Source organism: Scomber scombrus, chromosome 20 (assembly GCF_963691925.1).
Source record: "Scomber scombrus chromosome 20, fScoSco1.1, whole genome shotgun sequence".
In the NCBI taxonomy this organism is placed as follows: Eukaryota; Metazoa; Chordata; class Actinopteri; order Scombriformes; family Scombridae; genus Scomber; species Scomber scombrus.
Window position 1 is genome coordinate 1,630,741 of NC_084989.1, and position 72,089 is coordinate 1,702,829.

The 72,089-nt window shown below is 39.3% G+C and overlaps 1 protein-coding gene across 3 annotated transcripts; it reads right to left on the reverse strand.

The window, feature by feature from the left end:
• Positions 1–4,415: 4,415 nt before the first annotated feature.
• Positions 4,416–57,420, reverse strand: snx7 (sorting nexin 7). Of its 3 annotated transcripts, XM_062441740.1 has the most exons (10): positions 57,271–57,420; positions 50,947–51,135; positions 47,225–47,335; positions 45,848–46,006; positions 40,413–40,611; positions 40,129–40,328; positions 38,632–38,718; positions 32,336–32,488; positions 7,463–7,572; positions 4,416–7,126 (listed from the first exon to the last, which is right to left on the reverse strand). In XM_062441740.1, exons 1-9 carry the CDS (start codon positions 57,352–57,354, stop codon positions 7,489–7,491), a joined length of 1,266 nt encoding a protein of 421 aa, XP_062297724.1. In that variant the 5' UTR covers positions 57,355–57,420; the 3' UTR covers positions 4,416–7,126; positions 7,463–7,488. The 3 variants fall into 3 exon arrangements, with proteins under 3 accessions (XP_062297724.1, XP_062297725.1, XP_062297723.1); XM_062441741.1 differs by having other exon boundaries at positions 4,416–7,572; positions 50,947–51,132; XM_062441739.1 differs by having other exon boundaries at positions 4,416–7,572.
• Positions 57,421–72,089: the final 14,669 nt, after the last annotated feature.

The following is a 72,089-nucleotide window of genomic DNA, read 5'->3' on the forward strand; positions in this document are numbered from 1 at the left end:
ATTATTCAGCTGTGTGTATGGTGAGGGAGTTTCCTACTGTGCACAATTTCAAATATGTGAGGCACTGAAGGAGCCAGATGTTGTGAACAAACACAAAACTGTTTTATATGCACAATTTCATACCTGTGAAAATGGAAAATATTTTCTCAGTCTGGAAAAATAGTGAAAGGAGTGTGTCTGGTCTCAGAGATAGGGTGAGGAGTTCAGAAATCCAGGGTGAGCTCAGAGTAGAGCCGCTGCTCCTTCACTTCACATCCAAAGGATCCAGCTGCGGTGGTTTGGGCCCCTGGTCAGGATGCCTCTGTGATGCATTTCCAACTGGATGTTTTCCGTAAGACCCCGGGCCGACCCAGAACACACTGGAGGGAATACATGACCAAATGGAGGCTGCTGTCAGGTGAAAGATGTCTGGGTTTCATTACTCATGATCTTAAATGAAACTAAGCATCAAATATTAGAGCAAAGTGCTATTCTTGGAGTGTGTGTGTATGTTCAGTGACAGGACAGTGTTTCAAAGAGACAGCATGATGGACGAATTTATTGTGGATTTTATTTTTATAATTAAAATTATAACAAATATTCAAATAATAATATTCAAATACACACGTTTTAGATCACCTCATTATTTCAGTTTTTATTGAATGTACACTGCACAAAGTGGACAAAACACAACCTCCTAATATTCAATGTGACATTATGGTACTGCTTCTCAAACATCCCTGACCCCCCCACAGAGCTTTACATTTCCATTCATCCAAATGACTATTATTACCCACCATGTAGGTTGTTGGATAAGAAAGTTCAAAGTCTAAAGTTAGAATAATTAGCTTCATATCAAACCTGACGCTAAATGGCTTTAGTGTATAAATATGACACATTGAAAAGTACAGTCAGACTGTGCATTGTGGCTTTTTTTTATTTGTGTTGTGGTGTTTGCAGTGTGCTGACCTTTCTCAGCCACCGTAGAAAATATTGCTGCATGCCTCAATGATGCATACAATGATAGTATGTGGGTCAATGACGTATAAGGATTTATTTAAAAATAATAAATATGTGAATATCTATTGCAGTAATTCAAACATTAAGAAAGATTGAGTACACATAAATACATATTAAAATAGTAAATTAGGTGTTTTATGTGTTTTTCTCGATGAATTAGAACTGACCTTAAAAAAGTCATGTGGTGCGACCGTGATCTATCTGAAAATTAATGAATTTAAGTGTTTCGAAACAAATTATTTGCATGTCCTTTAAGTTTTTGTAAATAATAATCTCATATTTATGTTCTATTATGTCACAGTTGCCTTCTGAAATGTATGTAAGAATTATTTTTCCTCTAAATTGCTTAAAAATGATTAAAGAAAATTTAAAAATACAATTCAGTTAAGCATACTGTATCAGTGATTAATATTAAAAGTGATATTTTACTCTGAATTTAATACAGTTATTGGTATTATTGGTCGCACCACATGATATTTTGTCACTTTAAATAACAGAAAAATGACTAATAACTTGTGGTTTTTGAAAAGTTAAAGTGATTTCATATAAAGGAAAGGTACTACATATATATGGTGTTTTTTAAATCAATTTAAACCTTTTTCTAACTGAAAAAAATGCAGTTAGACTGAAAATGTCATAGTCACGTCATTGACCCATGTATGGACACATGTACAATATATCCCATGTGACTCTTGCTATTGTAGTCATGATTGTTATTTTAGAAGTGAGAATGAATTAAATAAAGGAAAAAAATCCCCAATTTGTGTTACAAGGAATGTTGTAAATGAGCAGCTTCTGCCTGACAGCATCTAATGAACACACACTTATGTAGAACGTCATTAGAGGAAAGAAAAAGTGGCTATGTTCCAGAGATCACGTTACTGAAACAGGAGGAAATGGTACATTTGTTGGGTATTTTTAGTGATGGAATAATCCACATCCTCAGCTCCTCAGCTCCTCAGCTCTGGTATTTGTGGCAGCAGCATGGTGTGGGTGGAAATGAATCAAAATACAGTGTGTGTGTGTGTGTGTGTTCATGTTAATGAAGGAACATGTCAGCCAGTGTGGCTCATTGATGCCTTTTTAATGGTTTCTGCTGTATGACACAGAGACTTTGGATACACACATTATTCCACAGTGCTTGTTAGTCAGATATATTCATTCTTGGGGTCTACGCATGAGAAACATACAGAATACCATCAGACCTACTCTGCCACTTTCACTTGTTAATAACAGAAGCAGGTCAGTGTGCTGTTCACATCATCCACACACTAGAACACATGCAAACAATTCAACACTGTACAGAGACATATGTTTCTCTCCACAAGGGTTAGAAACAAGAATCATCATCACACTGAACATCAGTGTACAGCACTGCTGCATGTACATGTTTAAACACACGTTCTCTCCTTCCCCCTCTTCATCTCTCGCTTCTATCCCCCTCTGCATTAGAAAGAAAAGCGCTGGTGGAGGGCCTAATTTTCACAGCACTGCTTTATTTAAAGAAGCTTCTTTAATATTTAATATGATTAGGTGTGTAGGATAACCTACTTGGTAGTAGCTTGTACTACATAGTGCAAACCATGCAGGGGGGGGGGGGGGAATAGTAAATGCTTAATGCTAAAAGCAAAGCTGAAGAGGTTGTTAGCCCATATGTTCAAACCACTGTTCTTCTATTCTATTCTAAGCTTTTAGGCTAGTAATACTCACTCCTCCTTTTATGAGTAGAGTTTGACTTATGTTTTTGAAGACTGATATTTTTGATGGCTTTTTCTGATAAACATTATTTAAAGCTGCATTAACAAGTGTATTTTTCTTATATTAATAATGGATCAGATGACTAGGTATAATGTGAATGGAATTGCTCGTGGTGGCAAACCCGAGGATTTCTCACCAATGCCATCATTGAGTTCCAAAACAGCACACAGACACATATTTCCTAATTTATTTATTTTTGCCTCATATCAGCAAAACTACATTGTTTATTAATATTGTCACCAATGTAAGTGGTAAATGGACTATACTTATATAACACTTTTCTGGTCTTTCGACTACTCAAAGTGCTTTTATGCCACATTCACTCATTCACACACATTCATACACTGATGACAGGAGCTACCAAACAGGGTACCAACCTGCTCATCAGGAGGAGACTAACCATTCACACACTGTTGGTGGAGTCATTTGGAGCAATTTTTGGGTTAAGTGTTCTGCCCAAGGACACATCAACATCTGGACTGGAGGAGCCGGGAATCAAACCGCCAACCTCCTGAGACGCCGCTCCAACAGTGTGCATATGAGATTGATTATTGAGGAATACAACTATTACTGAAATGATTTGTATGAGGAAGTTTCTTAACCTCCAAATATTCCCAGAAAAAAAATCATTAGGTGCGTTAGGTTTCCATCAACTTGTTTTTTATTCTAATTTTCAAGTTGTGTGGAATAAAATGGAAACACTGGAAATGAGAAAAAAATATCTGAAAATATTGCAAAAAAAGAGGAAAAGTTGGTGTTTTGATAAAAGCAAAAGGTGACAACGTACAATAGAAACACACTTAGTGTACTTAGTAAATCACGACAAATGTCATTACATCATGTTTTCTACATTGTTTTCACTGTATGAGATTTGATTGGTGCTCTTCACATCATTCCCACTCTACAAGCTACTGATTTACTCAGTGACAGTTACTATTCAGTTTGATGAGTGCAGTGTTAGATTCCCTGTGTGTGTGTGTGTGTGTGTGTGTACCTTTACAGTTATCAGATAACTAGAATGATTCCAAATGAAGGCGAATGTTGCTCTCTATCTGCTGGGTGTGGGGCACATTCAGAAAAACAAACAAATAAAAATCCTGACTTTTGAGCAGTTTAAAGTTAGTAATAGTCTAAACCTAACACACCTTTCTTCTCTGAGCAAAACCACAAATTACAGCAGTTTTTTGAACACTTAAATCTCACATCGAGTGTAAAAAAACTGTGAATCTAGTTCCTGCACAGTGAGATAACGAGACACATAAGAAACCAAACCCACACATGCCAGCTGACACATTTCACTGAAGTCTGACAGTGTTTGTGGAGATGAGGAGAGAAATATTTCCTAGACCTGATCTTCATTATGGGCTGAAGCTAAAAAAGTTTGACTGTGAACTCCAGCAGAGAGACTTTAGTTTCAATAGTTGAAACCGTTTTTAAAAAGACATGTCAGACTTTACAGTTGAGCCCAGGACTGAGAATAATTACAGCAGCTTGGAAAACATTTGCTAAAAAAACGTTTGAATCGACGTGCTGTCACAGAAGAAGAAGCGAAGAGAGGAAACGTGTTGAAGTCAGAGAAATAATACGCACACAAGCAAGTCACTTTCAGTCACTTGTTCCACCTTCAACAGTCTACAAACACAAAGCACATCAGTCAATAATGTGAAATCAGTTTTTATTATCATGTCAACATCTCACAATCTATTTCATTCTGACTTGTTTTTTTAATCTTTTTTTTTTTTTTTTTTTTTACATATTCAATAACAATAAAAGCAAAAAAGAGAGGAAAAATCGATCAGTATAAAAGGATCATTGAAGCATTATGTTACAAAGACACAGAGTCTTCATCAAACATGTAAACTTGAAAATCTCCATCGGCACAAAACAACCAAACATTCTACGGAGGGTTTCATTATAAAGCATTTACAGTTTCACAGCAGGTCAATAGTGCTGTAGTCATTCACACCAGTCTGATCTCACATGAAAAGTCCAACTTTAGATCATCATCATCTAACATGATGCTCCATGCATTTTCTTGATGACATAACTTCACTTTTTTAGGTGTTTACCCTGAATGAATCAGTTCATAATTGAGCAAATATATCAAAAAGACACATGATCTGAACTTGCTGTCAGTCAAAGTTGGATTCATTAATGTTAAAGTAATAGAAAGTTTGACCTGTTGCAGGATCAGACTACACAGTATGTTCTGTTTGGACCTCGACCAATCATACAGCGTGTTCTTTCTCACCTGGAGCAACCTGCAGATGAACAGGTGAGGTGCATGAGACTGACTGCAGCACCTGTAATCAGTGTTATACGAATGAAAGTGAAGCTGGAAGCATTCGTGGACATTTCAGTAAGATGAGTGTAAAGCTCCTGAGTCAGAGTCCAGGTTCACCCTCCTCCTCCTCCTCCTCCTCTTCCTCTTCTCTGAGTTTACAGTTAAGCTCTTTTCAGACATGTAAATGTTACATTGGAGACTGCATCTGTGTGTTTTACATGAATGTTCTTAATAGCTCTATTCAGATGTATCAGGACGTTTACAGAAAGAGGGAGAGGTGAGTGAAACATGTAAAGAAAAGAATACATTTTGCTTGTTTTCAGCCTGCATTATTGATGGATTTCAAATCTAATTGTGTGCATATGAGATGATTACTGAGACATTATGTATAAGACAGATGTTTGAAGGTGAAACTAGAAGCACATTTCTCTCTCTGCATGTTTTATGTGTCAGGCTTGTATCAGGTTGAAAGTGACACTCAAGTGTTTATTCAGACATGAGGCTGACACTTTAAACTGCCATCAGATGAATGTGCATGTCTGAAAGAGGCTTTAGAGCACTCTGTGTAGTTACAGTCTGACCTGCTGCTTGTTTCTGTCAGGATATTGTGAAGTGGTGTTTTTTCCTCCATCACTCACCACACATGGTAAAAGAAGCAGCTGATAAGTGTGTAGTCTGATCCTGGTGTTAGTGTATGTGTGTATGACCACAAACCAGGCCATGTCAGCAACATAGTATAGAAACTGGTTTGACCCCACCCCCAAGGAAAGAAAAAAAATATATAAAAACTTAGTATCTTTTGACAGAGTTGGGTCCAAGGCTGATAACTTTCACACTCAGAAAAGACAATTTTCCTGGATCCTGGAAAACTTGGACATCTGTATTGTTTGCTAATAAACTATAAAGCTTAGGCTTAGGATGGATGTTTGTCACATGGTTCCATCAGTTTGGTATTAGTGACATTTTTGGGTCACAATTCTGGGGCCACAAATCATTAAAGTGTGCATTCTGAGATGAATGAATATGTGACAGCAGCCTGACAGATGTGTTATCTCAGTAGAAACTAACCTGCTGCACAGAGCTGCTTGTTAATGGTGTGTTCAGGCTGTTCTTATCAATTAGAAAAAGTTGGACATTTACCTCCCATTGGTCTATACATCACTTCATCTACAAGAAGGCACTGTATGAAGCAGCCATCAGTTGTACTGTATACTGTTGCTGTCTGAGTCATTCACATACTATGACTAAAAAATGTAAAGCTGAAACGATAAGTCTGTTGTTAACTACTCAATTAATCACCAACTATTCTGATGACTGATTCATTGTTTTGAGTCGTTTAAAAAAAGAAAAGAAATTGCCAACATTTTCTGATTCCAGCTTCTAAAATGTGAATGTTCTTTGTTTCTTTCATCCTCTGTGACAGTAAACTGAATATATTTGGGTTGTGGACAAAACAAAACATTTGATGACATCATCTGGAGCTTTTAGAAACACTGATCAACACTTCTGACATTTTATGGATTCAAAAATAAATGTAAAAAAAAAAAATCAACAGATTCATTGGTAATGAAAATAATTGTAAGTTGCAGAAAAATCATAAAGAAATGGAAATCCTGTTGATATATTTACCATTGATGGATGTTACTGTTTATTACAGAATGGTTCTTATTTTCATAGTTTTGGTCATCATTCAGATCAGTTAAAATAATATTATACTCAACAAAGTGCTCTTTGGTGAACACAGTGAAATCACTACAACGTGTGAAAGGTCAGAAACAGCAGCAGAGGGACCACAGCAGGAAAACTGTGTACACAGTTATTATTATTATTATTATCATAGGTATGAAGGAATTAACGTCTGTTTAAAAGTCAAACTTCCTGATGGTAAAGTTCCAACTTGAGGAGCTGAGCAGGACGGCCTGAATCAATCTTTAGTTTTGTGTTTTTTTTTTGAGAGGTGAGGAGTGGGAACTTATGATGAGGTCACACTTTAGTAGTCTGAATGTCTCTAAGTAGAAATCTCCTGAACAGAGACACAGCTTTCTGTACTGTGGTTCCACTGATGAGGTGAGATGAAAATTGCATCTGGAAACAGTAAAAAAAAAAAAGAAAAAAAGAGCTAGAAACACCAGGAGTCTTCACTTCATTGTTGGCCATGCACATGGAGGTGTGTAAACACTAACATATGGATATTTGGATCACAGTGTAGGTTTTAGTGATGAACCATCATCACTGGAATGGTGAGACTGGGATTAACATCTTTGGCCTGACAGACAGAGAGGAAGAGAGACAGAGTGCGCTTGTTTCGTACATGATGCATGTGTGCATGAGTTGACATTGGGTTAGAGTCTATATTTAGAGGGGTTTTTGGAGGACAGACAAAAAAGTGGGTGTGCATTATGTAGTTCTGAAAGAGGCAACCTTTAAGTTTGGATCAAGTCAACACATTAAGAGGCAGCGTCTTCCTCCTCTCTCTGTTCACCGGGCTCCTCTTTCTGAGACAGCAGGAACGACTCCCACACAGCCAGGCACTGGAAGAGAACACACACCGCAATCACCATCATCATCATCATCATCATCATCATCATCATCATCATGACATTAAAAAAGTTACAGGAAACTTCATTCAGAGTTGTGTCTCCTATGTGTACTGTATGTAGGGGTAAATGAGTTACTCCAGATGTTCAGTGATCATGGTGCAGCTGTGGTCTACACACACCCTCCTACTGTAACACCTCCAGGTAATCCCTGAATGTAGGAGGCTGACCAACCAGGCTAACACAGGAAACATTAGAACTTTGACTGCTGCCGTTTTTTCCCTAATGTGACATATCTTCTGTAAGAGGTCTACTGTATCGTCATGACAACCGAGCAAACATTACTGATGAGGAAGATGAGATGTAGTTTGAAAGCTCTGGACAAAACTAGTCAATAAGATTGAGCCTGAGTTAAGATTTACTTAAATTGCTATTACAAAATTAAACTTTCACAATCATCCTATTAAACATCTATGTATGACATCACACACACACTACATGCACCGTTTCTCTACCATCTGTTCTGGAACTGACTTTAGACCAGTGTCAGTGATGGAAAACTACTACTTAAGGTAGAGTCAGTAATTGTGAAGAGAGAACTAACACAGCCAGACAAATACACTCCTCCATCATGCTCCTTCAGAAGCTCCGCCCCTCAAATTAATGGCCGCCCATTGCCATGGCAACGACCAAAAGAGAAATATGGAGTTTCATGCTGTTTAAACAGATCATGGAGCTAAAAATAAAGTCTGATGAATTTATCAAATGAAGTGAATTAAATTGTTTGGGTCAAATTTGAGCCATTTTGTAAAAACACCCCAAAGGTCTTTTACTTAATTTGATGACTTTTCCTAAAGTGGCCTAAAATGCACAACAATGAAAATATGTTAAAATGTTTTACTTTTGTATAGATGCTACAAATGTTTGTCCATTGAGTCTGTTCTGGGTCAAATTATCTCCGTATCTATTGACATGTGTTTTAGTGAAATGAATAGTTAATAGTTTTAATAAGATAGTAGTTATGAGGATTTCTTTCAATGATGTAGCAGTGAAGACTGATGGCTCTAATGGTTATACAATAAACCCCACACTTCCATAAAGTTATAAAATACATTTACATCATTATTGCTATGTTATATTTTCATGTCTTAGGTCAAATAGGACATGATATTGTGTGATAGGAAATGTTTTTGTGCTCTCTGAAACATGAATCAAGGTTTAATCACATTTATTGATCAGTCAGATCCACTATTGATGCTTTCTAAACACATCTGTGCTTCAACATCTGGTATAGACACTTTTTATGAGGGGATTCTTAGACCTTAGACCCTGTGAGGGTGTAAAATATATAGAATGACAACAGCAGCAGTACTTTCATTCAAGCATAAATAAAGCAGTCCACTGCTTCAGTATCATAGTACAAACAAACTTTTCATTTACACTCCGAAAATATTTGTTTTTGTTTATTCTTAGATGAATTAAAATAATGAAACAAATAAAAAAACATACGTATCATCCCAGTGTCACGTTGCTCTTCTGATGAACAAAGAAAAAAAACGGACCTATGCTTGAACCTGACTGCTGAGCCTGCTTTATGATGTTCTTCTTAACAACCACAACACTTGTACTTTATTTAACCACCATTACAGATATGACTAACTAGTATCTCTTTTTTCTTATTTATTCTTTATTGTACATCATCTTCACATTTGAGGTTGGGGATGAATATGTTTCATTTAAGAGATAATGATCATGGTGATAATCATCAGCACTGAGCCACTGGCAGCATGATGATTGTCATCAGCACTATCAGATAGAAAACTGTGTTCTGTCAGTGTTTGAACTGCTTCCCCCAGTTTATATCCCAGCACTTCTCTTTTTAATCGCTCTCTCTCTCCTTCCATCTCATCAGTGAAGGCACATTGTTGGAGGCGATCAGACAGTCCTGTTGTGTTTGTATGCGTGTGTGTGTGTGTGTCAGAGGACATGACAAAGCGAATTGCACTTTTAAGGTATAAAAGCGGTTGTATAGATAGCAGACGAGGCAGGCAGGAAGCCGTGCGACCACAAAGTGAAATGAACTTGGGTTCCACTCTGTCAGCACACGTCAATAAAGTGCAGCCGTGTGCTGGTAATAGCAGTTTGTTTAGAGGCAGCAATCAGTCAGCCTCGGCCCGTCAACTCTCCATTTAACAGCCAATTTCTCTCAATTGCATAGACGGCACCTTGGCAGCCAAGGGTCCAAAGAGAGGAGAACCCCCCCCCCCCCCCCCCCCCACCACCACCACTAACTGCAACTCATGCTAGTAAAGAGAGAAGACTAAACAACTTAGCTAGAATTTAACTTCTACATCAAAACCTTAAAGAACACACTCAGATCACATTCTCGTCCTATCAGCAGGACATGATCCCTCACCCTCTTCCCACTAGCACTGTCACACACATAGCTGCCAGTGAACTGGGATAGCTAACATTAGCCCCGTTTCCACTAAGGAAGTTCCTGGTAAAATTTAGGAGGCGGGACCTTTACAGGAAGGTCCTCTCACTCGGTCCTCTAGGCTGTCCTGTCTCCACAGCAGAGTAGGACCCTGATAGGACCCACCGGACTCTGACTGTGACGTCACCGAGGCGACTTCACCAAAAGCATAACAAAGAAAACGACAACGAGGAGGTAAACATGAAGGAGCTGAGCTGGTTGCATCGTTTCTGGTTTGTGTGTTTGTGTACATGACGGTAGACGCTTTCTACTACTGTTCTTCTTCTGCTGGGTTTAAAAAAAATGCTGCTTATGTCAGCGCTTTCTGTTGACGGCACATCCCGCTTAGAGTATACCCAATCAGCACTGAGTAAACCTCAAGCCCCACCCAGGAACTTCTCGGGGCAGAACTGGGTACGTACCCTGAGGCAGGGACTTGGTTAGACCCCGTAAAAGTTCAGGGAGATTGTCCCTTGGGGGAGGTTCCTGCTATGGAGACAAATGGCCCCGTAGTTCCTGCATTGGAAACGGGGATATTAGCAGCTTGTGTGCCATGATGCATCAGCTGATTTAAATCTATTTCTAGATAAATATTTAACTAGCTTACAAACTGTTTGATGTATTTTTCTCTGAACAGTGGCAGTAGCAGGTGTTAAGAGGCTAAGCTAACAGTGTGTTACTGGTGTAGCATTAGCAGCAGTCTGGATGGAGAAGCTGTGTAGTTTCCAACCTGAGCACCACGTCTGTGTGCTGTGGGCAGACTTACATTATTCAACTCCTATTTTGGCTAAAATATCTGAACATTTTACTTTTTAAAATATATATAGCGGTGGAAAAAAGTTTTGGGACACCAAATGCATTTGTGAAATATTGCATTAAGAATCACTCTTAGGTCTTCAAGTGCAATTTCTTTTAGTACATTCACAGCCAAAATACTAAACACATCTTTAAAAATCCATTAAAATCTTAAAATTGATTGGTTCCATAACAATACATTTTGGTAATTTTGGTACCAGTGATCCACTAATGAAGGTCATGCTTTTTATTAAAAGACAGTTGACTAATTGATTAAAACCCAGTACATGTGATTTATATGTTACTTGTAAATAGTGTGCATCTTCACAAAAATTCAAATCAACCATTTCCCTCTTTCTACCTCAGCCTGGTTTGCTTTAGTTTAAGTTCATGTGACAGAAAGAAAGAAAGAAAGAAAGAAAGAAAGGGAGGGTCTAACATATCATCATGTGAAGGAGAACACAACAAAGTCCAACACTTATTTCTTCATGTACAGGACTGATGCAGGGCTCCAGGTTCCTAGGCAACATAAGGCAGGAGGCAGCAGCAGACTGTGATGGGAGATGAAAAGTGACTGCTGACCTTTCAGAGAAGATTCTTCTACATTGATTCTAATTGTTTCACAAGTCAAATGGTTTCCATCAGCAGCTGATCTTGTCCTCTTTATAAACACTAGTGCAGTGCCTGTTATTACTTCTGGAGAACTACATATATATTTACCATTAGACAAACATAACAATTAATATGAGAAGGAATTCATATATGAAATGGTTTAAATCCAGACAGAATCTTCACCAGTGAGACTAAACTGAGGCTGAAACAGAATTATTATTATTATTGGTTGATTTTTGTTGCTGCCAGTCATATGCGTGTCTGCACTCCTATTGGCTGGTTTTACCTGTGTTTGCTCCTTATTTTCTCTTGAGTAGCAGCAAGGTGTGCACATTTTGTTACTCATCAAGTCAGAGCCCAGAAGCCCCACCCTGCCGTGATGTGACAGTGTTTATATCAAACAGCCCCCGCGGCACTCAGACACTGATCTGAGCGACTTGCCTGTTTATTAAAGTTGTTGTGTGTCCAAACAATTTAACACTCAGCGCTGCACTTCCTCTGGTCCACAGCAGTAAGACTCACTGAATCTGAAGCTGAGTTAGAGCTAAGAAACACCACCCTGCTGTGATGTGATGGTGTTTATATCAAACAGACATGGCTGTTCACTTGTTTGGATAGATTATATAGATTATATAGATGGATAGATAGATGGAACTTTGAAACCAACGAAACGTTGCATTCATGAAAAATAAATGATATGTATATATTACAGATAAATAAATATTAGAGTGCAACAATAGTGCCATATATATTGTGCTAAGTCCCAGTGTGTGTGTGTGTGTGTGTGTGTGTTAGGAGGAGTTCAGGGGTACAAAGTGCATTAATATTAATGTGCATATTGCACCAAATTCCATAATGAACATCCTTGAGTCCCCAACAAGACACCTGACAAGTGTGAAGTTGATCAGATTAATAGTTCCCAAAACACACACACACACACACACACACACACACACACACACACACACACACACACACACACACACACACACACACACACACACACACACACACACACACACACACACACACACACACACACACACACACACACACACACACACACACACACACACACACACACACGAGACATTGTGCAGTAAGTGTTGACCATAGACGTGGAGATGTACAGTATATGTCATCTGTAACATTGTATTTTAACACCACAGATTATGTTTTAAATGTTTGAACCTGCTTACATACAGGGCAATGTGATTAGAGTTAGTACTAATTGATGTCTTTACAATGTTATTTTAAATAGAAAGAACCGTTGCCGTCGGCTACAGAGGCAGCTAGAACACTGAGGGTGTTTCTAACAAAGCAGATGTTCCTGCGCAGCACTAAATCTGTCCAAGGAGCCTGGATTTAACAAGCTGTCGACTCAGCACAGCCTACTTTCAGGAGGACTACAGAGAAAGCCATGAGACAAGGAAATTGTAGCGCATTAATCTGACAACAACAGAGAAAGCTGGTAGAAAAGGAAACAGGATTTATTCATTTCCAGTTAACAAACAGAAGACACATTCATGGTATTGTAGCTTTGGATTGGGTGGAGTCTGGAATTATTTCAGCTGTCTGGATAATCAACAATCTTTAAAGTCACTGAAAAAAAAAGAATCCCAGTTTTCATCCTGCACTCAGAGGCATGTACAAAACTGTATCCAATCAAATGCTGCCTGGAGGGACTAGCTAAGCCGGTGGCCTTGCGAGGTCATGGTGGCTGACTATATACCGCTGACCTGTTTTTACCATATGAAACTAACTTCTTAAAGTCTGGCTGCTGCTCCAAGAACAAAGATTGATGACAATGAAGTTTGATTTATTTATGTTCCACATTTTCAGAACAAACTAGCAGAGAATGTGAGGGATTGCCTTACTCTGACTGCCTCTAAAAGAAACCCATCGAGACTCTGCTGCTTTCTAATGTTTATATCTTATTTTGCCTTTCAATCTACATTTTGGTTTACCATAAGATCTTGTAGAATGTTCCTAAATTTAACACAAATGTTATCTTTTATTCACTCTTTAAAGTTTGCCTGTAATTCATTTTCATGCTAAAATTCTAAAATTACACATAGTGACTATGGTATGGTTAAAGTTATTGAAACACTGTTTAAAGTTTTAATACTTCAGGTGTCAATGCATTGTTAGTCTGGTAACAACAATTACAGGTTCAAACACTCCTTAAGAAGCTACTTCATCATTCTTCATCTAACAACTCTTATTACCTTACCTTCCTTAAATATGATCAGCTGAAGAAGAAACACCCAACATGAACAATCACTCTCAGTGTTAACCACAGTCACAAATACATTGTGTTTCTGTTGGCTGTTGGACACTTTTAATGTGAAGCAGCAAAGATGTTAGCATTAGTAATAGCTTACAGCTTTGACACAATGTAAAGAGAGTGATCAGTGAGACTGTTATCAATTAGATGAATTAGACTAGAGTCCATGCTGCATAGTTTCCTGTAAATCCTGCAACTTTAGATAGCCAATTAGAATCTGGTGTGCCATTAAAAACTACTAGCCTATATAGTAGCTCATTACTGTATGTAAATACATTGAATGGCTATTGCAGAGAAAATTCAGACCTATATAGTACAAATCTGATTTCATTTTATGAAAATCTTAAGGATTATAACTTTAACGGCTAAAATAAATAATTATAAAAAATGATTTGCCCTTCTGAGACAAAACTCAAAGTCCTGTCTTTTGTAGAAATGTCCACAACATACACACCACTCTGACCATACAATGTTAACATTATTCAAAGCGACTCTTGGCTGGTTCATCTTTGACTTACTGTACTTTTAGTAGCTGCACAAGCACTGTGGTTCTGTGCAATAAGGAATTACTGATATGTCAGGAGTGTAGTGAGAATAATGTAAAATCATATTGGATGGGGTTAACTACAAACATTAGAAACAAGTGTAATACGCCAGAGTAATCCTTTGAGGTAGCAGGAGGTTTAAATGAACACATGCATACAGTATAATACACACAAACAGACACACAGGCACCTATTAAATAAATACACCATGACACAGCACAGCAGCGTGCACTCAGCCTCATTCTCAGTAAAGCCAGGGCTAAAACTCTAATTACAAGGTTCATTAGGAAAGCAGGGGCCTGATCAGCCTACAGCTATTCAAGCTCCACTGCTGCTGCAGCACAGGTAAACACTGAGAATCAGGACAAACACACACAGCCAGCAGGGGCACATACTTCAACCCTGCTTACACACACACACAAGTTTGAATAGCTATCTTAGTGAGGATGTTCAATGACATTATGCATTCCCTGGCCCCTAAACATAACCATCACAACTGAATGCCAAACCGAACCCTTAGCATAAACTAAACCTAAACCAAATTCTAACCTTCACCTACAACCAAAGTCTGAAGCCTCAAACAGCCTGAAAGTGTGTTAAAAAGGGAGGAATGTCCTCACTTTCCTAAAATGTCCTCACTTCCTTGATAGAACCCTAGGTTCTCACATTGATAGTTATACAAGTACAAGTACGCACACACACTTTAACCATCTGTGGTGTAGTTCTGCATTTGCAAAGTCTGTGTAAAGTAAGAATAAATATGTGTTCTGAGTTTGACATGCCACAGAAAAGTGTGTTGTTAACCACCCTGCCAAATTTGAATGATTAAAAAAAATCGCCAAATATATGAAATTAGGCTTCAAAGTTGTGTAAAAGTCAGCCTATTTGTCTTCTCCCAAACGCTGTGGGAGTGCCCGCCGAGTTTGCTGAAACCCCGCCCCCTACCAAGTGTCACCTGTCAATCAAAGTCACCACCTCTACCAGAAACATGGATGCTACGTCTGAGAGCTTTCTGCCGCTAGCTCAGCTGCTAGCTCGGCGGCTAACTCGGCGGCTAGCACAGCTAACTGGCTAACTGTAGACTGTAGTAGTAGTAGTGTTAGATATTAACAATAACTTGTCACTAGGCAGGTTAACCACTGAGGAGAGCGGACTCTCGGTCTTATATAGTAGGGGAGGGACCACGGTCACGCGGGTACGCCACTACGTCACAGAGTAGCCCTTTTTTGCAGGCTCAGAAAATCAGGAAAAATGAGAGGGTGAGAAACAGTTTAAGGCTCTATTTCCACAATTCAGTACTGCATAGTTATCAACCTTTTCACATGTTTTCTGTAACCATTTTCCAACATGTATAATATGTTTAGAAGTAAATCAATGAATTGACTTTACACAGACTTTAAAGAGCGTCAAAGCCAATAACTTCTTAATCTAATACTACATTATAATTATTAACATTAGGAATACAATTGGAAACATGGCCTTATATAAATATTTGTGCAATGGCTTTTTCAGCTCAATATTCATATGCACTTGCCAGAGAAGATGATGGCATTCAGGTAAAGAAGCAATCACTGTAAACTACAGCCTTGCATGGCTTATTGCTTTTAGAAAATGGTTACTATATATACCTGGCAAGGTTTCATTAAAAAAAAAAGACATGCAGCAACAAAACATGCAATCATATATTAATACAAATAATCACTCTTCCACCAAGCATGTGAATTTTTTAGCATCATTTAGCAGACTGGTTGCCCAAGAACATAAAGCTTGCTTATCAGGCTAGTCAAGCATGCTTAGAAATTGCCATTAATTGTTTAATTGTTGAAGTAGTGTTGAATAATGGTTACACTTTGCTGGTATAGGGGTGTTTGACTCTTGACAGGTGCCCTGAATGTATGCGGGGAAAAGTCACCAGGACCCGGTCAGTCCTCCCTACTGATTATTTGGTTCACTGTCCCCAGAAAACAGTGTCTGTCTCTGGCAGTGACAGCCAGGTGGGCTATTTACTGTTTACTGACAGTGATAATGTGATTTTGGGCAAAAAAACCTTGACCTTACAATGTCTTCAGGATCTGTCTTAAAGGTTCCAGCTTCATTTCTTGATTTTTGCAATTCATTTCCCCATTGTGGGACTAATAAGGGAATAAAGGAATATCTTATTAATTTCCCTCTCATTAATTTCCTCCCGTCTCCTTTATATTTTTTTTTTATCTTCCTCCTCTGTCCTGCCAATTTCCCATCTTTCCACCACTCATCCACACTTAGCCCACACAGTAAATCAACACAACAAAATCGGACACTTGTAACAATTTGTATAGGTGATTAATTGGTGCAGTAATACTGTTGTAATGCAGTCACAGGTGTGTGCTAAAAGAATATTTTACAGCTTTAACACAGCTCAGCCAATCATAATCAAAGACCGGAACTAACTGTTTTATACACTGAACCAAATGATGAGGTTTTGGAACTTTCAGTACAAAAATATGAGCAATGCCTTTCCAACAGCTGGTCCAGTTCTATAATCACAGTAAAAATAATCCTGAAATCTAACCAACATCCTTCACAAATTCATATCAGTCCCATTCTCTACCGAATACCCTGTTGCTATGAGGTAACCATGGTGATGCTGACAAGGCTCTGCCTTTGCCATCCATGGTAAAGGCAGAGCTGAGCAGAACACATTTTTCAGAGCCCTGCATATCAATGAAAGATTACTGCATCATTAATACCTGCTTGATTTAGTAAACACATGCTTCACCATGTCTGGGAGGCAAACAGTTGATCGATAGTTTAAGTTCCCTGTACTGTGATTTATATATTAAATGTGAAAAGGTTTAGATGAGTGCTAAGTGTATGTTTGAATTTGATGCATGAAAATAAGTTTATAAAGTATGTATTTTTTGCACTGTGCTGTATGACCACACATGTAAATGTTAAATGGACTGTACCTTTTCTAGTCTTATGACCACTCAAAGCACTTTTAAGCTAAATGTCATATCTTGCCCAAGGACACATCGACATGCAGACTGGAGGAGCCGGGATCGAACCGCCAATCTCCCGATTAGTGGACGACTTGCTCTACCTCCTGTGACACAGCCATCCATGTTGATACAGTACATGGATATTTCAAATATCAAACCAATCAATCATGAATACCAGTTTTACACCATTAATAGATGCAAATTGTGAACTGAGTAGGCAGGTGCTGCTGGTTATTGTAATGCTGAGTCACGTGTTGAATATTTACGATGTTAATGATAGACCCTCGTCTCTTCTGTCTTGCTGATATTCAACAATATTCAGACGGTGAAGGAGGAACAACAGCTATGAAAACTGAATGTAGACTTTAAGTAATGCAAAATATAAATGGTTCATTACACAAACCACAGCCTGGCAGATGTGAGCAGCAGTGTCCCATTGAATCAGTCTCCTAGCGTGATAGTATTAATGCATACTTTTGAAAGTCCATCAGTGACGAACATGTTTCTGCAACAATATCATAACATCTTCTTGTACGTTATCTAATGCAGTAAAATAAAGTGCCTGATGGGCAACACACACTGACAGTGTATGACACGCATTGAAACACATGCATTTTATTTTCTATGCGAGCCCACACGCTGGCAGTGTTCTGACACGCATCAAAACACACGTGCTTATTGTTATCTACACAAGCCCACACAGTGGAAGCCACGGAAGGATGCATGATGCATTAGAACATGCTACTGTCCTGTGTTCCAGCACTGACATGAGATAATGTTCCAGAAAAGCAGCTGTTTTATTAAATTCATTCCCCAAATTAACATTCTCCAACATTTTTTGTATTAATGCATTTTCACTTTCTTGATGTTTAAAATAATATTGGTCTCACTTTACAGCCTGGTCTCTTCAATCTGTGTAAAAAACAACACAACTTTACACTTTCAAATTGTGTGCAGTGTATATATAAGTAAGTCCAATTTTTTGTGTAGGTGATATGCCAAACATTCCCAGGGAAGTGACGGGCTGGTGGATGGCTAGATAATTTGTTGGTAAAAAAGTGCAAAAGCAGTAAGAGAGCGGTGTTCAAGATCACCAAAATGTCACTTCAGATAGCTGCAGATTTTTAACTTCATGTCGGGACATTTTTACTGCATTTTACTGTCTTAACCCAAACTAAGCTGACAAACCCACATTCATACACTTGAGTCTGTGTGTTTTCAAAGCTCACTTTTCCTGTCCACGCTACAATGCTACAACAATTGTATTCATATCATTTTGCTCACTGTCTTTCTACACTTACTGTCCTCTCGCAGTATGTGTATGTGGATATATAGAGGTCAGAAGGTACTCTGAGGTCAGGGTTGCTAATCTGAAATAGCATTTACACACATCCCCAGGGGGTTACACAGAGCTTACAGAGCTCTGTATGTTCCCTTCACACTTATTTCCTGGGTTACCCTTTTTGTTTCTCATGAACTCCATGTGAAGACAGATAACCCATCAACCTCATGGACCCACCACCCACTCATGTTTGATGGATATAAGAAAAAAACAAACAAGTACAGTACAGTACTTCAAAAGTGATGTATAAATCTATATCCCTACATCCTTTTTCTATTTTCTACAGTTTATTTTACTTTCTCTATGCAAAGTAGATGTGATCTACTGGGGACATCAAGATGTTGTAGGAGGACAGCCTCCTACAACAGTTGTTGTTGTTGTTCACTTGTTCTTTAATTTTGTTAAACTAATCTTTGATTCCTAAGAGACAAGTTTGCGTGGTAAGAACAGACCTCAGGCCTGAAGAACTGACCTTTCAAACCCTCTCAGTGGGGATAGATGAGTGATGCTCAACAGACTCAGAAACACTTCTTAAGAGACCATTTCTGACTGAACATCCAAAAATGATGTTATGAACTAAAAGCATAAAACTTACTCTAAGGCCACTTGGACCAGAGAAAGACCAAAAAACACCCACCTGAAATGGTACAAAGACCCTCTTATCTGTAAAATCTCAAGGTTCTGAAACTCAAGAGAAACATTACTTTGCAACACTCCAAAATTAACTCCTACTACATTCCAGGCTTTAATAACTGTTAAATTAACAATTTAATCAGTATATAGACAGTATATGTACTGTATATGTACTGTATATGTACTGTTTACCATAAAAAAATCATAAAGAATGATGTAACGTTGCTATGGTATATTGGTGAGATATTAAAAAAGGTCAGTTTTATTACATTTTATCACACTAATACATTTTTGATAAGATTAGAAATATAGGTTTGAATCATCTCACTTAAAGATTCTATCTTACTACATAAAAAATAATCTAATCATAATGTATGCAATATTTTAATTGTGTATTAATGAAACATATGGTAGGAAGTCACCCTGTATGATATAGGTTACAGGATTAATGCAATAATTATATTGAATTAATATTTGGTTCTAAAATGTGGTTTAACTTCATAGAGTTGCTGCTTTAACGGTTTTATTCACTGTATTACAGCAATACTGTTATTAATCAGAAAATATCATGGGTACTTGGCAGCCTGACAACAGCCAACTGTTGGCCCAACTCTACACTCCTGGATTGGCTAAGACCACTATGACTAATCTTCAACAAAACAGCAAGCATACAGTAACTTTGAAATCAGACGTTGAACATGCCTCGAGTACCTCCACATAGGAGCCCCTCACCTTGTGTCAAAGGGTGTATTGTTTAGTATGGTTGGATCAGACTCTGGTTGGTTTTCCCTATTGGTGTAATTTATTTGGGCAGATCTGAACACAACAATCGTAATTAGATGTGTACCAAAACAACCGTACCAGGGCCCTTTAGTGTAAGTGGTCATTATGAATGAATTCTGGAGTGGTTTGTGGTGGGAACGTGATCTGACCTTGATCTGAAAGAATTACAAGATGGACTGTGAAAATTTAGGCTACAGTCAGGTAAGTAAAATTAATAGCGCTAGCCAGAGAATGAATTAAGGTCCGACCTTGACTAGCAATGAAAAACCTTGATATTATAGGGTGATAAACTGTTAGTGGTACTTGTAACTTGAAGACTGTAGCTAGATGTCCAAAAGCCAAGTCTGAGATAATTCCAGTGGTTCATTTAGATTCTGCAGTGTCAGTGTCAATAGTGAATATGTCTGGTGATTGTTTAATTATTGAAAATATGGAGAGGAAAACAAACAATTTACTCCTACTTACAAGTATGTGTATTCAAAGTGTAATATATCTTATTCCTCTGTGCTGTAGAACGCAAATATCGAAATAGCAATGAGCCACACCGCTGCACCGGGTGACATGTTCCTTCACCCACGAAGACAGTAGTCATCGTAGCCTATTTAGAAATGGCTCCAAAGAGTAATGACAGTGATTGGATAGTATCTTGCAACTGCGAATGTGCATGAATCTTGTTCTGTATGGAAACCTTCACTAGCTTGTTGCGCTACAACCTCTTGACTTTGTTCTGAAGTTCCTTGAGGAATTTATGATGTTTACAAAGTCAACAGGTTGTGATTTGCAGCACAACAAAACTGAAACACTTTTCATGAATGTGCAACTGCATCTGGTGTTGCAGTACTGTCTTACTGATGTTTTACCTTTTAGAGCCATTTCCAAACTAACTACTAGGGATGCACCGAAATGAAAATTCTTGGCCGAAACCGAAAATGAGGAAACCAAGCAGCAACACAGAGCTATAAGCACGCTTTACTCTCACATGCGCTGCATTTATAGTCACACAAACACACACACCTTCTACTGTGCTGTGCGCTTCTCCGTCTCTAAGCGGGTTCTCTGCATCCATCGCGGCCCGGATCATTTCTGGTGCGCGCTGCTTTAATCCCACATGATCCAGGTAATGATCTTTATAACGCGGATCAAGTACAGTCGCGATGAAGTGCAGAGGATCCAAATAGATCTCAGTGAAACGTGTGCTGACAGACTCTAAGAGTGTACTACACTTTAGTGCTGCAATTAAAGGAATAACGTCTGCTACAGATGCATCAGAGGAGCTGATCTCTTTAGTTAGCCGTTTCGGCCGAATATTTTCGGTGGCCGAATTTTCGGTGCATCCCTACTAACAACCATAACCTTTGTTTTCAGGGATGAAGGAACACGTCACACAGTGCTGTGGTGTGGCTCATCGATGTTTATCCTTGCATCCATTGGCCCTAAACAGCCTCTAGACCTACTGGACCTCCCTCTCTTCACCACAGATCTCTGATGTTTCAAGTGGTGTTAACATCGAGATACTTGTGTGCATGAGTGGGTTTCCTGTACACTGTTGTCTTTATTCTCCTGTCAGCTTAGCATCCTCCTCTGTTAATAGTGAGCTGGCTGGGTGACGCCAGGGCTGGTCACAGTTCATAGTCACTGTTTGATTTCAAATCAAATGTGCTGTTGCACAAAGCAAAGCAACACAAAAGAAAATAGTTGTGTAAGGTAAGTTTGTCTTGCCATCCACACACGGTTTGTCACCCTTGTCCTCCCTTGCCTGCTTCTCTGTCACACTGTGTTAATGGTGTATGCATGTCATATGGGAAGAACTGCCAGAAGGACTTCATGGTCAGGGCGATGACTTGGTAGTGTTGAAAAATGTCTAAATCCCTCAAGATTCTATGATTGAAATTCTTTGTTGACAGTAGCACTGAAGCGAACAGTTTGTATTATCCATGCGTGTATTGACTGTAAAATGGCAGAAAAAAGGGACAATGCCAATGATGATGTCCCAAATTCACACATTTGAACAAGCAAATGTTCGATAAAAGGTTTCAGCACATGTTGACATTGGTTACAAATGATTTTCCTTCAGACAATTTAATCTTAAATTCAGTCTCTCCAACCACCCTCATCTATACCCCCCTTCCCCTCCCCCCTCCCCTTTGTTTCCCACTTTTCCCCTGCACCTCTTCTAGGTGGTATAAAACCCTCCAAGGTGCAGGTGTCTTATTAGATTCTTATAGGCCGCCTCTCTGTGCTCAAGTCCAATAAATCATTCACAGGCCCCATGGCTACAGTAGCCTACATCTGCACCTGAATAACAATATCAGCAATAGCGAAAAGTGATCTCATTCTTTGGGATCGCTCCATACGACACTAAGACTGTTTGCTCACAGTGTTCTATGGAACTCCAAACATCCCTTTAGACGGCATTTGGTGGTAAAAGACAACACAATCTTCAAACTACTTAACGTCATGTAATCAGGCAACCTTGTTAAGATTGGGATCTTTTCCAAAAGAGACCTGAGAACAATTAACACTCATAATCAGATAACACCACAACCAGCGTGACTACAATCAACAAACTTGGTAAGAGATTTTAAATAAGAACTCCAAATGATAATTGTTTTTGTGCTGCACACATAAATAGATTATTGTTGGTGATTTTTCCAATAATACAAATTTGTGAGTAAAAACAGACTTTTCTGCTCAATTTAATTTGTGTCAAATTCTTTGGCCCTTCATTTACAGTGACAAAGTTACAATGCAAGGTCTTTTTTGTATGTTGACTGATGCATAGCTGTTGGTAACGTAGCAAGACTTCAAGAGATGTATTCCTCTTTTGTGGCAGTAAAAAAAAAAAAATAGGCCCACTGTTTACTATGCTTTATTCAGATATTTGGGACTCATGAACAATACCATTTAATTAGCAGCAGGGCTGCACCTATTGTAGGCAATTCATGTATGAATCCCCTGTCTACCCAGTGGAAACACAGAGACCCCAGTAGTAGCTGCTCATAGTTGGTTAAATCTGACTACCAGCACTGTAGGAATTCACTTTACTATCCATTCTAAATGTTGCAGTTGGCAGGCAGTGTCCCCACCACCCTCATGTCACACACTACGTAGCTAAACTACCTACAGTCATTGCCCCCAAATCCTATGTTGCATTTTTAAATATGCTGGGATGGAGAAAGCTAGCAGAATTTGGAGCGAGCTTGTAGTTATTCTTCAAAGCTTGAGAGCAGTTTGCAGATCATTCCATTTAAAAACATGTACACTACCTGAAACCAGTTCTGCCAAGATTACATATACAATATCTAGAATTGAGTAGTGGGAGTGTGTGCTGTAGTTGAAAGATATTAAATGTGAGGTAGTTTGGAAGCTTTAACAGTGGAGCTTTATAGATGCATATTTACGGATCATATGATTATTTCTTATTGTCAGTAAGATAGTCCATCCATGAGAGGAAACAAACAGAGAGCAATGAGTATGTAATCTTTCATTAGTAATGCTTGAGTGATGCCCTGTGCTAAACACGGTGTGCGTACATGTTGAGATTACCACAGGCCAATTGATGAAAACATGCTGTCTGAATTAGTGTTGGATGCTAGGATGATACACTTACAGATTACATTGTGGGACTGTCAGTAATGTTGCTATACTACTTGTACAATGGCAGTTATTCATATGAAGGATAATCATCACAACTTGGGTTTTATTTTTGCAGATGGTAACAAATCTTAGACAAACCACCAGGTTGGTCTCAGGTCCTCAGTGTGCTACAAACAAACTGAGCACAACACCATGGAGCCTTTGAGAAGAGACTGTCCAAAAGTGTGCATTGTTATCCTCATTTCTATGATTCGATTACAATTACAAAGACATCCAATAGTATGGCTAATCAGAAGAAAGCCTTTTTCCTTGAGAGGAGATACGGCATCATGTGTGTGACATTGTTTTAAGTATGCTGAACCCTAAAGTAATTTAGAAGAGAAAATTATAAAGGTGAACAGTCAAATTATTTCCCAAACAACAAACCTACCTTGTGTTTCAACTTTGACCTGGACTTAAAGTTGTGTACACTCACAGTTTTCCTGTGACAGATTATAAGTAACATTTCAGGTGTGCTCCTTTTTCACTTTGAGCTGCAAATAGGATGGTTAATAGTAATCTGGACAAACTGTAGGTTTGTTCGGAACTGGACGGTTTAAATGTTCCGGTTTTGTACCCTTCTGGACGTCATCGTAGCGATGATGCCATGTTTCCACGTGGTGCTAATGACTTTGGTGAGTACAACATTATCATAACTGATGCAAATGATAGCCAAAACTGCAACAACAAAGTCTTAAGATGTAATTAACCAGACTTTACCCTCTAATGTCTCTGGTTACATTAGGCCATTGCCGGCAACATTGCATGGAAGGGTTTGATTTACTAAATGTTTGCATCAATGTGATGAATTGATTTGGTTTGTATTTAATTTATTGGACAAACTAAGAACAGACATTCATATTTTGTTATCCAGTTATTTTCCAGAGAATGCACTTTATCACAGTTAATAGTGTGATTTAAGCCATATTGACCACCTCTAGTCTGACTAATGGCTTCTGTGCTGTTTCTTCATCATATAGGATTCCTACTAGGACTATGTGTATGTTTGGGTAGATACATTTAATAATCTCAATACGGTTTTCAGAAACCTTTTTAAAGTTATTTGAATACACACCACATAAAGTACAGAGCTAATAAAATAAAATACAAATAAAATAAAAATACAGGAACTAAAGCTCATCACATGCAGGCTTTCTGAAGCCTTTCTATGCTTGGAAACATCAGGTATTATCCAAAACTGTTCCTAAAAACAGCAGGTATTTTGGGCTGTAATTAATATGGGGAGAAGGGGGAGGGAAATTGAACAAATTTGCTGGAGACAGGATTGAAATCAATGGATATGCAATACTAAAATCAATCTACCATGCCAGCATCCTGTCCAAACAGGCCTGTACATTTGAAATCAATAAAACATGTTGAGACAAACGATGGGGCAAAATAGCACTGGTTTTAGGTGACTGGTTATTTCCAGTGAGAGAATCTTTTACCACAAACTCCCATTACTGAAAGGTGTTTTTTAATAGCTTATAACCCTGCTTTGGGCAAGGTATGACTGCATTCTCTGTGGACTGGTGTTATGCTACGACTGAACTTTTGTTTTTCATTGCACTCGGCTGAGTGGGGAATGTTCTGCTTCAGCACTGTACTGATTTATACACATTGCTGTGTTTTCTGTCCTTCAGCCAACCCTCAGGTCAGTCTCATATTGAATGATCATAGTCTTAGTTTGTTTGTTTATACATTAATGCTAGGTTAACTTATCAAAACAACTGTACATTGAAATTCAACTGTAGGTACAAAAGTCATCCTATATATCAAAACGATTTTTCACTTTATTAATATTTTTATTACCTACAAAAACAATTTGAGGTCTTTCTAGATATATCAGGCCTCAGTGTATGTGTTTGATTGACAGCTGAGCTGCAGAGGCACGGAGACATCGCAACACACTTCACTGCAAACTGTATCTTACAAGTGTTTTGTTGGCAGTGCCGTTGAAGAACCTCTCTGTTGTCTCTTGTGAGCCTGAAGCTTGCAGCTGTGTTGAGTATATAATTAACCTACTCGACTCTGATTGGACGGTTATTTCCTCACATTGCCGCTCCACCGGCACATGATAATCTACTTTGTTTCTGGAGTGATGTGTTTGTACAGTTTTTCTTATTTAACGCAGAGTGAAGTACATTTACGTGAGTGTTTGTCTCTTGAGAGAATCAAAATAAATGTGATTGGTTGCCTCCAGGTTGTTGTTCTCTATGTCAAGGACATCTGCATTAAGTAGAATGTTTCTCAACTTCTGCAGATGAAATGGTGTAACTTTACAGTCTTGTTTCACGGAGGGCAGTGGTGAGCCAAGATGGTATTTGGAGGTCTCATTCACAATGAAGGGCATCCTGTTACATATCCAGAGTTTGAGTGTATATGTGTGGAAGGGAATTGGGATACTGATGTCGAAATCTGCAAGGAAGTTTTATAGCTTCTTAATGTGCTGCAGCTGAGAAGATAATTAGCTATCTCACCTGCTAACTGAGCTAACTGCAGTGCACTTTTCCTATATTATTTAAAGGACAAGTGTTTAGGATTTAGTGACATGAGATTGCAGATTGCAACTGACTGAAGGTGTTCTCTAGAGCCAATGTTTTGTTTGTCCATTCTGGGCTACCGTAGCAACATGGCGGCCTCTGCTGAAGGGGACCCTCTTATTCTGTTGATATAAAGGGCGTATTCTAAGGTAACGAAATACGATTCTTATTTTCAGCTGATTATACATCAATTAAAACACACTTATGAACATTTATGCCAAGTATGTTCTGCTAAATGGCACTAAATTCTACACACTGCACCTTTAAACGAGCGAGGGTTAAGACGTGTGCTTATACAGTGTATATTGTCATAGAACCATGGCTTTTTTTCCCCTCAAAGGCCTCCAGAAGACTGTGATTTGTATGTTGCAGTAATAAATAATGGTTTCAGTTGGACTATAAAAGGTGCTAAAGCAGAGAAAGTAACATTTTAGTTTGCCTCATGACCTGTAGCTGAAATATCATCCTCACATTTCCGTCTTTTTCCCAGTGACAGAGCCAACTGCTGCTTAATAAATGTAGAGAACACAGCACTAACAAGACAAGTGAGTGTCTGAGCTGCATCAGCTTGATGTACTGACTTGCCAGTGCAAACATCTAATAATAATCTGAGTCATGGAATATTTATTGCATACATTGCAGGCGACGATTGATCTGTGCGCCTCCAGCTCGCCTTCCAACAAGAAGTTATTCTGTTTGCACAAAGACAAACTCGTCTAACAGAGAAAACATGTCCAGCTCAGGCCAAATGAGGGCAAAAAAAATAGTGATGGGTTTTATCTTTTTATCGATATAGACGCCGTGCTGTTTTTATGAAAGAAGCTGGATTGATTACAAGTCTGTGCTGGTTGGCAGAAAACAAGAGGAGCGACAATAGACTCGGAAAGACAAGAGTCTGGTTTCCAAGGAGCTGTCAGGTAAGAATCATTAGGTACTGAATTTACTACTCAGTCACTGACACACACACACACACACACACACACACACACACAAAGGCAAATGGGAAACAGAGCCAGGTCATCTTTCAATAGCAGCAGTATACTACTACAGCTGGCCAGGATGAGTTCACCCAGCCTTTTCTACAACATCCTACAGCATGTAAGCTCTTAAACTAAGACACTGTTACAATCCTTAAGTTTTTCATGATATCAAACTATAATTTATATACATGGTCTGCATTTATTCTATGATACAATGTATTTGCAGTTTTTTTTAATGCGTTTTACTTTTTCGTTGCACTGTTGTTGTTGTTTTTTTTTAAAAATGTTTTTATTGTTGTCTACCTCACCATGGGTCTGAGAGAAACGTAATTTCAATCTTCTATATGTCGTGTACATGTAGCAGAATTGACAATAAAGTTGACTTTGAATCCTACTATATATAGTAGCTTTGATTGGTGGTGGCTTTGATTGCTCACTTAAGTTAAAGCAATTTACAGGCATGCAGTAATCCACTGCACTGACCGTTGATCAAACATGCATCTACATTACAATACAAATGTCATTTTGGATCTTTTTCAAAGGAGTAATGGAAACGTCAGGAGCAGTCACAGTGAGCTGATGCACACTTCCAACTCAGTGAAGTAACCAACTTTACTTTACTGTGTCCTGCTGGGTGGAAAACTACTCGTACCCTGCACAGAATGACATCAGCTCAAAGTTGTAAGAATTATTGACTGTAACTTGTGTTTGTTTGAGTTTTTCTGAGGACACTGAAAACACCACTTAAACAACAACTAATCAATATTTTTGTATAAACAATGGCTCAAATGACTGTGTGTGATGTGAAAAGGGTTGCTTGTATTGTGTGGGGAAGCCTGAATAGAGTGGCTAGGAAGTGATGCTTTGTCCATGTATAACAAAGCAGGTTTTATTATGTATTATTTAAGTGGGACCATGCTACATGGACACATGCATTAAATTAAAAGCTTCTGCATTCTGTATAACATCTAGTGAGCACATGAATGAATGAATGACTGTCTCAGCTCAATGCTGTGAACTATTTCTCTCAGTTTATTTTTTAGTAAAACTATGTTTGCTCATTAAACAATGGTAGCTGTTCATGCAACAATAACACACAGAACTGTTCTAAACTTCTGAAAACTCAAATTAGGAGCCTTTGAGATTCATTAATGTTTGATATCTAAAAAATGAAAATGAAGTAGAGTAATAACTACATTTATGTGGTAGAACTACTAAATATGCAGGAGTCAGCCTCATTCTCATTGTTGAGCATGTCCATGGCTGCATCCACAAATTAGACATAATCAATGTTTTAAAGCTCACTTTATTATTCTCTTTTTTATATAAAAATGCTCTCACATTCAGTAGAAGAGTCCTTTGGCTGCTTCTATTACACATGTACAACACACACACACACACACACACACACACACACACGTCATTTGTTGTATTGCATTTGCTTGAAGGGGCAACTGTGTTAGGTGATGAGTGTTTTTGTCAGGGCTGCTGCAGGGAGAGGCACTGCAGAGAAACCCAAATATGACAAGGACACGCGCACACACGCACACACACACACACACACACACACACACACACACACACACACACACACACACACTGATATTACACTCACTGTTAAAAAGAAATAAAGTACACACATATATTTTTCTCTTTTGATATGTTAGCAGCACTTGAAACTTACTGAGCAAGGAAGGCTGATTGAATACAGAAGCTGCTTTATAGCAACACCCTGTTTAGTTTGAATACATAATGGACCTTATAGAATCTCATTGTATTAAAGTAGATACAAAACACATCTGGATCCATCTACTGGACACAGCTAAAGTACATCAGCAGATACCAAGCAGCAACCAACACGGCTTGATGTGGAAATACCTTAAAGTGCCACTGACTCTCATTCAATAAAACTGAGGTAGTGGGAAGTGTTTCCACAGTGTGAAAGGCAACATCCTGCATACCTTGTCTGGAAGGTCTTGGCTCCAAACAGAAAAGATGGTGTAAACCATAAGCTGCAACTTTAGACTTCACCTCGCTAGGTCCGGGACTGGGATCAGGATCAGGAAATGCTTACTTATTAACTGAAACCGTTATTATCAGATCGGTAAATATGGTGAATACGTAGTCCAATATGTGCCGATATGTTTTTAAATTAATAGCTAATTATACTTATTAAATTCTCAGTACTCTGACTGAGTATGACAGGAAATATTAGTTTAGTAACATCAGATGTAATGAAGATGCAGAGACATCCAGAAATGATCAGTCAGCCATCTGTCCAGAGAACAGGCCTGCAGCACATGATGGAATCCAGTGACGGATTCTGATTTTTGACTAATCAGGAGTGTGTTTGATAATCAGCAGATATGCACTATGATGAGAAGCAGCTTCCACAGGAAATACAACAGCTGACAACCTTCCACAGGTGCTGTGTGGAGAAATAAAACTAAAGTGCTGCTGCCCTCTGCTGGCAGAGCTCCAGCCTTCTGGATTAAAATACATCCAAATCAAATGGAGGCGTATTTCTGATTTAAGTGCATGCTCAGACTCCTTCAAGCATGACTAATAAAGACTTTGCAGGTGTAAATGATTGTTAGTGTAACAGCTTCATCATTTCATTCTCCTGATTTAATGCTTTCTACTTCCAGCCCGCTGCACTGTTCTCCTCTCATCATCTAATTCCCTGCTGTCTCGGCTGGGCTGCCTGCTCGTTAATCTGGACATACGATTGTCTTCTTCACTGCATCTCTCCTTCTAAACCTTTTTATTTCTACTTTTAAATCCCCAAAACTCTTCCCTCTTCTTTATCTGCATCCTATTCTCAGATTAAACACTTTTAAGATTTACTCTGACGGATAGTTGAGACGAAATAAATTCAATGTAATGCAGAGTTGTGTCAATCATCATCATCATCATCATCATCATCATCATCATCATCGTCATCATCATCATCATCTCCAGTGGATTATTTCCATTTGTTAATGAAATGATTGGACCAGCTCTCCCGCCATCACAGAGTGTTTTAGAAGGTTCACACACTCTGATGCGATGAGGCTAATTACCTGTGAGCAGATCTTACTGACTTCCTCTTACCTTTCACAGAGTTTAAATGCTTTATGAATGACTCAAAGTCCAAAAACACACAGTAGCCTTAAAATCAGGACTGACACACCCATATTTTTCTCTTAACTTGGCCACTTTGGAGCTGCTCCTAGGCTCAGGAAGGTTTGTATGCATGGCTCCAGGATATCTTATCTTTATAAGGAAAAAGTCATGTTGATGAATGGTGTAAATGTTCATTAATAGCTGGTGTAAATGCAGCCCAGTGGATCAGACATCTCTGTCCAGATACAGATCACATGATACCAGGTGTGGATGGGACCATAGTAGGGTTGGAATGAATTTCGGTAAAAAAACAATTGAATGCTGAAATTGCATTTGAATGTGTATTTTAATATAAATGTGTTGGCTAACGTTAGCAAATCTTTTCCTTATCGTCTTGACCTCCCTGCATGTGACAATGAAATGCTTCTGGCGCATCTGAACAATAAAGAGTTTCTTGAGTTTGACTCGCGTTCAGAGTGCTAATGTAGCATCACAACAAAAATGGCAGAAAGTGAAGTGGACACATCTACAGAGGAACCACTACTGATAACTTATGAAGCGCTGTGTGGAAGTGATTTGGATTCTAACAATAACAAAGAATAAATATTGAGTATTTGTAATGCTGATGTATGAGTGAACCAATAAGCCTGTTTGTTAGTAATTTTGGGATGCCCTCTAGTGGACAGAACATAAAATAACCACATGTTGACAGTGGGGTAAGCAACACATAAGCCTGTGTATAAGTACATTGTAAATATTAATAACAGACTCAATCTGAGCCACCATAAGCTACAAGTCATAACAGAGAGTGAAGCTTTACAAGTTCAACTTTTGTTTTCTGAAAGATGACTGTTATTTCTTCTTTTAAAAGTTGCATAGTTTCATTTTAAATTATAATGAGATTCATTCTATCAGTAGCTGAGACGATGGTGGACTCACACACTATATTGTTTTTATTAGCTCCATATTTTCAGTCTCTTACTGCTCGTTTCACACACATCACTGCTGCTCTCTCTACCAGCTCATGACACCAGCACTGCAGTTTTTTTAAGTTGTTATCAACACATTGAGGTAAGAAAATGTATCTTCTACATGTCTTGTCTTCATCATCTCTTATATTATGACACTCCTCTTCTGGTTTGCCCAACAGTTTGTGGAATGCATCTTATCAGTATATTGTTAGAAGCTCTATTTGTGCAGCTCCTAGTTTATTTTTCTTAAATAAAGAGAGGTGTTTGTGGGTTAGGGGTAGGGCTGGGCGATAAGGGTAAAATCAAATATCACAATATTTTAGACCAAATACCTCGATATCGATATTGCAACAATATTGTAGATGAAATTGATGCTTTCACAAAATATTTACACAATGACATTTTTTGATAAATAATCATCAGTAATGTGGATATAATGACAAAGTGGGTAAAAGGTAAATAATAGAACAGCTAGAACAGTCTAGTAAGTTCAGAAAATTATATATTTTAGTGGAATGCCGCCTTTAAAACCAAGAAAAGACAACTCTGATGACATATCATGATATTAACATATCCAAAATCTAAGACGATATCCAATCTCATATAACGATAGATATAATATCAATATATTGCCCATCCCTAGTTAGGGGTCCATAATGCATTAGTGAAACCTACAGTTTCATCTCTGTCACACACACACACACAAACACACACACACAAACACAACACTGAGGGAAGTTTATCTCTTTTCTCTTGTGTCAGCGTTAGAGCCAATTACTAATCAGTGTCCTCTGTCATTATCCAATCACCTGTCGTGTATCACTGTCCTCTAACTCTCCACACTGATGTGAAACTCTGTGCTGCCACTTTACTCCAAATTTATACAAACTGCTGCTTTCATGTGTGAAGACAGAAGATGTTTTCCAGACTGATGGAGGTCTTTAACTGCACATTAGCTCTAAATGAAGTCCATCTTAAGAGCTTATTTAGACTAAAATCAATAAAAGTTTGGTTTTATAACATGTAGTCTCTCCTTTTTAAAATGTGTATCCAACGTTGTTATCTTACCTGCTCGTAGTATTCCACATTCTTCTCAGCAGTGGAGATAAATGCTGACTTGAGGTCAGTTCTCATACTGTCCTGCCAGCGGGACCAGTCTCCTTTTAAGACATTGTTGGCTTGTTCCACCCGGTCTGCCAGGCCATCCACCTCCTCCTGAAGCTGTCAATAACACACACACAGACACACACACACACACAAACACCAATGATTATTTGAGAGAAAACACATCCCAGTCCAGAAAATACATCTGTTCAATATCAACAGACTGGTTCAAATGAGTGGCATCGGTTTACCAATATATGGGTCAGTGACAAATTCGGGTTGGCAAGATGATTAATTCAAAAATATGTTAACATAGTTTTAGATTCAGATTCATTCTTTATTGTCCCCAGGGGGAAATGTGTTGTAAATGGTAAATGGACTGTACTTATATAACACCTTTCTAGTCTTTACGACCACTCAAAGCTCTTTACATTACATCTCATTCACCCATTCACACACATTCATACACTGATGGCAGGCAGCTACCACGCAGGGTGCCAACCTGCTCATCAGGAGGGAAGTTAACCATTCATACACATTCACAGACCGTTGGCACAGCAATGGGAGCAATTTGGGGTTAAGCGTCTTGCCCAAGGACACATCGACATGAGGACTGGAGGAGCCGGGAATCGAAACGCCAATCTTCCAATTGGAGGACGACCGCTCTACCTCCTGAGCCACAGCCACCCCGCTTGTCATATATATTGTCATATATTCGTACAACATTCAAAAGGTCAACAAACATCATCAACAAGAAAAAAACAAAACTTCAACAGGATACAAATTGATTTTTAGTATCTTATTTCTGTTTTTGCAAGGGAGCATGGTGAAATAGCAGAGGGCACAATACAGAAGGATGGATTCAATCATACTACGGTACAGGAGAAGCAAGAGTTGGGGGGGTTTGACAGAGAGAGTCCTGAGTGTGAGGATGACATGAAATATCTGTTGACAGCATTTGTGGATATCTGCGGTGTGTTGATCAAAAGTCAGTTTATTGTCAATTGTGATGCCAAGGTATTTGAAATGTTCCACTATCTCTACTGGTTGGTTGTTGATGTATATGTGGTCCGTTGGGGTAGTCTTCTTCTTGCGGGTGTCGAATATGAGTTCTTTGTTTGTGTGACATTCAGGAGGAGGTGGTTGTCTGCACACCATTTTGAGAAGTGGTTGATGGTCTGTTGGTAGGCTGTGACTGAGTCATTGTCTGATAGCAGTGCTAATATGGCAGCATCAGGTTTGTTAAAATGTACATTTAGTATTTTTGTTGCTTTTATATCATTTGAAATGACATTTGCAACATTTTTTACCAAAAGTAAGACTGAATGCTCCTGAGAATGTCAAATGGTGTAACCACAAAATAATGATATATATTCAATATTTTATCCACCTACAGTGTATTTAAGTGTAATGTACTGATGTGGGGATGCCCTGGGGTCCACTCCTTTTGGGTTAATGTGACTGTTATTCTTTCTGAAATAATTGAGATCAACAAACCCAGTTTGAACACATTTTAATGTTGAATGATGACACATCACTTAGTTTAACGCTTCATATGACGAGAGTTCTTTTGGCAGGCTTAACTGCTCCAAAGAAATAGTTGGTAAGGAAATGGAAACCCCCCCCCACAAGCTTAGTATATATCAGTGGAAGCTATTATTTCATGAGGTATTAACTTTAGAAGCCTTTTGTGCTAGAGCACAAAGAGCAAAGATGGAAAACATACAAATTCTTCAGAGTGCAGCTCAGAAAGTCAAATCACTACTTTAGTCTGAATGTTTGCTGACCCTGAGTTTAGTCTACTGGTAATGTTCATTTCAACAAACTGTAAGTATTTCACTTGCTGTAAATAGATTTAGCACATCTCTGATTCAACATTGATTCATTATTATTATAAAATGCAATATTACTATTATTATTATTTATAAAGTTCATAAGATGGGTTTGTTTGTTATATTTAATATAATTTAATGTATTTATTTTTTGTTTGTTTGGTTCATTTCTGGAGGGTAGTGATGTATATTGGTGAGGACCTATGGGATGTTTGTGTGGATTGTTTATTGGCTGCAGACGGTATTAACATGTGTATTCAATCATATATTTTTACTTTATTGATTCTATTATTTACCCTTGCTGTAAGGATACTGTCTGACTTCATATGTGGCTTCTACTTGGAAAATGAAATAAAAAAATTGGTCACAGAAAGAAAAAAAGAATATTATGAGGAAAACTAAATACTTGGAAATGGATATTGATACAATAATGATTATGTTAATGCACTCAAGCTGTACTGTTTATAAACACTATCAACCTAAAAATGCTCTTCATGTACTAAGTGTTCATGTATTCCATATCCTGGTGACTGTGTGGTTAAGATATGAACCATAAAACCATAATGATCATGCCTGAACTTGTTTCCTGTCAGTCTCAACTATAAACCGTCCAATAAAGCCATCACTTTTTGGCTCAGTCTCACTACTGTCATTAACCGGTTTCCACAGTCAGAGACTAGCTGGTGAACACAGTGGAGCATTGAGCAGCTAATGAGACACATTTTTCTCAGTAGTGGATGAAGATCAAATTAGAATTGAAAGGAGAGTGGACTTAGATTCATGAGGTGAATACAAACTGAAAATGAATGATCATGTTGCTCTGTGTGTGCTGGATGGGTAAAAATAAAACTGCTTATTAACATATTCAAAATATCAAGATTGTACAGCAATGTTAAATCAGTTTAGTGTTTACAGATATGACTTTTTTATGCATTTGTCTATATTTCACTTTTTAGTTTTTATGTTGTATGAGCTACGTGACAGGTTCTTATGGCTTTTATTGACTCCTGCACATTTATACTTTGTTAGTTATTATCCTCTCTCCCTAATATCAATGTTCTGCATGTATTATGTATATTTTTATGTATAATGCATTTTTATGTGCAAAGACAGACGACGAGCGAGCGAACGAACGAAAGAAACAAAGAACGAACGAACGACACACTACCCCAATACTGCTTTAACTTGAGTTCTAAATGATCACAGCCTTCTGTGGGTGAAATAATGCAGATCATTATCTGCAGCATTACATGAGATTAGTGTAAATGTACTGCACATACATCCCAATTACAACACTGCTTGCTATTAGAAGGTTAAATGAAGCCACAGCAGAGTAACAGGAAGGAACCAGGAGTGTTCTACTGAACCGTTTAATGGGTTATAAGTTTGTGGCCTCTTAGACACAATAGAACAGTTATTACAGTAGTCCAGCAGTGTAATATACAGCACATATTGTTATGTGTATTTTAGCACAACATGGACAGTAAATCTAAGTGGAGACTGCATGAAGAGCTTAAAGCACATATGAACCTAACCATCCTCACACTGCACATAATCACATGCTGGATTCATAGAGTGTGAGCAGGATTAGCTGCCTGACATTTACACTGATGATGGCATTTACTCAAGTTCAATAAACAAAGCATGCTTAACATGGGCTTATCCACAGCATGTGCGCACACACACACACACACACACACACACACACACACACACACACACACACACACACACACACACACACACACACACACACACACACACACACACACACACACACACACACACACACACACACACACACACACACACACACACACACACACACACACACACACACACACACACACACACACACACACACACACACACACACACACACACACACACACACACAGCTCTCAGTGGCCTGCTTGTTACTGCAGTGATATCGATCCATCTACCTTTTTAGACTGTGTGTGTGTGTGTGTGTGTGTGTGTGTGTGTGTGTGTGTGTGTGTGTGTGTGTGTGTGTGTGTGTGTGTGTGTGTGTGTGTGTGTGCGCGCTATTATTTTTCACTCCTACAAAACACTAATACTAACACGGGAGTCAAAGAGAGCCTCGGGGATCCAGCAGTGTGTACAGTGTAGTACAGTAACTGTAGAGATGTCTTCAGTATCCATTAACTCACTGTATGCAAATGTAAAAACTAATTATTACTATAGGAAACAAACAATATTATTTACATGAGGCAGCTTGTAGTGAAAAGTCTGGCTTGAATGAATCTAACAAACTTGACCATAATAACATTATGATCAAAAATTTAAAGAAATACAAATAAAAAGTTTAGACAACAATACTGAATGATTTTAGACTTCAATCAATCACAACAGTGATGGATCATTATGATTAAATAACCCTATAACAATACACAAAACTCCAAAATCAGGTCTGGTATCCTAACTGTATAAAGACAACTGGATTTAGAAAATGTTAAAACATGTTTAACTAATAGTGGAATACACTGTACGGCTGGATGACACTGGTTCCCTGCTGTGTGCTGCAAAATCTGAGCAGCACTGCCCCCTGCTGGCTATGATGAGGCATAGAAACAAATTCATTTTCTGCAAAGGTTGACTCACAAAAAGCTCACTGGTTTCTTTTGCAGTGAAGGTCAAGTTAATGTTTACAGAGAGGAACAGTGTGATTCTGTTCTGAATCACAGCTCACACCTCACAAACCTGAAAGACTGCTCACTGTCTGCAGTACACATCTGACACTAACTGTCAAACAGTGTGCTGTGATGTCAGCCAGCTCAGTCATGGTGCGTGCCTTTCAATTATGAATGAATGGATGTCACAGACCAATCAGATCAGCTACCACCTGCTAGTCTCAGTGTTGTCAGTGTAAACACTGTTAGATCACATCTGAAAACATGTTTGCTATCTGTTGGTCGCTTCAGAAAACATGATGATCTGTGTGTGTGTCTGCTGTGAGTGGAGCAGCGTGTCTAGGTGTGAAAACCTGAGGACTCTGGAAAGCTTGCATTGATGACTGGCTGTGAGCAAGTAAATGGTAAATGGACTGTACTTACTGTATATAGCGCTTTTCTAGTCGTTATGACCACTCAAAGTGCTTTTACATTACATATGTCATTCACACACATTCATACACTGACGACAGGATACCAACCTGCTCATCAGGAGGAAACTAATCATTCATACACCATTGGCACAGCAACGGGAGCAATTTGAGGTGTCTTGCCCAAGGACACATCAACATGTGGACTGGAGGAGCCGGGAATCAAACCACCAATCTTCGAATTGGTGGACGACCGCTCTACCTCCTGAGCCACAGCTGCTATAGTCCATACAAATATTCATATTTTCTTTTCCTCAGAGCCCACCTGACTGGTAATCTGCCACACATGTCGAACTCCACACTCCCAGTTCACGAAGCCCAATCTGTGATGACATCACAATGAAATCACCAGAGTTTAAAAACCCTCCAGGGCCACAGGAGTCATAAAAAGTGTTTGCACAGGCTGAGTAGACACAACTATGACAAGGACAGTGACTTTGATGTATAATATTGGAGAAATATCCCTTTAATCTCTGTCAATAAGTACAAGTTTGTATCTCTTGTCACTCTTTAATCCTCCCTATGAAAATTACTTACAAATCAACATCTGTCCCTCCTAACACACACACATGACTCCTTGAAATAAAAGCCAGAGTGTTTCCAGGGTTGTCTCACACACACACACACACCTTATTAAAGCAAGAGTACAATACAAGTCTGTGGGGGGAAAGTCTCAGTCCTGCTTCTTAATTAAAACCTCACAGATGGATTTTGATATCAGCTGGTTGAGGGCATACACACCTGTAAATACACACACTAGCGCGCAAAAACAGCACAACTGCAGTCTAAAAATAACTCTGTCCTTTGCTCGACTAATTTTCCGTCTCCGTTCTTTGTCTCCTGACATTTTGAAGCAAGTCATCATCTAAAAAACGATATGGGAATTTTCATTACGCCGCGATTAGCTGCCGGGGCTTACGGTGTGAAATAATATTGACAGCTCTTATTCCCACTGAGCTGACGACTGACTTCCATCCGACAAGCCTGGATATTTAGATAATCCCCTCAGGAAGCCTTTTTTCCTCCCCAATATTAGCTGAGGGTGGCCCTGTGGGAGATGCCCCACTCCACGCTTCACTTTATTACACCTAATCTCTGAGAGGAAGATAGAGAACACACAAACACATCTGCTGGCTCAGAGCCATGCATGGAGAGAGGAGGCAGTGTGTGTGTGTGTGTGTGTGTGTGTGTGTGTGTGTGTGTGTGTGTGTGTGTGTGTGTGTGTGTGTGTGTGTGTGTGTGTGTGTGTGTGTGTGTGTGTGTGTGTGTGTGTGTGTGTGTGTGTGTGTGAGTTAAATTGCACTCACTGCTTCTTGGTCGACTTTTTTGGATGCCAGGGCCTCGTTCTTGGCCTCAAACTCAGCCTGGATGTTGTCTCTCCGTCTCATCACAGCCTGAGACACACAAGCAAAGATTCAATTCAATAGGGTCGTGATTTGTTTTTGTTTTTTTTAATAAAAGACATCACTAATTGCCCAAGGGCCCCTTTCCCAGAACAATCGATCTCTGTGAGTGTTTTGAAGTGCAATTCCACAAATGTTGCTCTCTTTTTTTTTTTTTACGCATGTCTCCCCAAACAGCTGTTAAAAGCATCCTAACATGACTGTGGATGGTGCTGCAGAGAAGCTGCTGAAGTCTGTAAGTCTGCTGTCAGTTCTTACCCTTTTTAAAAAAGAAGATCAATTTCTAGGACATTTCCAGGAAATGTTAAATGACAACACTCAGTGTGTGGCTGCCGCTCACAGTGAAGTTGATGTGGTTTTGTGGATTTTATACAGAGCTCAACAGAAGAGAATGTACAAAAACTGCAACTCATATCACTCTGTGGCTGAACAATCTCAAGGAGCTAAAAGTCAGCTCACGTTCTGCTTCGTTTTATAGATTTCTTTGTATTGATACTTCATGTGGAGAACTGTGAGGTTTAGGTTCATTACACATAGATGTATAGAACACAATTATCAGTTGTGTGTAACTTGGTGTTGAGTCTCTCTCCACATGTTGAGAAATAGACTATGTTACTTAATGTACATGCAGATTTACACATCACTATATTAGGTTAGGTAAGGTAAGGTAACTTTATTTTGCCCCTAGGGAGATATTCAAAAACTGACACAACAGTAGCTGCATAATGGTGAAAATGATAAAAAAATAAAATAAAATATACAATAAACAACCTCTGTGTAAATAACCTGCAATTATATAAAACTGCTAAATTGTCTTAAAACTGCTTTTTAAGACAATTTAATACTACATAGAATGAAGTAATAATATCTGTTTCACAATTAAAGTATGAAATAAATCAATAAAACCATCAGTGATGATATAGGCTAGAATGATTGACTGATCATGACCTGGATGAGGATAAGCAGCAGAAAAGCAACTGATGAATTGATGGATAGATGAATTGATTAAACTCAAAAGTCTGGAACAATAGACTCACATTAAAAATGGTTTTATAAGTAACATTATGGAAGGCTAGAAACAATATTTAAGAGGTTTGTGAAGACTTAAATATATTCTAAGGCTGTTTTTCTTTTAAGGAAATCTAAATAAATGATTTTTAAGACTTTTCAAGACATTCATACACTCTGTGAGAGATACTATAAAATATATCAGACTACAAAAGACACATATTGTATTATATATATAGTACTGTGAAAACTTTTAGGCAATAAGAGTAAAGTGCTTTCAAAAATAATACCATAAAAAGTTTATATTTATTCATTTAGTTCACACAAAGTTGAGTAAACAGAAGAAAACCTTAAATGAATATTTGAGGAGGAGACAGTGTGGTTGCGGCTCACCTTCAGCGTCTCAGCACAGAGGACGTACTCATGCAGGGCGGGGACCAGGACTTCAGACAGGTGGTGGATCTGCTCCTCTGTTTCCTTGCTGCAGCGCTCCACACAGCCGGCCACGCCCTTCAGCGGCTCCTCCAGCTCCTCCTCTAACCCCGCCCACTGGGTGTAGGTGGGTCCGTACTGCTTCAGCTCATCCAGATGCTCTGAAGACATAAAGGGACACATTTAATGACTGCTATTCTTTCTTTTAATTGCTCAGTGTGGGCCTATATGTGATGGCTCAGTACCTTTCTGTTCCCTGATGATCCTCTGGGTGACTTTGTCCACAGAGGAGATCTTGTTGCTGAAGTCCTCCACGTACTCCCACATGACACCAAACTCCTCCGGTCGGCTCCTGAGGCCTCGCACTGAGTTGGCCACCGCTCTCACCGTCTCTCCCATCCGGCTCAGGAAGCCTGGACCCTGTTTCCTGTGAGACGCCAAGTCCTGCAGGTGGTGCGACAACGAGACTTTAGTTAAACTGTGCATTAAAGCTTTCTGAAAGAGCTCCATTATACAATCAGTGAAGAACAGTATTAAAGTGAGAATGAGAGAGAGAGTGAGTGAGTGAGTGAGTGAGTGAGTGAGTGAGTGAGTGAGTGAGAGTGAGTGAGAGTGAGTGAGAGTGAGAGAGATAATCAACCCCCCACCACAGAGCCCCACTTGCCCATTGAAATGAGAGACAGATTCACATAACTAGATATCAGACAAGTGGAAATGGAACACACAATCGTCACACTCCAGTCCGGGCAGACAACAGCCGAGGACAAGAACAACCCCCCACTCAGACCAAGTAACACCGAGGGGGAGAAAGGCCTATCCGCTGTCTGGGCTGAGGTAAAACGGCTCAAAGATAATGAGGAGTCCTTCAATGAAGGAGACGAGGCGGCTCTGGGCTGAGGTCAAAAGACTGAAAGACAATGAGGAGGCATTGAGGCAGGAGAGGAGGCAGCTCAGAGAAGAAGTGCAGAAGCTCCAAGACGAGATGAGAACGTTGACCAGTGAACAACCCTTGAGAGCACCGCCTACCACCCTACAAAAGGCTGCAGAGGAAATTCAGGGCCCAGATGACAGTCCCAGCCAATCAGCAGCACCACCAAGCCAAGACACACAAACCCAAGAGAGCCCTCCTCCAACAAACAACACTACCACATCTACAGAAAGTAGCCCAACGCAAAACCCACAAATTGTTCTCCTCATAAACTCAAATGGGAGATATGTTGGAGAGAAAAGACCTACACAGCCTGTACGACCAACTACACATCCTCAAGGCAGCAATCCCAACCTTTGCAAAGACACTGAAGGACGTCACACTCAACCGCAGACCAAGCACATCCCACAGGAGCAACAGACAGATGAATTCCCCACCCAGGCCAATAATCAGAGGACCTATTCCACCCAGAGGACACCCAGCTGCACCTAGAGGACCTGCCCCACCTGGAAGACACCATGCTGCACCCAGAGGACATCCTGTCGCACCCCAGGTCAGGCCCACTTTCCCTTCGCCGACCCCATACCACACATATGCACAGGTTGTAAGCAGAGCAAGCCCCAACTCTTCACCTGACAGAGCCTCACCCTCTGATCTGAGCATACACCAGATGCTCAGTGAGCTCTACACAATCATGGTCCAGACCTGAACCCTCTGGAACAACTGCACCGTGAAACATGGAACGAAAATCCATCACTATTTCATCCTGGAATATACAAGGTCTGAGGTCGACTGCCTTTGGCCTCAAGAGCAGGAACCCAGACTTCACCAAAGAAATCACAAACACAGTCATTATTGTCCTACAGGAGACATGGCACAGAGGAGATGGTCCAACTGGCTGCCCTGTAAACTACAGAGAGCTTGTAGTACCATCCTCCAAGCTAACAGGAATCAAACAGGGAAGAGACTCGGGAGGTATAATAATATGGTACAAATCTGAATTGACCCACTCAATTAAGGTAATCAAAACAGGAACCTTTTACATCTGGTTAGAAATAAATAAAGTACTCACATCAACTGAGAAAAATATCCTCTTATGTGCCACCTACATTCCCCCAAATGAATCCCCATATTTTAAAGAGGACATGTTCTCCATCCTAGAGGAAGAAATTAACCACTTCCAGGCTTATGGTCACATTGTAGTTTGTGGAGACCTGAATGCCAGGACAGGCCGAGAACCAGACACCCTGAGCACCCAGGGGGACAAACACCTACCAGGAGGTAGAAACATCCTCTCCCCCAATAACTACGACAAAACAACAAACAAACATGGGTCACAACTCCTACAACTCTGTCGTTCACTGGGACTGTACATAGTCAATGGGAGAGTGCAAGGGGACTCCTATGGTAAGTTTACCTACAGCTCATCTCTGGGTAACAGCGTATCAGGTATCAGACCACAGCAAAATCACACTTTATTTGAACAAATCAACACGCAATGTGGAGGTATCACAGCAAACCAAACTACACCCTATTAAAACATGGTTTGACAATGAATGTAAAAATCTCAGAAAGACATTAAGGAACTCATGAAACATTAAAACAGTATAAAAACACAGTAAGGAAAAAAAGAGACCAACATGTTAGAAACCAGCTACACACCATTGAAGAATCCATAAAAACAAATAAATTCTGGGAAAACTGGAACACTCTAAATAAACAAAAACATGAGGATCTTCCCATTCAAAATGGAGATGTATGGGTAAACCACTTCACCAATCTATTTGGCCCAATATAGAAAATGAACAGCAAAAATACATACAAGATAAACTAGAAAGCTTAGAGTCAACCATAAAAGACTACCAGAACCCACTAGACTCCCCAATTACACTAAAAGAACTACAGAACAAAATAAAATCAATTGAAACCAAGAAAGCCTGTGGAGTCGATGGCATCTTAAATTAAATTATAAAGTTCACAGACCTCAAATTCCAATTGGCCATATTAAAACTCCTTAACACTGTCCTTAGCGCTGGGATTTTCCCCAATATTTGGAACCAAGGACTGATAACACCACTCCACAAAAGTGGCGACAAACTTGACCCCAATAACTACCGTGGAATCTGTGTCAACAGCAACCTCGGGAAAATCCTGTGTATGATCATCAACCACAGACTCCTTCATTTCCTCACTGAGAATAATGTCCTGAGCAAATCCCAAATTGGTTTCCTACCAAATTATCGCACAACAGACCATATTTTTACCCTCAGCACCCTGATTGACAACCAAATAAACAAAAATAAAGGAAAATTATTCTCCTGTTTTGTTGATTTCAAAAAGGCATTTGATTCTATTTGGCACGAGGGTCTGTTGTACAAGCTTTTGGAAAGTGGGGTTGGAGGAAAAACACATGACATCATAAACTCAATGTACACAAACAACAAGTGCGCCATTAAGATTGGCAAAAAATACACAGACTTCTTCCCCCAAAGCCGGGGGGTTAGACAGGGAGGCAGTTTGAGCCCAACCCTCTTCAACATATACATTAATGAATTGGCAAAGTCACTAGAGCAGTCTGTAGCACCTGGCATCACTCTAGTAGACACAGAAATCAAATGCCTACTGTTCGCAGATGACCTGGTGTTGCTGTCTCCCACTAAAGATAAAGAAGGATTACAACAACACCTTGATCTTCTGCACAACTTCTCCCAAACCTGGGCCTTAACAGTGAATCTGACCAAGACAAAAATGATGATATTCGAAAAAGGACCCAGCCTCCGCCACCACAAATACAAATTCTTCCTAGATAAGACGGCATTAGAACAGACAAAAAACTTCACCTACCTCGGCCTAAACATCAGCACCACAGGTAAATTGAACAAAGCTGTGAACGACATGAGAGACAAGGCAAGACAGGCTTTTTACGCCATCAAAAAGAACATCAAATTAGACATCCCAATTCAAATCTGGCTCAGAATATTGGACAGTGTAATAGAACCCATTTCTCTTTACGGTTGCGAGGTCTGGGGTCCACCTGCCAACCAAGATTTTACAAAATGGGATAAACACCAAATTGAGACTCTGCATGCAGAATTCTGCAAATCCATCCTCCGTGTCCAACGGAAAACACCGAACAATGCATGCAGAACAGAATTAGGACGATACCCACTAATCTTTAAAATTCAAAAGAGAGCAATTCAATTTTATGATCACCTTAAAGAAAGTGACCACAATACGCTCCATAAAAAAGCCCTGACCCAGAGAGAGACTGTAGAGATGCCCCCTCAGCCAACTGGTTCTGGGACTCCGTCCACAAACACAAGCAGAGCCACCAAACAGAAATCCCATCAGACTAAACCAAATTATAAGAAAACAAAAAGAAACTATCTGACACACTGGAAAGAATCAACCAAAAACCAGAGCAAATTGGAATTTTATTTGGCCCTAAATAGAAAATACACTGTGGTAGAATACCTGAGCACTGTGACCGATCCAAAGCACAGGAAATCCTTGACTATGTACAGACTCAGTGAGCAGAAAGGCCACCACAGACAGACCTGGCTCCCCAGAGAAGACAGACTGTGCATCCACTGCACACAACACGAGGTGGAGACTGAGCTGCACTTTCTTACAACCTGCCAACGGTACCAAGACATCAGAGACGCGTACTTCCCACAAATCACAAACATCCACGAACAATTTGAGACCTTAAACAACAACAGAAAGCTTCCATACCTGCTGGGTGAAGTACAGCAATGTGCAAAAATAGCAGCCAGATTTGTAAACTGCTGTGACCATAGAAGGACGTCCAGCAGGTAGGAAGGACAGACCTAGACCATCTCCTCCTGCTGGACAGTCCCTAACCCTAACCCTCTAAGTCATTTACCATGTATATATTTTCTTTTTCTTAAGCCTTTGTACAGTGAAAGCCCAATTTTCCAATTTAATTATAATTATTTTATTCCTGTATTATCTCTTTAGACATTTATCTACTGTTTTGTTTTTTGTTTTTGTTGCTTTATGTCACACTTGCTTTGGCAATGTAAACGTATGTTTCCCATGCCAATAAAGCCCTATTGAATTGAATTGAATTGAAATTGAGAGGGAGTGTGTGAGAGAGTGTGAGAGAGAGAGACAGAAAGAGTGTGAAAGAGTGTGAGAGAGAGTGAGAAAGAGTGAGAGAGTGAGAGAGCTTAATATCAACTGCATGTATATATGTATGTATGTATGTGTATGTATGTATGTATGTATGCATGCATGTATGTGTGTGTATATATGTATGTATGTATGTATGTATGCATGTATGTGTGTGTATATATGTATGTATGTATGCATGTATGTGTGTGTATATATGTATGTATGTATGTATGTATGCATGTATGTGTGTGTATATATGTATGTATGTATGTATGCATGTATGTGTATGTATGTATGCATGTATGTGTGTGTATGTATGTATGTATGTATGCATGTATGTGTATGTATGTATGTATGTATGTATGCATGTATGTGTGTATGCATGTATGTATGTATGTATGTATGTATGTATGTATGTATGTATGTATGCATGTATGTATGCATGTATGTGTATGTATGTATTTATGTATGCATGTATGTGTGTGTATGTATGTATGTATGTATGTATGTATGTATGCATGTATGCATGTATGTGTATGTATGTATGCATGTATGCATGTATGTATGTGTATGTATGTATGTATGTATGTATGTGTGTGTGTGTGCGTTTCTGACCTGTGCAGTGAGGAAGAGTTTGAAGTGCTGGCTGAAGGACAGGATGGGATGCTCAGAGATCTTGTTGACGAAGCGGTGCAGAGCTTTCTTCCTGGTCTCAATGAAGTCGTCATTGAAGCGCTCCACCATGCCTTTCATCACAAACTTCTCAGGCAGAGGCTGAGGAGAGATTCGTACATGCTGCTCAGTCAGAGAGTCAAACAAAACCAGTGTACTGTGATGCTGATGCAGTTCCACACATTCAGCACGCTGTCACTTCCCTTTCTTACAGAGAAGTAATGAGTGGATGATGTAGAACTGAGAAACTAGTAAGAACGCGTCTACCTACTCTCTTCCTGTTAGTGCTATTTTGGCTTCTTTAATTTTGAACCACATTGTAAGGCAGACATTACACATAAAGCATTGTGATTTAAAAGTGTTAATACTGGGTTTAAAATCATCTCAGATATGTTTAGATGATATGTGTGATTAAGACAAGTTAAGAAAAAGACAAATGGTGTAATGAAATCATCCAGATCAGGACATGATGGATTCAGCATGAATACATAAAAATGCTCACATGTATTATAAACATCTTTTATGAAAAGAAAAGTGCACTAAATATTATACTGGCCATGCTGTGAAATGTATTCATTCTGAGGGCAACAATAACAGCTAATAATGACAAAACTGTGTAGAAACTGTGCCTCAGCTTCTCTATCCTGAGCTGTGAGATAGATCTTCAATCAAACACTACTCATGTGGTTCACATTATAAATCAATGTTTGAATATAAAAATAAAGGATATCAAAACTGACTGTAGAATTATTCATTTAAAGCCTTTTTTTGTCTTTTTCCTTTTCTCTATCTTTTTTTGTCACCTCTATTGTCAACACTTCCTCTACCATGAAAATATGTAATGTGTTTACCCTTAACTACAAAATATATAGGACCATTTTTAAGACCATTTCTTTAGTTTTATTTGAACAGGCCCTGCTACTTGTCACCAATAATGTCATTAGAATCCCATGTAATAATAATAAGAATATTTCATCATTAAATGAATATGTTTGAAGTCTGTGCAAGTTGGTTTTCATATTGTACAGCAATTAATGACAACCTAAGGAGTCTAAAACAGTGCAGTGTACTGTGGAAAATGGTTGACTGTGATGTTAAGTATGTGTGACCTGTGGTTAAATCATTCAAAAACACTGTTATGGTCCACAAGGGAGAAATATTCCAAAAGGAAAATTGGTGCTTTTGTAAAAAGAATAAAATAATAAAATAAAATATTTCAAATACCACATTGATTTCCTTCCAACCTTTAATATGAGATGTGAAGTGACTGCAGCAGCCCACAAATGAGCAGAGCAGATGATGTAGTGCACGGATACATACATGGACGATGAGTGTTGGGTGGCTTTCTTCCAGTCTACTTCGGAGCCACAGGAAGTCTTGGTAGCGCCGGCGTACCTCATACTCACTGGAGTCAAACTCACTCCGTGTGGTCTGGAGAGAAGAAGCCCAAATCACTACAGAACACACACTGTTTCCACATACATTATACCTGCTGCTGTTTAGATGTTACACAGACTTGACACTGTATTCATCAAACGTCTCAGAAACTCTTCTTGGAATTGTACTGAAAGTTCAACTGGAACTAAAACACTCGTATCTCAGAGTAGGACTGAGACTGAGAACGTTGTTGTCGCAAAGTAAAACTTATGATGCAGAGATTTTATCTGTACAGATAAGTCATATCGGTAAATAGTAGGTATCAAATTACATTGTCCTCAGTTAAATAGGTTGACTTAGCTCACTTCACAAAAGCAGTTCCAGTGCTGGTGCTAGGCTGGTGCTGGGGGAGCATGTCTATGTTCCCACAGCTCTATGTTCCCACATTTCTAAGAGATTATTAACATTTAGACCCTATTTTCCCACAGCCACAGACATGTGGGGTGTCCTGGTACCTCTGTAAGGCTACGAGTGAAAGTCCCTCATGAGAAATAATTTACAAATGAAGCACTGGAGCGGGCACAATGCTGTCCTGATTGGTCCGTCTTTTTGCGCTCGCAAGATCAGGTAGACCAGGCTTTTCTCCTCATTGGGTTGACCAATCCATCTGATACGGCACAGCGCATGGGCTTTGAGCCAGGGACTTATGGAGCACAAATTTAAAACATTTAAATGTTGAAGTTCTATCCAATCTGCTAATGCCCGACTATCATGCTGTAGACCGGGGTTTGTTTCCCACTTGGGCCGTAAAGATTCACGTGCCGTAGACCCGGACGAGTGCTGGGAAAATTTTGGGGGGTGAATGAAATGGATGCAGTTGTAAAATATAACCCTAACCCTGTGGGAACATAGGGCCTAATTTTGAAGAAAAAAAAGTTAGAAATGTGGGAACATTGGGCTGTGGGAACATAGAGCTGTGAGAACATAGGGCCTAATTTTGAAAAAAAAAGTAAAAGTCTAAGTAATGTGGGAACATAGAGCTGACCCCTGTGCTGGTGCCGGTTGCCAGTCGGTTCAACTGCAAACCAGCTGAGAACCAATTTATTTTCCACTGCTCGGTGGTTAGGGAGCCACGTCATTACGTCACTGTATATGTCACTTACGTTGCTGCTTTCACATATAGACTCGCGCCAATACCGATGGCAGACTATGCAGCTGTTGCTCCTGGCTCTACGAGGCTTAATTGGCATCCAAACACGTCAGATACAACATATTTGTGCTGCTGGACAGGATTGAGATGGTTATGTTAGCCTTTGTTGTAAGCTAACGTTAGCCGGCAGAGCACAGCTAACTCACAACGCAAATGTGTTGAGTTTCACCATCAGTCAAATGTTCAAGGGATAATTCACTCTTTATCTATTCACCACTATGCGGTCTTGTTTGTTGTGGTTGGTGTCAATAACCCCGCCCCCTAACGTAAGCGGTTCTTTCTTCTAGCCCAGCAAAGAACTGGTGCCACTCTGGAGCCAGTTTTTCTGGCCAAGAGCCGGTTCTTTGTCTGTCGAAACAGGAAAACCAATTCCAAATTAAGCACTGGCCCAGAACCAACACTTGAACTGCTATGGTGGAACAGGGGTATGGGAGGATGCAGGTCTAGATCGCTTCTTTTCACTTGTGTTCCACAAGGATCTGTTCTTTCCCCCCATCCCGTTTTACCCCCTAGCTCTTACTTGGATGTAGGGCAGTGCAGTAGAACTCAAATTCACCACAAATTCACTTGTTGTAGCTGCTGGGGCAGTGGGCCAATCACAAAGTGAATTCAATTGAAGAACACTTGCGTTGATTGGCTGTGAGCAAGTCCATATAAATAGTCATATTTTCTAGCTCTGGGTGCAAAAAGGATTGATTAAAAGGTATCATTTTGATTTTGATACTATTTGGTATCGATATATTTCGGTCGATACCTTAAGCATATCGAGTACCGATACTCAGCCCTCGTCATCAGCACACATGGAGTGTTTTTTCATTGCTATGCTGGTGATACCCAGCTGTACATCAAAACTGCCCCAAGCCCTTTTGTTGCCATGTCAGGCCTCAGCACCTAACTTAATGATTCAGTCTTCCACCAAACCTACCAACCAAATCCCCCTTCCCTCCTCAGTCACTAATATACAATGACCATATAAGACATCTATGCAAAACCTTTGTCTACCATCTCAAAACAATTCTAAACTCTAAAAACAAACATGCTTTTCTCTTATGTTTTAGTGTGTTTACAAATATATAATATGATCTTCATCTGTAAGGTGAGGAGTGTGTCTTGGTCATACTATGGTTCAGTGATAACATCCTAACACAGCAGTCTCTCCTACAGTATGTGACAGAAGTGCTGATCACACTGGACTACATCTGAAGCAGCATCACAGTCTGCTGCACTTTAACAGATCTCACCAGGATATGGTTCTAGCGCTGAGAGCAGAGTACTAACACATGCTAAACTAAGTTTTCAACATATTTTCAGGCTTCTCCATTTCCATTACAATTCGGTTTGCAGTTAGGCCTTGGTGGGTTCAGTTTCTTGGCAGGCCAGACCTTTGTCTCATGTCATTACCCATCTTTCTCTATTCCATCATCTCCTGTCAGCTAACAAATAAAGACACAACATGCCTACAATAGAATGCCTAATATTCTACTTGCATAGTAAAGAATGTAAGTAAATATAGGCAAGAAGACTGTGTCTGTGAGAATTTTCAACAGTGGTATACCCAGTATGTCTTTGACAAATTTAAGTAAACATGGGCAAGCCGATGATTTGGCCTAAGAAGTACTATAAAAAGGAAGTATCCCGGTTAGTCCTATCTAATGACATGGCTTACAATGTTTATAGTAGAGCTGTGCTGTTTGTTCTTTCATAACTTCTCACTGAATGGTACACAAATGAATGAATCAGCACTTTATCTGATGAGCCGTATGATCAGTCACCGCTGTTTTTCATTGTGAGGACCTAGGCTTCTGTGGAGAAAGAAAGTGTTCTCCTCAGTGGAACAGTTCCATCCAGCACAATGCCAGCTTTTACATGAGGTCATTGTCATCAAAAGTTCTTGCAACAACTCTTTTCTTATGATTGTCTCTGACTAATCTCTATGTTCTGGCAGCTCCAGACAGTTAGAACACCTCTGGAGCTCACCTAATTATCAGAAAAGTGTGAAGGGATTTTCAGAAGTTTTTACAGGTGTTGGGAAGAACTACTGCATATGTGTACAACATTTTGTGAAGCTTTTCCAGTGTCAGTTCGGGCTAAAGACTACAAGTTTGAAAATGAAAGAATCTGGGGGTGTGGAGTTAGAGAGAAGTCCCTGCTGGAGGCTAGCAGCTTCAGACTACATTCATTTCTACTAGCATAACACACCTAAACAGGTGACTGAACTGAACCATGGTCAAGTTCTGACAAGTTTTGAACAGTTCAGACTTCCTTTCAGATTTCCTACACAGACTCTTGATGAGTACAGTCCCAGTTGGGTTTTTTTTTTTTATGTAAAAATGGGTCAAATCAATAAAGCCCCCCTCCACCCAAAAATGTGTTTTTCTTCTTGTTCCTTCAGTTGAATGTTTGAGCTGGAGGGTACCTTTAAAACATTGCATGAATACGAACATGTGAGACTCACCTTGGTCACCACTCTGTACATGATAAAGGTCTCGATGGCAGTGACATGGCTCTCTGGGTTGTCAACGGTGATGAAGAGGTCTTTGATGTTGGCGTCCTGCGGTTCCTCGTCCTCTTCCAGTCGGTACTGGTTGACCATGGAGCTGGGAGAGTTGGGCATTGGACCTCCATCTGCCAGTGATGTGTTCTGCTCCAACGAGACAATGTTACTGTTAACCCATAGTGACACCAGCTCTCTACTGTCCAAACTACAACTACTTCATGTATAGGGCTGGTTATCGTTTAAAAATTACAATACCAGTCCCAATCCAAGTACCCTTAAAGTGATACTGATACTAATTGAGTACCTTATACTATACCCATCATCATTGTATCATGCTGGTTAACACTGCTGTACGATCCCCTTTGCTTTAAAAAAATATTTCGGCCAACATTTTTTTTACTCAGTAGTATATTATTGAGAGTTATCACTTAAAACCAAAAATATCAACCTCATGATGGACAAGAAGTCAAAAGTCCAGAAATACTTGTATTTATACTGCAGTTGCCATCTGTACACAATTCGATGACAGTTCCAGTCTGGACCAACAAATAACTGTTACTCACATCTCTTGACTTGTCACTTTAATAAGAACAGAAGTATAAAAGTTTATCACCTGCTATAATGGTCACCACTATGACTGTATCCAGATACATAAGTGGGTAACTTGTACGCTTAAATGAACATATGTTATCATTGTAGAAGACTGGGAGGGTTTTCTGAAGTTGGGATTTTCAGCAGTGATACATCCAGGCTGTCTTTGACGACTAACTCTGCACGCCATCTGGAGCCTGTGGGCGCATTTTTCAATTTGCAAACCTCTCCAGATGGTGTGTGGGATAAGAGCTCCACTGAGGAGAAATATGCTCAGTAAAAAAAATTTTAAAAAATAAAATAAAAAGTTTGGAAAGGATTAATTGTAAATTAATCCATCCACCTCTCTCACACACAGACAGTCCAGTCAATAATACAGAGTGAGAGTGTTGCTACTGTTAGAACTGAGCTGTCAACTCTACAACAGTGACATAACCTTTGATTTGTGGATAACCAATATTCTGAACAACCAAAGAGGTCAAAGATCAGCAGAAACAAAACTCATACAGCTTCAAGAAATGTTCATTTGACCAAAATTATGATCATCTATTATGTATAAAATGAATATCATCTTCAGCACTCCACCTAGTGGTTAACTCGGGCTATGTTACCATTTCAGATACATTACTTGCATGATCTGATAGGTGTTTTTTGTTAGTTAGTTATAGTTGGTTTAGTTAGTTATAGCTAATTCTAATTATTAAATGCCCAGTGTAGTTTACTGTTTCAGTGCACTGATGTCATTTTATACAATAAAGTTTATTGTCAAATGGTAAAATATGTCTTCATTACATATCTTTGTCACAAACGTTTTTTTTAAGTGATCATTGCAAAAAACTGTATGTTTATGTATATATTCTTCAATTATAAATTTATTGGGTTATATATTGATATCGGAACTCAGTAGTTTAGTTACGTTTTCAAAAAGGAAGTTGGTTATTATTGTTAACAGAAAATCCACCACAAATTCACACTGTTACTACTTATTTTGAATTTATGGGAGGAAACAAATATTCAGCTGACTTTAAATTTTTCACCTCACAGCAGCAGCTGTACTGTGTGTGAGCTTCAGTGGGAAGCAGAGGCCTTTTCACAGTGGACTTTGTGTTGTCACATTCAAATGATCCAGTTTATGCAAACAGCAGTGAAGCATGAGCATCAGTGTGCTGATTGCAGGTCTGTTTCCTGTAAAAACAGCTGAGAAGCTGCTGAGGTCAGCAGAGGGCCGGAGCCACGCCTCCCCCGCTCCAAACTACAGTACAGTGACAACAAACGTGATGCCTTCTCTCTCACAGATAGTTTACGTATCATTTGACCATGCATATGCTGCAGGGAGCGCTTACTCTGCCTGCTTTTTCCAGGAACCATAAACAAACTATAATAGGAACCACAGTATACATGCACTAACAGCCAAAATACATTAAATCATACAAACTTCTCTGTGATGAACTCGCCACAAGATTGGTTGTTATGGTAATAGCCTGAGGGGGCAATGAAGCAGCAGGAAGGAAGTTTATGTGTACCACAAATGTCATCATATACGTATGTTACATTAAACAGCATGTGAGACTACCTGAGCCACAACTCTTATTCACAGAAGAATGTGCTCGGTTGTTATAGTAACTGTGTTCATGTGTTTCAGGCAAAAGCTCCTGGCTGCATTCATTTCATTTAATGACATGTTTCACTAGGACTGGATGAGATGTGGCATCAGGACTCACAGAGAGACCGGATCCAAAAACTACAACAGCTTCGTCTCAGTAACAATTCAGAGTGGCAGAATGAGAGCTAAAATCATGAAAATTTAAATCATGATAAGAATATGATGTCCAGTATTGAAAATAGTTTTTTTCTTATTACATCGTCTATGTAATTCTGTTTGAAGTCATCTTCAACCACGGTTAGGTCTACGTCAGCATCAGTACTGTTGCTATGGTTACCTTGCAGTTTCATTTAATGTATGTCAAACGCTGATTTAGAATTGTGGTTGACTTTTTTTTTTTTCCTTTCGAGATGTCTTCATATAACAAACAACTGTGAGCCAATCAGTGAGTGACTGTTGCAGTAGATCATGTATCAAGTGGTTCAGACTGAAACATCTCAACAGCTACAGGATACAATGTTAGAGGATGTTGTTCAGACATTGTTGGTTCCTGTTTTAGTGATCTGACATTTCCTCCAGAGCCACCATGAGCTTTGTGAGTTTTAGTAGAAAGTCTCAACAGCTGCTGGATGGATTGCTCTAAAATTTGGCTAACATTCATGTTCCCTCTGTATGAACTGTAATCACTTTTCATCTAGTGCCATCATCAAGGCAACATTTAAAGGGCCTAAATAAACATTGAAACCTGTTTTTCTTTCTGTAATCATTCTGTCTTCATAATGTACTTACAATGGAAGTGATGGAGGATAAAATCCACAGTCCTCCTTCTGTGTAAAAGTTGATCTGAAGCTAATATGAAGCTTCAGCCGTCCAAATGAGGCAAATCAAGTCTTCTATGTTTCAGTGTTTTTAGTGGCAAACCCTAACCCTAACCCTCTTTATGTTACTATACTTCCACCACAGCTCAACAGGGAAACACTAAGAGGGAATTTGATGCTAAAAAGACTGTAAATGTGTCAGATATCACTTGATATGACTAACTCACACTGATGAAGCTCAATAGAAGCTGATCATCTACTTTATAATGACTGTGTGGACACACTGTGGATACAGTCCTCCATCACTTCCATTGAAAGCACATTTTCAGATGTTGTAATAGTCAGTATGAACAGGAGGAATGATTACAGAGAGGTAAACCTCTTTACTGTTCATATGAACACCTGACTGCTGCTTTGAGACACTTGAAAAATTGTGAACCCTTCCTTTAAGCTGGTAAACATTCTAGAGCTGCTAGGCTGGCTGTTGGTGTTTAATACTATGATATTTCTGAACTCTCTATGCATTACAAAGCTGTTCTTTATGTCTGTAATCAGTGTGGAGCTGCAGTGATGTTAATTAACTCTCTCTATCACTGTCTGGAAAAATGAACCATTAACTAACACTGACATTCATTCACTGAATATGTTTATGAGCATCATATTCCACAGTTCAGTGATCTAATGAGACTATGTCAGATGTTGTGTCTCTGTTAGTCAGACTGTTATAAAGCAGTAGAAATGATTTGGGTATATGCTTCATATACATTATAATGATTGTTCATTGTTCTCAGCCTCTCTACAGTGAGCTGGTCAGCAGGTTGCACCACCCTCTGCTCCATACAGTGATTCTCCTGACCTAGATCTGTACTGAACACATTTATAAATACACTTTTTTGACTTTTATTATATTACCATTATGTCAGTTATGCAGAATGAGCATCACGCCACATGTTAAAAACTCATTATCCATCATCCACAGTACTGATCAAACATGACTGGACACTGATTCAGCATCAGGTACACTGTAAGTATGAATTTTATAACATCTCATACACATTTATCTGTTATTCATATCATGTTGTTTTTACCCTCTAAAGCAGGGTGTATCTCATTAGTATAGAATGAACACAGCAGCAGTCATTCATTCATTTAAGTAAGTGGGTCATAGATCAGTCAGTAGATCAATCTGACAGGAAATATATTTGCTTCTGTTTTACATCATCATAAACTCAATATATGTCCATTTCAGCCTTTTAGAGTCTTGGGGCTGATTTCAAGAACAAGTTTAGTCCAAGACTAGACTCGTTTCTCAATGGGTATCTTCACAAAGCCTTGTCTTTAGTCTGGGACTAGTCTTAACTCTGTCTCATAAACTGGAGCTTGGTTAGACTAAGTCAGCTTTGCCTCTGACAAACTATAATGGGATTTTTTTCACCATTTTTAATTCATACAAAATAACCATCAGAATGATCAATAATCAATGTGATTATTAGTTACATCGCTATTTGACACACCTGTTTACAAACTACTTCCTGTTAAAAAAAAGGGAAGTTTAGAACCACAGAGAGAACAACCTGTTAGTGTAGAGCTTCAATAGTCAACATTAGTTTCATTTGAACATGATCACAATGTTTCTAAGCTCAGCTGAGTACATTCACCAGACTGATACATGAGATACACGCAGTGAGCAGCAGGTCTGACATGTGTTCATGGGAGAGGTGAGAGGAGTATGGTCAGACTGGGTTCATGTAGAACTTTAAAGATCTTTAAGAAGAAGAACCACAGCAGCAGAAGACACAGCAGGATGGATTATTTAAATAGTTGCAGAAGTCAACTCATCTGGTGGAGCTATTTGTTCTATGAAAAGAAAACTGAATCTTTTTGGCATGTGGACCAAGAAAGACATTTCCTGCTGTTTTCTAGGTCAAATAACTAATCCATTCATTAAGAACATGTTCAACAGATGAATTGACAATGAAAATAATTGCTAGTTCTGATTAATCATTTCTGCTTTAGACGTTAGTTTAAGATGTGATTTTATTGTGATGTAACATCCTCAACCATCAGCAGCTTTCTAACAAAGTCTGCTTCCTGTACTCTCTGACTGATCACAGGTCAGCTGATATTACAAACCAGTCACTCACCTGCTCCACAGGTAACACAGTCACACGGCTGCACACTGCACGCTTTATATTCATGATATGTGGGAAAGTTGCACTTCTCTTTCTGTTTAACTGAACTTCTCTCAGTTCTCTCATGAACACGCATGTGAGTGTAGTACATTTAACTGTATGGCTAAATGACAGTATGTTATCTCCAGTCACTGATGAAGGCTAGTTTCATTTGATCATTATTATTATTATTATTATTATTATTATTATTATTATTATTATAACAGTATAAGCTCTATCTACATCTTCTCTACCTTTTGAAATGAATGTGTGGATCAACATTTCCTATGTGTGACTCATGTGATCAGCTCCTCTGTGACTGCTGATTTAAACAACAGTGACTTTACAAGTAGTTACACACTTTATAAAACTTTAAAATCATTGTGGGGAAAATCATTTGGAACACAACTATGTGTCCAAATGGCGACAATAAACTCACTTTACTTTCATGCAAAGAGTGTCACACCAGACATCATTCAAAAAATGTCCCATTTAACAGCAGTCTCTATTATGAGCGCATCACATGACCTATAAAACACCACTCTGAAGAATGATAACATTTTTAAAAAAGAAGTTTGATTCGGCATCTATATGATGCATCAATAAGCTTTCAATCCATACTTTTCACTTCAAATTCGAGATCAAGTTGTTTGCTTGAAGCAGGTTTAACAGGTGAAATCTACTGCAATCCACTGCAAGTGCTGATTGCTGTAAAAGAGTTCAACCGAATTGAAAAACAGAACATTTAGATGAGTTAAATATAAAAATGAGTTTTCTATCTGGTGCAAAACTTTGAAACTAAGCAAACAAACATTAAATTGACAGAAATCTGAAGGGAGTTTGGTGTTAGTCTGGTAAAAAAGCTGTAAAAGCAGAAGGGACTGTCGGGTCCTAAGGTCAGCTCATCAGCTGATTCCTCCTCTACGTCACTGAGAGTTGAGACTGGCGCCACACACACAGTCACAGCATACAGTAGTGTGTGTTCTTCTTCATGCTAAAGGTAAAGCAGCTAACTTGTGTCACACAGGAGTCACATCGATCCACGTAGCAAGAAAAGCAGAGGTGCTGTTAGAAGATTTACAGGAAGTGACTTCTTTACCTTGGTGAACACCTCCAGGTCTTCGTCTTCGTCCAGGTCCAACATGTGTCCTGAGAAGTCCGCAGGGACCGTCTGTCCACTCATCTCTCTCTCCAGCTTCCTCAATGAACTGAGATAGACATGAGAGGTAAACTTCTCCACAACTTCAGAGCAGCGTAAAGACACCGAGATTGAGGAGGAACATCACTTCCTGTACTCACTTTCACAATAAAGCTCATTGAAGCGCATTGACTGTAATCACCTGAAGACTCCTCACCTGTGTTGTAGAACAGGTTTTACACAGATTGGATGACTAACATTAAACAAGCATAAAACATACATAGATGTTTTTGTTTTATTTTTCAACTGTAGCCAACAAAGTGTTGACAGGAGGCATGCTGAGGCATGCTGGGAAATATACAGTGAGATTAAGTTCAAAAATGAAATGAGTGTTTTCAAGTTTTATTTATTTTTTTATCTATTTTTTAGATTTATAAAAATGTGTTTGTTGTATTTTTTATTTATTTATCTGTTTGTTGTTGTTGGGGTTTTTTCAAAAATGTATTAAGATTAGATTTCCATCATCATGTGTTATGTATTAAACAACCGTTGTGTCATTTTGAGTCAAACATGTTGTGACATGTTGGTTTCACCACATACACAGTATCATCATCTGATATCTAATGTTTGTCTACTTTCTTTCTATTTGAACTTTGTACATGTTTCACTTTGAAAGGTTCACATGTGTGTGACAGTGTGTGCCAGCATCTCTTTAATATTCCATTTAATAATTTGAAGCAAAACATCATTATAAATCCATTAATTTTCTCAAAGTACATTTTGGTATTAATCTATATATGTGATCATTTCACATTCATTCTAATCATTCAAACTTCTTAATCGGATTTTATTTTTACTAGCTGGTGACTTGATTTTGTATGTAGTCTGTGGCTTCTGTGTGTTATTTTAATATATTTAATCGATCCATTAGATATTTATTATGCTCTGCTGCAGGTGTACGTATATTTTTGCTCACTGTTTTGTTGTTTTTTTTCACATGGAACTATGTGTTTGCAGCTATATTTTGGTTTTGTTTTGGCGATCAACAGGATACTTCCGGTGTGGTCTTGCTGATGATTGCGTCACTTGACGCAGCTGACATGCTGAGCGCGCAGATGCGGAAGGATCAGAGAAATCACTCCCTTCATGATTCAGCTGGAGGAAGAGAAAGAGGACAGGACTGCTTACTGAGCACTTTAACTTTTCCAGCAGAGTCAAAGCAGAGAACATGAGCCGTGCCAGACGTTTACATGGAAACACTAGTGGAAGAAATAATGATGAATAAAGAATGTGTGTTACAGTAAAGAATGTCCTGCAGGCCACAACTCTGCTGTCACAAATACTCACAGCTGTTCCTGCACAAGTTACTGAGCTTTAAAAAAGAGTCAAATTCTTAATCAGTTTTACCGGCCAACTATGTTGACAAGCAATACATTTATTTACAGCAAAACAAAGATCAACACACTTCTATCTTAAGTAAGAAAAGAAGACTACAATAATGTTTAAAGCAATCAGAGTACCTCGCAATACATTCCATGAGCTGACAGCATTCCTTTATTCAGAGCTAAACAGAAAACCAAGACATCAGTTCATTTACAAGATATTTGGACAGCAACAGTGTACATCCAGTCATTTATAAGGTCAACTTTCTACATGAACTCATACAAGTTTTATAAGCAATAAAAGTGTCAGCAACCACAAAATGATGAAGTTTTCTCTCAGTTTGCAATAAGATCATCTGAGCTTCTGAATGACTTCAAATCATGTTTTTATATCATAAAGTTAACTGAATGAAGTTCAGCAAGTAAAGTGAAATACCATCAACTCTGGACTCAACATGTCATCCCAGCTATACTTAACTAGACACGGAACTACAAAGTGTATTTTCAGGTCAATGTAAAAATTACAATATAACATTAATCACTCAGAAATATGTGATTTAATCAGACTTTATTGCATCACTCTATAAAACAGTGTTCACTGCTCTGAAGTTTTTTATTACATTTGATTTATCTTCAATTTAACCAGAAAGGTTCCATTGAGATACATTATCCCCCTGGCAGGGGGTCCTGGTCACTATGGCAGCAGGAATAAAAAAAGAAAAAAGGTTTTATATAAAATGACACACGAGGACAAACAGACTGCACATTCTGATGAGACAAATATGTGTAATGTGTGTTGGACATGGTGTATGCTTTTATACATCCATCTGGTTGGTGCAGTTAAATGTTGGCGCATGTTAATTTCAAACAGCTAATGAACTCGTTAAAAAAGTCACTTGGCTTTAATTGATGCTGACTTGTAAAGATAGTTGCTTTTAAACCAGTGCTAGCTTGTACTTGCTTTGTCATTTCTACTGTTTAAGGCATGTAACATATTAATCTCCATATGACTGTTTCTTCTTTGTGTGATTACCATTTGATTGAATATCAGATGTATACCTATTATGGTTTTGTCTATTTTATCTCACTGTTGTGTATATTTTGACTTTTATTCAGAGGCATGTCTGGTACTCTATATGGGAGTATTAGATTGTTATCCAGCTCTGTTCTGATTGGTTCAGTCTGAGAGTAGATTAAACCACCTTTATGATGAATGACGTGTCTGTGTGTATATATTGCTTGTTCAGCTGTGTGATACCTGTTTATATATGACTAATTCAGATTTTTCTAATAGTAATGATTGGATCAAAACTATCATATTTACTGGGAGGCATCGGTGCACCGTGCAGATTCTGTAACTGATTTTTGAGAGAAATGCTCCACAGTTGTGTTGTCTTTACTGAGTATGTGATGACACCAGCATCCTCTGGTGTGTTTCATCCTATCCAGTCACGGTAATGCTTTGTGGTCAGTCTCCATGGTGATCTCCCACCCTAGGAGGTAAAACCTGAAGCAATCCAGGTCCCACGTAATCACCAAGGCGTCCTTCTCTACTGTCAGATAGAGAATCTCCTTGGACAATAGCTTTTGATGTGTGTAGGCCACAGGATGCTGGTTCCCTGATGGTCCCTGCAGAAGCACAGCAGTTCTCCAGATAAAATGCTCATCAAAATCTTGAAGAAGTTAACATGAATCACATGACTGGAGCACTGGTGCCCTGGGGTGGAGATGGGCCCCAGCTGGCCACTTTGCCAGCAGCTCGTTATCACTGGTTGGTAGCATGACCAAGACATTTTGACCAGGGTCAAAGCTTCTCTATAGGACTGACTGGTCATACCAGGTCCTCTGGTGCTGGTGGGCCTCGGCCATGTGTCTAATGCTGTGAAATGATACTCTTGGTGTGTTTCACGTGAAGGCTTGAATAATACCAGCCAAGTCCCTCAATGCTGGGTCTCTTATATCTTCACCTTCAGTGCCTTATTCTCCTCTTGAAGCAGCACACTCATCTCTGTCTCACTGATCGTCTGGTTCTGTGTGTACCTCTCTAATCTCTACAAGACTTCTTCTTACACATCTTCCTCCACCCTGCATGCCTCACAAAAAAATAGAGGAGGAGGAGGAGAAAAAAAATGGAAAAAAAAGAAAAAAAGTATGTATCTTCAACCAGCTGATCCACCACTGCCAGCATATAAGGGACCAAGCTGACAGGCAAGAAACAGTGTTTTATTTACCCCAAAACAGACAAACCTTTTACAAAACATGACTGAACATACCTCACAAACTAAACACAATTGGAAACATGATGGCTGATCAGAGAATTTAGAAACCAATTAAACTACAAATAAACAAAAAGCTGAAATTTCTCTATGGAAATATTAGCCAAAGCAAATGTACCAACATCTAATATATTCTAATATATTCTCTGATCAGACCGACGCTATTTCAACCATAACTGTAATGTATCTAACCTTGTAAATGTTCACATAGTTTAGTCATTTATGTTACACAACAGTAGTTACACTGCAATGTCTTTCAAGAATAAGCAAGACAAATGTATGTGTACAGCACATTTTAACAACCAGGCAGTTCAAAGAGCTTTGAATAAAACATGAGACATTACTTTTACTGTAAAGAAAGTTTGAAAAGATTCTAATGAGCTCTGCTAACCTGACATCAGAGTATCGACTTATAACCAACCAGTCTCAAGTTTGTAGAAGTGTGTGTGTGTGTGTGTGTGTGTGTGTGTGTGTGTGTGTTGTTTTAAGGTGACGTAATGACAGTAAACACAGTGGACAGCTGTGTATAGCCTATGTGTCATGTGATGTATTTGGTTGATGTTTCATGTGATGTAACTAAGATAACTAAATGAAGACTAAATTAACTACAAATGTAAATTACACAGACATTGAGGTGTGAGTGTCAGTTTTTTTAGATGTGTGTGCCCTCCACACTCTTCATGACTTACAGTAAAACACTCAGCATCCTCAGACCAACGTTTCCTCCTGATGTTTGCATGACTGCAGCACATAAGGGTTAAAGGGTCACTTCAGCCAAATTCCACAACTGGAGCCTCAGGGCACTTGTGTTCATGCACTACTTCAATTCAGTTTTCTATGTTACTATGTAAAAAAAAATGCCTTCAAAACTGTCTTAAGTCTTGAGTCTGTCTTAATAAACACCACAATTTGAAAGAAGCCCCCTCCCCCTTCGCTGTCTGTCCTAAGCCCCTCCCACCAGACGAGCATGGGCATATGTGTGTTTCATATGGAAGAAACACAACAGTTCAACAGTGTCCTACTGCTCTCACTCACATACACAACTTCTTCTCAAGGCATGACAACCTTCAGTAAACTGTAAAGGGTAAACAGGACCTCTCATCTGTTAGAAGTAGAAGAAATGTAATGAAATAGTGTTGTGTAGTGAGTGCTGCTTGTCTGTTTCATTGTCCGCCTCCAAAACCTCCTCAGTCAGCAGTCTATCTGAGAAATGACTCAGACCCACAGTTCCAAACCCAGTCCAGGAGCAGTGATGAGCAACACCAGGACACAGAGAAATCTATCACTGCTTTTCAGTTGCTGTTCAGTTTCCCAAGCACTACAGGCATTAGTCTAATGATAGCATGTTGCTTTTCATTCTGCTTTCTGTGACATTCCCGTCTTTTTCTTGTCTCTTTCTACAATTCATTTGCAGTCACGTCCCTTCCACTTCTCACCTGGCCATAGAAATGTTCTGTGTCACTGTGTCCAATAAGTGCCAAGTAGGTTGACAGGCAGGTAGCACATCAAATCATTTCATTCAGGCCAAATGAAATGATTGGACAAACTTATTAAAAGCCTGACACAGCCACAGATGTTACTTTTCTTGTTTTATTGTCAGAGCATTTGATTCACTGATTGCTGTTGGAGTGAACGGACAATTTCAACAAATATAACCAAAAATGCTTCTATCATAGCGTTAAAAGATCTCCTTCAAATGTGCTTTCAGTGGAAGTGATGGAAGACAAAATCCACATTGTGTCCACACAGTCATTTAGTGCAGAATGTATCAAGCTTGCTCAGAACATCACCGAATGGAAACACACATGTTGGAAGAAAGGGTTAAGACTGAAGGGACACATTTTCTCTGTCTTCATTCTTTTCTCACAAAACCAGATTGTTGTCACATGAGGCAGAGGTTTTGTGCTGACAGATGTTTCCACAGGGACTACTTCTTCTGACAAAAGAGTTTCCACTGTGAGCTCTGTGGATTATCCTGAGTAACGGAAACATTGTTGCTGGATTCTTCAACGTTGTGAGCAGCACAGATGAAATGACCCTGTACTGGAGCGGACAGATGTCTCAAAACATGTACAAATAAGCCATACTCTATCTGCACGCCCCTTTAAAAAGGGAGGAAGAAGGAAGGAAAGGAGGAGATAGGGAGGAAGAAGGAATGAAAGGAGGAAGAAGGAAGGAAAGGAGGGAGGAAAGAAGGAAGGGAGGAAGAAGGAAGGAAAGGAGGAAGGAAGGGAAGAAGAAGGAAGGGAGGAAGAAGGAAGGAAAGGAGGGAGGGAGGAAGGAAGGGAGGAAGGAAGAAGGAAGGAAAAGAGGGAGGAAGGAAGGAGGGAAGGAAGGAAGGGAGGAAAGTAAAGAAGAAAGGGAGGAAGGAAGGAAATGAAGGAAGGAAGGAAGGAAGGACGGAGGAAATAAGGAAATAAGGAAAGAAGGAAGGGAGGAAGGAAGGAAAGAAGGACAGAGGAAATAAGGAAGGGAGGAAGGTAGGGGGGAGGAAAGAAAGAGAGAAGGAGGGAGGGAGGAAGGGAGGAAGGGAGGAAGGAAAAGAAGGAGGGAGGGAGGAAGGAAGGACAGAAGCATGGAAGAAAGGGGGATGGAGGAAGGAAAGAAGGAAGGGAGGAAAGAGAGAGGAAGGAAAGAAAGAGAGAAGGAGGGAGGGAGGAAGGACAGACAGAAGGAAGGAAGGGAGGAAAGAAGGAACAGTCAAAACAGACGGGGTCAATTTGACCCAGGAAGACGACACAAAGGTTAAATGTATCACAACTGTAAGTGTGTGTGTGTGTCAGGTGTGAAAAAGAGGTTTTAAAAGAGCAACTAAAGTCTTCAGAAAACAACAAGTGGAAACCTGTCAGCATTTCCACGTCCAGGCTTTTATCCGCCGGCTGCCTCAGCTCACCTCTCAAAGCTCATGTCATGCTCAGCCAGCACCTGAAACAATATAATGTATTCTTGTGTATTTGTCAGAGCAAGACTTCCTATCACCTTCAGCTTTGTCAACACACGGCTGCACAGTCAAATTCTCCGTCGCCTCGAGGACTCAAATAACTGTCAGAGCACAAGGAGAGAGTGCAGACTAACACGAGGGGGCTGTGTACAGATGGAACAGTCATTTGCATAATGTGATCATAATCTTTATTTACTGTAGTGCGGCTGGCCTGCAGGCTGCACTGATAGACAGCCCGGCTCAGCTCCACCAGCCCAGGACCAACCAAAAGATGTCACTGTTGCACAAGCCATGCTGCTGCGTCACACTCCAGTCTGTCCCTGACGGACGTGTCCCGCTCATCATCATCATCACTTCTTCTTCTGTGTTCATCAACACATATCCTCCCATTCCTTCAGTCCACAGCAGACACAGCTCTACTGGAAGATCAAGAAAAAATGTAGCAGGAAGAAAAATGGATAAGAGATGGAGATGATTCACTTCTTTATTCATTCTCATGAGAAAAATACTGTATGCGTCATGAAAAAATAAGAAAAACACATTGAATTGCTTTTTCTACATGTTAAACATACACACTGTGATGGTACAGTTTCACTATATAATAGAGTCATTTGCTAACATGTAATTCAATCCCATTCCTAATGAGCCTAATGATATTTCATAACCTCCTCAACATCTGTAACCTTGAAAAAGAGAGAGAGAAAAAAAAGTTTAGAAAAAATAAATGTAAAATAATCTAGGACATTCAATGTGAAGTGGATAATTGAACAAATAATTGGATAGATGAAAACACAGAAAACATGATTCATAACACTGATGACGTACCATCAAACATTTCATTCTGTTAGCAAAGATGCAGACTTTACACAACATTCAAAAACAACATGTCTAAACATTTCATTTGATCAGCTTCATTGATAGATGATGTGTCATTTTGTTTTGTTTTTTAACATTTTATATATTCATCATATGTATCTTATGTAATAGGGGGTTTGATGAGCATCTTGGAACCTTCTATGCTGAAGTTACCCTAAAAAATACATTTGAAAGGGAAATTTACAGTGAAGAGATTGATTTACATATACGGCAGCCAATCAGATACACTGCTGTTAGTTGGTAAATCATGATACTAATTTGAAAAAATGAGTAAATATTGAGTTAAATAGGTGTGACAAAGTGGGTGAGACTCTACATCACAATGTAGAAGAGCAGCTTTCAGAGTGTCATAAGAAACTGTTATCTAACCGTTAAATACTGTGTACAGTAAAGGTTGTTTATGATCACAATTCATAGAAGTGTTGTTCCAATCAGTTTTCACCATTGACATAACCACATGTTTTATATATAAAATATAAAATAACAATTCTGTTCTATGTTCCTATTCAAAATGATTCCTGCTTAGTTTCTTCTTGCTTTCATACCAACTAAAGTCAGTGTGTTAAAATAATGATCGAACTGAGGAAAGGAACTGGAAATTTGAAATAAAATGTTTCAGTTATACATGTATTACACTCTCAAAGATGGAATTTGAAATGTCTTCAATTCATTTGAAGCTTGTTACATCAACAAAAGCAACCAGCACATCAGAAAAGACCCCTGCTCATTTGATCCAGAGGAGGAAAATTGCCAACAGTGAGTCTCCACTTATATGGATTGATCCCAATAAAGCGAGGCTGTGGATGATCAAGTTGTGACGCATCAACTAAACTGACTGTCAAATTCTGCATTTTCTTTCAAATCAATGATGTTTTACTCCCAGCTCAGTCGTGTCGATGTGTCATCTCGCTGCTTGCTGAAACATCACCAATTATTCCTAATGGACAGAAGATAATCAATACTTATCGATCCATTCTCCCCTCTACAGTAACAATTACAGCCGGTCTTCCACTTGCTGGGGTCAGATTGTTCAGTCTACACCCAGCGCACGTACACACACGTACACACACGTACACACACCACACACACACACAAACACAGCATCGCAGATAATTATCTATTTAAACACTCCACAGGATATTTTTTCTGTATTTTCTCTAAATGCACAGTGCCAATGGCATTACAAACAATGTGTCGTTCTACTTTTGGCATTTTGCAATTCAAAACGATGCGAGCGGCGCCTGAGTGGAATACTGAGGAGCAGAGAGAGGCGTTTCAGTCAGCAGCATTAACATACAGGAAGCCATTATCACATCTGGCCTTTGCAGCCAACAGGAAGGCTGCTGAGTGTGTGTGTGTGTGTGTGTGTAAATGTGTGTGCATGCATGCATGTTACAGTCTGATTGCATGTTTCTACTGTGTGTGTCTGTTAATTGTTTTTGTGCATGCGAGTGTGTGTGCACATGTAAGTATAATGCATGTACATGACTGCAAATTATATGTGTGTGTGTGTGTGTGTGTGTGTGTGTGTTTACTGGTATGCATAAAGCAGATGCAATACATGTTTGTATGTGATGCGCGTGTGCCTGTCCAAATTAGCCACGTGTGTGTATGTGTGTGTGTGTGTCTCCCTGTCCCCCACCTTTCAGATTAGAGGCTTCTGTAATGGTTCTACAAAGGTCAGGGTTTTTCAGTGGTTGGGATGTAGCGGCAGGCCGTGTTTAAAGGTCACCACGCCACACCATCGCATTATCTCCCTGCCATTTCATAGCAGTTTGTCTGTCTGATTGATTTTTTTAAAATAAAGCTTCACCTCCTCCAAGGCTCGGTGTGGCTGCTTTTTCTTTCACAGTGAAAGCAGGGAGGCGGAGGAGGGAGGGGAGGGGGGGGTGGGGCTGGGGGAGGTGGTCGTTGGGAGATTTGGGAGTGTTAGACAGGAAGAGAGATGTCTACTTTTTTGGTGCCTGTGATGGCGATGATGACGATCGCTCCCACACACACCGTGATGCTGCAGTCTGAGTAGGTGTGGGAGTCTAATGTCACATTTGTATCTGCTCCGGCTTTAAAGGGAAATTCTGACAATTTTCAACCAGTCTTGTATCATTACAATGTAGGTAGTGCATGCAAATGAACAATGTTTAACTTCCCTCTATGTTGCCTGAACCCAGAGCTCCCGCTGCATGATGCAGACCTTATAGATCTGCCTCGGGCTAAAAATTACATGTCCACATTTTCAGTAGTGGTGACTTCAAGCACCATAAAATATGGCTCTCCCAAACACTCCACTGACCATGTTACACATGTTCCTTTGCATCATGGACTGGTGCCTGCCTGGTGATGAATGTTAGAGAGAATAGGAAAAGAACAGAAAACTCCATGCTGCATTAAAGTTTACAGTGCCTCGGTAAACCTGACAGAATATTAAAGCAGACTTTGTGAAATCTGAATACCGAACGGAACAACAGTGACTTTTATCACAATCTGGTCCAGCTCACTGTCATCCAAAATAGGTAAAAGAAAAAAGTGTTTGCTTGAACACTGTTTCAATAAATTCAGACTCAATGAAACGTTTTGTAAATGAAGATAAACCTCAGACTGGCTGTGAATAGACCATCAGTAGAGTCAGTCGGTCTGATTGGACAAGACGCACAAAGTACCCCCATAAGAGAGGTGTGGGGAATCTACACCTTTTTTCTCAGTTTGCTCTAGTCATAGGGAACACATTTCCCAAATCACTTCATGTTTCTAAGAAATCAGTGAGTTTTTTCTTTAACATTAGAATGTAAAAACTGAGTGAGGATTTGCAGCACTGGTAAGTGGTGCCCCAACCCAGAGAGTAAAGACATCTGCTGGTTTATTGGCACATTTTGAGCTGATATTTCTTATTTTAGTACAGAATTGGGAATTCATTTATTTCAACTCTGAATGTTGCTATACAGTGCTGCAAGCCTCATTCAGGAGGGGAAAAAAACAAAAGAAAAAAAAACATTTCCTTTTGGTTAAACCCAGAAAATCCCATTTGTCTTTTTCATTTGACAATGTAGCATGTATGCAATGTATATGATCAACCCTGAACGACCCTTTCGTATCCTCCCACAGCACGCCGATGAAATGGCTTGAGCTGACTTTACGTTACATAATAACAGGTTATACTTTACTTTACAGGTCTCTCAATTTCACACACATTTCCAGGAATATATTGTACAGGAATTTCCTAGAATTTCCATATATGTAACAGGGACATTTTTGGGACACTTTAAATCAATGCTGGTGTAATTTCTCACTAATTATTGAAAAAAAGAAAAAGAAGAAAAAAGTATGTGACCTTTACTAAAGTCGACCTTTAAGAAGTCTTTAACTGACAGCAAATATTTGACTGTTTTCAGTGTGTAGTTGTGTCTAACTATAAATGAGCATATTAGACTCTTCTGTTAAAAAACAATTACCAAATAAACCAACTTAACAATTAGTAGTTTTTTCATCATTTGTACCAAATTGTTCCACCCTTTCTGTAAAATATCCTACATTTATTGTTAAATAACTGCAAATTATTCTGAAAAATCACAATAAAAAGACAATAAAACATATTGATTAACTGTAGATATGATAGAGGGACATAATCAGGTTCTGGGTGAAGTGGGCCAGAGCTGATTTACAATAAAGGACCAGTACTAACAAATGGATGTATTGGTGTAATCCTGCTTAAAAACATTGCTCTCCACTCAGCAGATAACTGGCACAGTATCAGGATCCATGCACAGCCACCAGCAGCATAATAATCAGATCATCCAATCCCCTTCAACAATGGCTTACGTAGATCACTGCTGTCAAACTGCTTTTACACACTGTCACGGCCATTAGCCCGCGCAGGCCTGAGTGGCTTCTTGCTAAGACAGAAGAAAAGAAAAAAAAACAACCAAATGGAAAATATCCACTGTGACTGTTTGCCCTGCACCGCGTCCAAAATGACTAAAGTAGAAAAGCATTACTGACAATTATGGCACAACTCTTCTGTTTGTCACTTTCCAATGTTTTTCCTCCCCCATCCCTCCTCCCTCCTCCTCCCTCTTCTCCATCATCCTCTCTGTCTAATGTTGAATGAATTGCTCTTGTTCAGGAAATTGCTGCTAACGGTGGCAGGCAGCTCCAAACATGTTCCACTTAAAGAGAGAGGGAGAGAGACAGACAGAGAGAGAGAGAGAGAGAGATTAAATGGAGGAACTTGGCCACCTGGATGAATGCAGGGACTGAACAATTAAAAATCAATTTACCGTCAAAAAGCTTTGCCTTCTAATTAGGACTGCATGCAGGCCAGAGGGGCTCTTCTGTTGAAGGGCACCGCTTTTTCCCCCCCTGCACACATTGTTTCATATTTGTGTTAATGTTTTTCCCCCCCCTAACTATCCCATTGTTTTTCATCCTCTGCTTACATGGCCACATAATGATAATGCAGCGGTAAATAGTGTATTATTCAGACACAGACTGGTACAATGGGCCTAAATGTATCTGCCAAAATGGAGACAGGTTTGTTTTGATTCTCAGCAGGTGTGCGGGGCTTGGCTCAGTCTTTATTCTGATGTGGATGACAATGTCTCATAGAGCATGAAACTCTACGGTGTCTCATGGAGCATGAAACTAACTGCACACATACATGAATGTTAGAGGAAAAGCAAAGGTCTGATTCAAGACTGTGATTCTTTATGAGATCTGACTTAGGCTGTTGATCCTGTCACAGTGATGCTTTGTTTTGACTGTTTTAACCCTCAAATACTGTTTATATACTGACAGCTATAACTCATCTGTACACCAATTCATATTCATAAATTCATCATCAGTTATTAATAAATGATTGATTAATTGTATTGGGGGGGAAACATTTTTTTTAATAAACACAGGTCAAATTAGTAAATGAGTATATATACAAATGTGTATCAGCTGCACACACACACACACACACACACACACACACACACACACACACACACACACACACACACACACACACACACACACACACACACACACACACACACACACACACACACAAAATATGCATTTTATTTCCATTGTTCTATACTGTGGGTCACATTAGGAAAATTCCATCTAGAATAAATGTGTATGTGGTGTTTTTAGAGCTCTTAAATGTAAAAATGGGTCAAATTTGACCCTGAACAGTATGTAAAGGTTAACCATGTGCTTCATATTTTAAAGAGCAAAATGGTCAAAAAATGGTATTTTTAAAATCCTTTTCCTTCCTGTAAAGTGCCAAATTGACACATCGTATATTTAGAACATCATGTGCAAGACAGTTGAACAAGTTATTTCACACTGCTATGGACTCTCACTACCAGATGTTTCAACTAATTAGTACACATCCAGTTTAATCATCAGTTTCAGTGCAGACAGAGCAGAAAGGTACGCTCACTAATTGATCTACTGCTGTTTGTGTTTCTTCACAAAGACGTCTGAACACTGCTGCTAGCTAGCGTTAGCAACCCAGCAGGCAGAGACTGACTGAACAAAGAAGAATGTGGAAACTGCTCGTAACCAGAGATGATTCCTCATCAATGAACAAACAAACAGAAAGCACAAAGACTGTTCATTTGACTATGAGATAACTCAAGTCAGCTAATGTAGTCAGCTATCAATCACACCTTAGTGAAATGTTGGGGGAACTATGTGAGATCACTCATTTCAAAATCTAATAAAATCAGGCATGAAGTCAAATGACGATAAACCAAGTGTAACAGTGATGACCCCACTTATGGGGCTTTTCCATTATACAGTTCTAGCACTACTCGGCTCTACTCGACTCGACTCTACTCTGTTTTGGTACCAGGCACATCGTTTTCCATTACTTCATAGTACCTCCTCAACGTGAGAGGGGTCGTCATAGCACGGCTGCTCGAAACCAATCAGCGGCCGGCAGTCTGTTGACGTCACATTTTAGTTTCGGCTCAGCTAGCTTGAAACCTCGCTAGAGCAGGTACCAAAAAAAGCACCAGGTACCAGGTACTATCCAGTAAGCAAAAAAAAAAAAGAAACGAGTAGAGTCGTGTAGTGCTAGAACTGTATAATGGAAAAGCCCATTTAGATTCTGGTTGGGGACTTGGGGTTTTTGCATATCTTCCCCTCATGTCTCCCTCATATCTGCCAACTACTATGTAATAAACAGCAACCACATGCCAAGAAAATGATCATTCATGGGCAGCTACAGTGATCTTGTCCATGTATGTGGTTTCACATTTATTCAATGAGAGCTGTCCAGAGTTGGATATTAGACTGCTATGGAAAACAGAACATTGAAAAATCAGCATGTACAGTAATAGGGAAAATTGTAGGTTTACCACATTTAATATGTGTTTTCTATCTACATATTTTACACGCGCGCACACACGCACGCACACACACACACACACACACACACACACACACACACACACACACACAGACACACTTAGACTGCTGACACCTCATATTATCATGTCATATCATATAATGCATTTTGAAGCAAAAGACTTTTGGATTACTTAAACCTGAACAAAACAGAAATGTTACATTCTTCTACATCATTACATTCAAGCTCTTGTCAAAGACGTTCACACATTGCAGATTAAGCCTCCACCTATATCCACCAGGTCAATCTGTTTTACTTATTTCACAGTATACAGAGCTGCTTGGATGAATGCATCCAGCACATGATCTATGTGCAGAGCATGTGTGACTTCCCCCAGCTGATCAGATAACATCCAGTTAGCACTCTGCTAACTTAAAGGTAGGGTATGTCATGTTGTTCAGAAGCACTTTTTGTTATACTGGGTGAAATGCTCCTTTTATTATCAGAGGTATCAATACATTATGACTTTAGAAAAAGGAACGGAAAAAATCAGACCTCTGTGACAACCACAGGACTGATAAAACTCCAACCAATCCATGCTCTTCACACCGAAAAGCAAAAACCAATCAGGTGCCTTCATGTCTAGTTCTGCATCCGCCCCCCTCTCTCCCTGCCTACTTCGCGTGCACAGTCTTCACCTGTCGCTGTTCCCGGTTTGTGGGGGCGTGGCTTGGACGGACTCACTGACGGGAGGGGGAGCAGCGGGGTGGAACTTAGAGGAGGCAGGAGGAGGTGCTATTTTCAAATCTTGCTAGCTCTCTTGCTAGCTTTCCAACACTACATACCCTAGCTTTAAATGGGGATAAAATAATTGAATTATGTGCGTCTTCAAGACTTTCCAAATGTTACTGGACCAAATGGATCACATTCTGATAGTGAAACAAGTCATGTCGTGGGGGTTGTGTGAT

Bases quoted from the DNA above. Each gene is read 5' to 3' on its own strand.
- snx7 (XM_062441740.1), bottom strand. From the start codon at position 57,354: ATGAGTGGACAGACGGTCCCTGCGGACTTCTCAGGACACATGTTGGAC. The intron at 51,136-57,270 runs GTAAAGAAGTCA...GTCTCGTTGGAG, and splicing joins ACCTGGAGGTGTTCACCAAG to CAGAACACATCACTGGCAGA. The intron at 47,336-50,946 runs GTGAGTCTCACA...TCTTCTCTCCAG, and splicing joins TGTACAGAGTGGTGACCAAG to ACCACACGGAGTGAGTTTGA.